Consider the following 69,522-nt stretch of genomic DNA (forward strand, 5'->3'; position numbering starts at 1 on the left):
GCGAGGTTGAACAATTTCGAGAAAAAAATACAACTGAGATAAACGAAGTTGAAAACACTCCGTTATCAAAGAGGAACAAGGAAGAACAACTTTGAGCAGCACTCCGAATGAAAAGAGATCCAAGAAAAGATAAGTAGAAAGAACTTTAAAAGGGGCATGACACTCCGGTTAAACGGATAAACCAAGAAAAGAACACGATCCTGACAAAACAAGAAGATGGGTTGAAGAGAGCAACATCGCAATGCCTCCGGAAGAAAGAAATAGAAGATAGATAATTGAAAGAAATAATGGAGAAGAAAATACCAGTTTCTGCCACAAAAGAGCTTGAAAAAGCATCCTTAGGAGAAGGGTCGAACGGAGTTGTTAGAACACCGACAACGAAAAGAATAAGCTTGATATGGTCTTATGGAGTACATCTCAAATTATGAGGTGACAACCTGCCACTCACGGAAAAAAGAATTGGATTGATAAGAACAAGGAGACGAGAAACTATTTCACCGGGAGGATAAATGAAAATCTTGGATCATATATTATCACCATTAATAGCATTACTCCTTAGGGAAAGCTTTAGGTGAAATATAACCCAAGATAATTCCAATGACGAGATTGATGGATTTAAAATATCTCATTCATGACAACATGTGAATCATGAAGCATGAATTCCAAATTATCAAGAATGACATAATACCACCTCCAATAATATGGTAGAAAGAATTTGCACTCCGGATTACAAGATGAAGAAACTTGAGCTGCTTTGAAAAGAATCTTGATGAACACTTCAAGAAGGAATTAATTCGTTGCTGAAGCATCATGTAGAGCCTCCATGAAGAACTCCGGTAAACAAAAAGGATGATCACATGAGAGGAAAGAGAAGTTGATAATATAAGGTGAAGCCTTGGAATGATTAAATGGAGCTTCGGGACGATCTAATGCGGAAACTTTGAACTCCGGAAAGAAAGATGAGCAAAAGAAACCAAGAATTTTTCAATGAACCTCCGGAATAAGGAATTGAATTTACTTGATGAAACAAAAATAAGAATTACATTATGCTTATCCTTCACCAATTAAATTGATGACAATCAACGGATTTGGCATATTACTTATTCTCGTAGAAAAGATTAAGAGAGATATGGCGCCAACTTGAGAAGGTCTTCAACGAACCACCGGTAGGATTTGGAAAAAACGAATGAATTGATACAATAACAAAGGAAGAGAAATCTTGAACGAACCACCGTAGGAATTGGAAATGAACGAAATAAAGGGGTGAATCACCGGTAAGAATTAACAAATGAACGAAGATACATGAGAGAGTTTAGATACAAAAGAACGAAAATGGTCTCTGGCTCGTCCCTGCGCGTACAGACGCCTGCATCCGTGTGCCGTCCTTGCGCTGGGTCGGGCCAGTATCGCTGGAAAAGGGTCAATTCGACCGTTCCTTATCCAACTAAAATGTGTTTTAGAGAACCAGTTAGCTATAAATGTGTTTTAGATTCTAACCAACTAAAATTTTATTTGGCTTATCTAACTAATTCTTGGATAAGGAAAATTTGGTTCTCGTAATACCCAAAATTTGCGTTTTTAGAAAAACGGCTCTAAGACGTTTTTGCGCAAACGCTTTTTAGAAAAACCAGCTCAAAGCTCAGCGTGTGGCATCGAGTTGCATGAAGAATGTCTTCCGCCATGACAAACCATGACGGGCGGCGACTATCACGACGTGTACGACTCGATGGATGGAGGCCTGACCTGCCACAACCACGACCGTCGGTGCTGGCGGCCGGCGGCCGGATGGATCGCTGGCGACTGCGCCGTGTACGGCTACACTGACGGCGACCTCCTGGTCCTCGCCGACGGCGCAACGCTGCCCATGTCCTTCAAAAAACTGGAGCGTCACGTCTCGACGCTCGTTATTTAGCCCCAGCGTGGCCTCCGCCGTGTGTTTGACTGCAATGCATAGTTGCGTATGCACGACACCACGACGGCAGAGTACTACTGCGACACCGACGTGCAGCAGCCCGAGGGAGAGGTTGCGCGGGACCGACGACCTCCTCGCCGGGAGAAACGCCCTGCCACGGCGACAGCGGCATAGCCGCACGCGGAGTCCGGTTGGCCAGATAGAACGTGAGCAGCGGCCAGGGTAGATTCTATGCCGAGGGCGATGACCAGACAAAATCGTTGTGGCCGGAGGGTACTAGGTCAGTAACGACGGAGGAGTCCTAGATCGAAGTTTGAAGGTTCGTCAATGGTGGCCGAGCAGTCAAATTAGGAAGAGGTCACGCGTGAGCTTATGATAGACTAGTTACTATCCAAACAAAGAACTATACAACCGTGATTTATTACTTTCCTAACCCAAACATAATTTTGCATAAACTCATAATCGATAAAATATATTCTAAAACGGGTTTTGCTAAGAATCAGCTAAAAACTGATTTTCTATATACTCGGGGCCAACGCTCCATATCCAAACAACACCTTAGAGCTAAAGCTCTGGCAGCTTTGAGTTTCTTGCTATACCACGGGTCACGCCGCGCTGCTTGATTTTGAACCCGTATCCGACTCGAGCTGAGCACCAGCAGTAGTACTCCTACTAGTAATACAACCGGAAAGAGCAAGAGCCGCACATATAAACAGTGCACACGCGAGACACGTCGCGACTCCTCCGGATCCATCGGGGCCGCGCCGAGAAAGAAGCTGCGCGCTACAGCCCGCCCATCCGGCCAGCCCGCTCCCGCGTCGTCATGCAAGCTCGCGCCGGATCGGCGGCCGGCGCCGCCGCGCTCGCCGCCACGAAGCAGCACCCGGCGGCCGCCTCGTCCCTCTTCGCGCTGCTCTCCCTCTCGCTGCTCCTCCTCCGGCTGCTGCTCCGCCTCCGGCTCGCCGCCTTCCGCGACGCCGCGCTCACGCTCCACCTCCTCGCGCGCCTCCGCATCCGGCCCGTCACCCTCCGCCTCCCCGGCCCGCACGCCACCACGCTCCGCGTCTGGTGCCCGGCCTCGCCGTCCGGCAAGCCGCCGCCGCTGCTCCTCCACGGCTTCGGCGGCGACGCCAAGTGGACGTGGGCGCGCAACCTGGCCGCGCTCTCCCGCAGCTTCCACCTCTACGTGCCGGACCTGGTCTTCTTCGGCTCGCACTCCCGCTCCGCCTCGCCGCTCCGGTCCGTGGCCTTCCAGGCCCGCTGCGCCGCGGACGCGATGCGGCTCCTCGGCGTGGGCCGGTACGACGTGGCCGGGATCAGCTACGGGGGGTTCGTGGCGTACCGGATGGCGGCCGTGGAGGCCCGGGAGAGCGTGGCCAGGGTTGTCATCATGACCAGCGGCGTGGCGGCCACGGTGCAGGAGATGGGCGAGCTGGCGGCGCGGGAGGAGATGGCCGTGGAGGAGGCGCTGCTGCCCGACAGCGCCGCCGGGCTGCGCCGGCTCGTGCACCGGTCCATGCACCGCCCCCCGCCCTGGCTGCCGGACTTCGTGCTCCACGATTTCATCCAGGTCAGTACGCACATACTACGTGTTTGTCTAATTTTTTTTACCTTGATACTCCAGAGTATATAGAAGTTACTGTATCTCTATGTTGTCTTTTCCTGGACGTGTCACAAACCCTTTTTCTCTTTCGAGAGGCGACGTCAGGCGTGTCACAAACTTACCGCGACGGTTAACTAACTTGTCTCCAACGATGCCAGTAGCTAACTGGAGTAGTGTTATAAATCACGTGGTTTGGTTGCGTGTCGCGCTTGCTTGGTTTTGCCTAGGATGGCCACGCCAGCACAGCGCTTGGCGTCCGGCCGATCCATGCATGGCGCACGCAGCAGGCAGGAGTAGTAGCAGGTACCACCTCTGTTGCTGCCGCTGATGACGTGCGCCAACTGCCAAGACGTAGACGGAGCTCAAGTTAGGCCTGCGGATTGTAAACAGTAAGTAAGTAACTAGTCAATCAGTACGCTGGGAAGAGCAGTAGCTGTAGTACATCTGGACGGACGTGTCGACCTCGTCGGTTTCCTTGTTGGGTCTCACACTCACTCTCACCCGGCTGGGTCCGTAAGTGAGGTCGTGGCCCACGTGCCAGTGTCACCACCGTTGGGGCTGATCGATCCGTCCAAATCCAAAACGCTAGCGGACAGCGCTACCGTCCACCGCCGCAGATCAAATCTGTGCTAGGAAAATGCCTGCCCCATCTATGTGGGTCGGTCGCCGGGCGTGGCTGACAGTCCCACCAATAATGCATCCCGAACTTGATTAGACTGCACAACGAGTGAGCAGATACTCTCCAAATTCTTGAATTTCAGGGAGCTGGTGGATTGCCAAACAACCCCTGAGATTCAAGCTATTTAATCAAGCTCTCCTCGTTAAACAAGTCTGGCGGATCATCACGGTCCCGAACTCGCTATGTGCTAGAGCTCTAAAGGCACGGCATTTCCCGGAGATAGATATCATGGCTGCACCTTGTGCTGGAGTAGCCAAGTTGGTACACACGTCAGTGAAGTGTTATCATATAACGAGCCAGGAATCCTTAATTCATGATGTTGAGGAGGGCCCAATATAGGAGGATTTGTTACTGTTCGTACTCCAAATACAAAGGAATAGCCAAGCTTGGGGAGGGCTTGGGCCCTGGCTCGCCACCCACTGCCTCCGCCACCGCATATGACTGTGGCGGTCTGTGTGTGCCGGTGCTGTACGTCAAGTTCCAAGAGCTCCAGAATTCTTATCCTAGTTCTCTCTCAAAAAAAAAAAAGAATTCTTATCCTAGCTCGGGCCGCACAGGGGGCTCCCAGACTGGGCCGCCCAACAGCGCCCAACAGTGCAATTTTTCAAAAAAAAGAAAAAAATCATGCACGTGTGAGGGATCAATCCGGGGACATCAGGCTGGTGAAAGATTGACGCTAGCATTGTAGTTGATGAGCTTCACTATCTAAGTTAACTCTTCTAGTTCTTTAGAGGCGGGTCGCGACTTGTGGTTGCGAGTACCCCATGCCCCAATTGTTTGTAAACCTCGTACTTGATTAATAAAGAAGGTTTACCACTAAAAAAAAGGCATCGTGCATGGTTTTGGGAAGGCGGTTTAGCGTTTTACAATCATTTTTTCTAAGTATAATAGTTTATTTATGATTTTTTAAATAGACGTTGAATATTTTTTATTATACGTTGAACTTTTAAAACACATTTGGATCAATTTTCAAATATATGTTGAATATTTTATTACCCATTAATTTTTAAAAAATTCATGAACAGTTTTAAATCCATGAACACCTTTTGAGCTTCATGAATTTTTTTCTTGATTTTTTAAGATTCATTAACATTTTTTAGAGCAAGGACATTTTTTGGGAATTATTCTTTTTGAATCATGATTTTTTAAAATTAATTGACATTTTTAAGGAATTGTGATTTTGATATAGACGTCGTACACTTTTAAGGAATCGTGACATTTGCAAAGATTTGTATGGCCTGGACCCTCCCTAGCCTGGAGGTTGTTCGGTTGATGCCCTGAATAAGCCTGGGGTGCAGCATTTTATGGTCATTAGCCTGGCTGAAGCACTAGGCATGGTTGTTTGCCTGGCCCAAGCGCTCATATTCGGTCATCTAGCGCTAGCTTGGGATGCTAACATCATTTTCCATTGGCCACTGTCCGATCAAGTCATATGCCAATAATTTTGCATGGGGCTACCTTCATTTAATTAGCAATAGACTGTAAATTATGTTTTTGCCTGGCCTTAGCATCGTTTCTTTCTAGGGTCATCAAACTCCTCTCTCTCCTCTTAATTACCCTGCGACATCAGATTTTTAGCCTATTTGGTTGCCCCTGTATAAGATACGTGCTCGTAAACAAGTCGGCGAGCAGACTTCAGAAATGTTCTTAGTTTAGTTCTCTTAAAGCATGCTCGTAATTTTCAGTGCAGGCTCCAACTTTGCATGGAAATGTAGAAAGAGATAACTAATAACAGAGCATCATGTCCCCGTAAAAAAAAGGAACACATATTAATTTGGTGAACTTTACACCATTTCTGAAGTCTATGCCCTGTGTTTGCTGCAGCTGATGTTCGTGGACCAGAGAAAGGAGAGAACGGAGCTGCTGCGAGAACTACTCAGGAGCGGAGCCGGCATCGATCCCCTCCCGGCTCTCACTCAGGTCAGCCAGCCGCACATTCGAAGCAACATCGATCCATCATCACTTTCCTTTGGATGTTTTTTTCTGAGAAATAACATGCGTGGTTCGATTGTGCTATGCAGAAAACGCTGGTTCTGTGGGGAGACAAGGACCAGGTGTTCCCCGTCGATCTTGGCTACAAACTGCACAGGTATTGAAAAAAACAGGACAGTACTCTAGCTTCCATGAATTCTCTATACTGACGACATTGCTTTTCATTTCAAGAAGATGTATGACAATGGCTATGTTTTTCTGTTGGTGAACGCAGGCATCTAGGCAAGAAATCGAGGCTAGAGATAATCAAGGACGCAGGGCACGCGCTGCAGTTGGAGGGGGCCGACAAGGTCAACAGTTTCATCAAGTCGTTCTTCCTAGATGAACGGGATGAGCCAGAATTCGGCACAACCTGAAACTGAAGCCTGCTCAGAGCATCGGTACTCGCTGGAGAAAATACACGAACTATCCCAGAGGCCCGAATGGTGTACTACATTATAATCTTTTAGGTATGTATAATCATGTAATGTTATGTGTAAAAAAGAGCTACTATGATCTAAATGTCCGCTCAGAAGATTAAAAAAAAAGGAGAGAGATAGGGTGTGATCTGAATGCCTCCGGCCATTCAAAATGGGGTGGAATGGAATGGTGGCTCTGAACTTTGTGTTGTGTTATGTTTTTGTTAACAAGTGCGAGTTTACACGTTTTACGCCGTATGTTTACCGCATTACCGTGTTTCTACTACATTGTAGAGGGTGTTTACTGGTCATAAACATAGTAAATGCTTACTCCGTAGTCAATCCACAATAAATATCTACTCTTATAAAAAACCGAGTTGATGATGATGATGTGCCTGCCATCTCTCCATATTTTAAAGATAAAGCCTCGCTTCGTTATCTCCCACAACCTCATTGTTGAGCAATTAAAAAAAAAGTCTCTGAAACAATCTAGCATGGTGGCCGCTGCCGCCTGCCGGCGCCGTCCATTCCCGTGCCTCCGTCCAGTCCGACCACCAATCGCCACCACGCCCCACTCCTCCTCACCTTATCTCTCATCTTTCTCTAGATATCATTTTTTTTATGAAATTCTCGAGATACCATTTTTCCGATAAAACTCTTGAGATACCATTTTTCTGATAAGATTCTCGAGATACCATTTTTCCGATAAAATTCCTGAGATATTATTAGTTTTTACACATGGGATTACTCCTGCATGGGTCAATCACAACAGGTGTTTTGTAAGAAAATGCATCTTCATGTTCCGTGCAATGCATGGGCATCTTGCTAGTATGCAATCTTATAAACACTTTTGAAATCAATATTGATGCTCGGCTCGAATTTGGGCGGGTTTGCATGCAACAGCAACTTTGCAGGGTTGTTCAGGAGCGCGTCTACGCCACGCCAAGCAAGAGTTCTTCTAGAAAGCAATGCCCTAGCTGGAACAAGAGTACTACTACTACATAAAGCTGTTTGTTTCAATGTGGTTGTCTGCCGCCCTGTCTCACAGACTGTTTCTGTTCTTTCCCGTGGCCGCAAGCGCACGTCGCGTCAAGGCTTCAGTTCAGGCCGCATCTTCTTAATCGTTGGGTGGTTCTTGCCTACGCCAATATATACTTTGATGCCGATTTTGGGGTTATTTTGGTGCAACCTGCCCACTTGATCCATACAAAACCTCACATTTTGTACCGCACGCGAACAACTCATTCGGTCCTCCCGTTCTTCTTCTTCTTCTTCTTCTTCTTCTTCTTTTCCGAGTGGGTGCAGTGCTCCCTTCCGGTCAAAAGAAACGATGCCGGAATCCTCCCCTTGACGGCTACACTTCTCGTCTGAATCCTAATCTAGCTCAACTTGCATCTGTTTAACAGGGACATACTCCTCCATCACACAGCGTGGCGAGTCCAGATTCCGCTGAGATGCCACCGAGGCCCCATTGAAAGCGCCGCCATAGCCGAATTTTCGGGTGGTGGTATACTCAAGGTCCACCCAACCACCGGCCTTCTTCCCTTGCAATCCCGGGGTGCTGCGAGCCCTCCGTTTCTCCCACCAGAACGAACGCCCGCCTTTAAGCTAAGGGGAGCTCCACCAGCACATCGCTATACATCACTGGCGTTCTCACTCTTGATCGATCAGGGGACACGGCCGTCTAGCAGCTTCGAGCCATGGGGGCCGGCCTCAGCCTCGTGCCGCTCATCGACTACTTCGCCCGCCGCGAGTTCCTCGCCGCCGGCCTCCGCCCCCACTCCGTCACGCTCCCCTACCCCGACGGCGGCGACGGCGGGTCCTCGACCTGCACCGTGCACTACTGGGCGCCGGCGGGGGAGCCGCGGCTGCCGCCACTGCTGCTCATCCACGGCTTCGGGCCTCGGGCCACCTGGCAGTGGCGCTGCCAGGTGGGGCCGCTGTCCCGCCAGTTCCACGTCATCGTCCCGGACCTGCTCGGCTTCGGCGGCAGCTCCTGGGACTCGCCCTCGGCGCCGCCGCCGTCGGAGGCCACGCAGGCCGCGGCGCTCGTGGCGCTGCTGGACTCGGTGCAGGGGCTCAAAGGCAAGCGGGTGGCCGTGGCGGGCACGAGCTACGGCGGGTTCGTGGCCTACTGGCTGGCGCGCGCGGCGGGGCCCCGGAGGGTGGGACCCGTGGTGATCGCGAGCTCCGACCTGCTCAAGACGGCGGCCGACGACCGCGCGTTCCTAAAGAGGGCCGGCGAGGGGTGGCGCGGCGCGCACGAGCTGCTCCTGCCGGCCGAGCCCGCCGCCATGAGGAGGCTGATGGAGATGGCTGTGTACCGCCCGCCGCCGGCCATGATGACGCCGGACTTCGTCCTCCGGGACTTCATCCAGGTGCGTGCGTGTACAGAACTACAGATGCCACTTGAGCTCTGGTTAGCCGCCATCTTTTATTTGTCAGAAGGTGACCAACGGCCTGCAAGTCATTATTCTTTAGTCATCATCGGTCTGCATTGTGCATTTGGCAGACGATTTTTAGGAGTGATAATTCAACATTTCAACGTTTTCCATATGAGGATAACTCTAGTTACCGAAGATGAGCATGTGTTGATCTAAAAATCTTCCAATCCAAAACAAAAAAGAATAGTTGGAGCCCCTTTTTTTGCGAATAAATAGTTGGAGCCTTCGACTGACAGCAGAACTTCCAAGCGCAACGCTGAACCTGACACCTCCCGGCTCCCGCCCAACAATCAATCAAATCAGTAGTAATGTGTAGTATAACAGTTCCATCCTCCATGCCAGATTTCGTAAGCATTTATAGTTCCGATCTACTCCTACAGCACTGAATCAGCAGCGCCGATGCAACCGTGCCCGTGCTCTTATTTTTCTTCCCCCCCCCCCTGAAAAATATGGGATCCTCCAAGCTCCGGCACGGCAACTTCACCTGTATTTCAGCTGTGTAACTGTGTTTCCGGTCTTAAAATGGCAGTAGAGCCGGTAGATAGATGTAAGCAATAGTAGGACTGTCGTCCCTTGGGGGACATCAGATAAGAAACAAGAACAGCACTGAACCAGATGATCTTGTTGCCTCCTGTCAGAAACTGTTCATGGACAACAGGGAGCAGCTCACCCATCTTTTCAAGGGGATCACAGTCGGCACCGACAAGTTCCAAGTCACACCATTGTCTCAGGTATACTCTCTATTTCAATGTGCTCACCTAATGCCTGGACCAACGCATTTACTGAAACTCTCTTGTCTCAGCTAACCTTTTTACCACATTGTATGCATTTCTATGCAGGAAGTGTTGATTGTGTGGGGAGAGCACGACCAGTTGTTCCCACTAGACAAGGCCTACGCAATTCAGAGGTACTCGTATAAATGTGTACTCCCTCCGTCCGGAAATACTTATCATCAAAATGGATAAAAGGAGATGTATCTAGGCGTATTTTAGTTCTAGATACATCACTTTTTATTCATTTTGATGACAAGTATTTTCGGACGGAGGAAGTAAATCATTTACTACATGGACCATTTTTTACCGCGTGTGGTATATTTACTTACTAAGTTTCCTTCATGATCAGGTGGTTTCAGTTTGTGTTGGTCACGCACTGATCTGCACTTTGGTTTCAGGTCATTGGATGGGAAAGCTAGAGTGGAGATCATCAAGAAAACGGGCCATACTCCACAGCTCGAGGACCCGGCCCGGTTCAACAACATCATGCTCGACTTCTTGGTGGCTGCGGACAAGCCCGCAGATCCTGCTCGCACCAATGGCAGCTCGCTATGAGATGCATAGCCACCCGCTACTCCACTGATTTGCAATAAGATTTCTTAGCCATTTGGGCCCATGCATTCAGAATTGTTGTGTATACTAATGCGTACATCAATCAGGGTCTATTTGATTTGCATGATTCTTGGATGCAGGATTAGAGTGTCACGTCATCTTTGATATTTGATTATGTACAAAGAAAGCATAAGATTTTTTTCCCCAAAGAATTATAAAGGATAAAAATGCTTCTATGAAATCTAACGTAACTGGATGTCAAAGAAAAATCAGCATGGTATTTTTTTTCTAAAAGGATACCTCCGGACCTTTGCATCGCAGGATGCACACAACCATCATTTTATTGAATAAAGGTAAGGCAACGAGACCAAAAATACCTTGTAACAAAGTGCATAAATGCCAAAAAAGTAGACACATTACAAGATTTGACCAAAAGACACATGCAGCTAAGTCGGCATCTTGCGGCAAACACCTTGAAAAGGGATGACACACCTGTGCCAACGTTGTAGGAACGGTGATAAATTCAGCAAGTTTCAAAAGCAAAACTTAAACCCTAAGCTCTAAGCCCCTAAATCCAAACCCCAAAGCCCTAAGCCCCAAACACTTGATCCTAAAAGCAAATGAAACTTGGTGAAAGTTAGTGAAACTAAGTAAAAACTTAATATTGCGACTATCAAGTTTAAATATTTGAAACTTGGTAAAAATTTAAAAGTTGTCAGAATGCTTTCAAAATTGGTCTTGTCGAAGGTATTCGTCGCAACAAACATGAATATGCAACAATCTTGATTTGGACTTTCAGTTGAAAAGATAGACTAGATTCAAATTTGGAGATGAATTGAAAAGGAATGGGAGGTGGCATGTGTGGAGCATGCAACTCTGCTAAAAGTTGCACGCATGGGCCCATTAGTGGTGATTAAAGGCTAGAACACATGCAATTGACCAAACTACTATACGAATCTCGATGCAAATGGGTGGTTGCGGCAAAGCTCCTTTGTATGGTCTATCTCATGGAGTGTTTATGTTCGTTCATATGGCAGCAAATGCCATTCGCGTTAAGACTTAGAGTTGACTTGTATTGTTGCGTGGTTCTTCTTCGACCAAATATATTCTTTGAAGTTGATGCGATTAATCTGTTGCTCATTCGTGTCACTGGCAGTTGATATATTATTTGTTTCTGCAAATTTTATCGGCATAAAGTACTGATTTAAAACGTCTTACATTTGTTTACATAGGGAGTAGTGCACACAACCATTTTTATTAGCTCAACAATGCCTTACAAGGTAAAACATCGATCCTTTCAAATTCACCGTCTAGGCGACAAAAGACGTTGCACCTACAAGCTTGATGATCATGATCAGGGCCACTTGCCCTGACCTCACCCCTACGCACACCATTTAAAACAGGAGCACCGGTCCAGCAAACCATTGGCGCACATTACATGTGCATGCTACAGAAGTCGTCGTCACCGTCTTTTGCGAACCCATCTTCGGGGTAGGGATCAATGAAATGAGCGGCCCACTGCAGTTTATCTACGAGTTATCAGTGTATGCATTGATCCCATTTATGGTCTACCATTCATCAATGCAAACACCAAACAACTACTATATTTATGATGGTGTGTACACCCTAAACATGTGGTAAATGATGTTGTTATTCAGCATGGGTCTTGACATTTTCTTTCTCGAAGCATACCGAAGAGCTGGATATGGTGCATTAAGATAAAGGATAGGATAACGATTGATACAAAATCTTACAAGTGCTGAAAACAGGGGGGAAAGGCAGATCACCAGACGAGCTACGACCCAAAACCAAAAAACTAAAACCTAGGAGCCAGCAAAAAACTACCAGACCACACCTGAAGCACCAAACACCAGAGAGCTATCTAAGGCCAGAAGCTTTTGCATCGGTTTGGACTTGATCTAGGATTTTCAGGATAAAATTTGATTTGTTAGAAAACATCCAGCTATTCCTCTCCCTTCATATGGTCTATATGATCAACATGGCCAACGAATTCAGGGTTTTTCTCCTGCGCCGTGGAGCCCAGCTTCAGCCGAGTACCACCAACTAATGAAAGTGGCATCACAGGACAGAGGGTGGCATTGCCTTTGATATTGTACGGCTTTGTTCTTTACCGGCGTTATATACTGTGTGCTTTGGTGTTGGGAGTATATCTTACTCATGCGGAGGTCAAATGTATTTTTTATATGTAGTACCAACGGGACATTAGAAGTCGATAAAAATCACTTTTTTATAAGTAAAATAAAAATCTTGTAATACTCTCTTAGATCCATATTAATTATCGATGATTCAGTACAGTTTACTATAAATCAGTAATAGTTAATATGGATCGGAGATACTCCCTCGTCCGGGTTTATTAGGACCTTTATATTTTGGGTCCAATTTTGACCATCTATTTGGCTCAAAAAATCTAGCACATATGCTATAAAAAGTATATTGATAGATTTGTATTTGAAAGAGGTTTCCAACGATACATTATTATGTAGGATATTAACATTTTATAAGTTTAAATCAATGATCAAATTTTGGCGTAAAATAAAAGGGGCTAAGAGCAACTCTAATGAGGCGACCCATTTCGTCCGCGGTCGTCCATTTGGGTCGGCGCGGACAGAAAGGGCGGCCCAATGCGCCGACCTAAACGGACGCGCGTCCGTTTTTCGTCCGCGGGCGACCCATTCCCGGCCAATTTTTGAGCCTGATTTGCGTCGGCGCGGACACGCGACGGACGCGCGCGTGCTCGCCTATTCCTGTCCCCGGACCCGCTGGTCTGTGGCACATTGGCCTCCCTTCTCCCCGGCCAACAAGCAACCCTCGCCCCCGCCTCCTCCGTCACCGACGCCGCCGCCCATTTTTGCCGGCGACTCTTCCAGCTGCCGCCGCCTCCACATCCGCCAGCAACGCCGCCCCTGCCCCCAGTCGCCCGCCGCCGCTGTTTTGCCGTCGGGGAGCAAACTGGTTCCCGCCGCCGCTTCCCCCACCACCCAGCCACCCGCGACCAAGAAGACGCCTCGCCGCCCCCGTCAGATACGACCGGCACGCTCGTCCGACGCTGTCACACTCGTCGGACTCCGGCAGGGCAGCTAGCTGGTCTGGGGGCGCCGCGTCTCCCCTCGCCGGTCGTCTCCTTCTTCGACGTCCGCAAGCTGTTCGACAGTTTGCCAAGGTACGAAAATGGACTCCACCGACGAGTTCTTTTTCCACAATTTCATTTGCGACTCCGACGATTCGTCGTCCGACGACGAGGAGGAGATATTGGCTGCCGTGTTGGTCCATCACCACCTCAACAACCAGCAGCCGTTGTTCCGTGGCTCCATTCCGGGCCACCTCCCGGCGTTGAATCGAACCGGGAGAGCGGGCATTTCCTTCTCTGGAAGGACTACTTTGATACAACAAACCCGTTGTTCAAACATCACAAATTCCGCCGCCGGTTCCGTATGAGTAGGCATGTTTTCAATCGTATTAGAGAGGGAGTGGTCGGCTATGATGACTACTTCGAGTGCAAAGAGGATGCCGTCGGCAAGATTGGTTTCTCCTCTTATCAGAAATGCACTGCCGCCATCCGAATGCTTGCATTCGAAGTGCCCGGTGATCTCATTGACGAGTACGTCCGTATGAGCGTGTCTACATGCCTAGAGTCCCTGTATAAGTTCTGCAAGGCTGTGATTGCTGTGTTTGGCCCTGAGTACTTGAGAGAGCCGACGGCTGAAGATACAACCCGTTTGTTGACGATGAATGCTAGCAGGGGCTTCCCGGGGATGCTTGGCAGTATAGACTGCATGCACTGGGAGTGGAAGAACTGCCCTTATGCTTGGCAAGGGCAGTATAAGGGACATGTCCGGGCTTGCACTGTCATACTAGAGGCCGTGGCGTCTCAAGAATGGATCTGGCACTCTTTCTTTGGTATGGCTGGATCACACAATGATATCAACGTGCTTCAGCGCTCGCCGGTGTTTGCTAGGCTTGCCGAAGGCAACAGCCCACCGGTGAACTTTACTGTCAACGGTCACAACTACGACAAAGGGTATTATTTGGGTGACGATATCTATCCTCAGTGGACCACTATTGTAAAGACAATACCCAACCCTGTCGGAGAGAAAAGGAAAAGATTTGCCCAAGAGCAAGAGAGTGCTAGAAAGGATGTTGAGCGTGCCTTTGATGTTTTGCAATCTCGATGGGGCATCGTTCGGTATCCTGCTAATACATGAAGCACGCAGAAACTATGGGAGGTGATGACTACTTGTGTGATCATGCACAATATGATCGTAGAAGACGAGCACCCGGAACGTCTGTACGATCAAGGCTTCCAATTTCAGGGTGGGAATGTTGTGCCTGAGCATGGAGTAGCGGCAACATTTGAGCAATTCACTCAGTTTCATGAAGACATGCGTGATTGAGAAACTCACGTGCAACTACAAAATGATTTGGTTGAGTATACGTGGACTCATGTTGACAACCAATAGATGTATCTTCTTTTATTCGTTTGCAAAACTATGTGAAACATTTTTATTTTTATTTGGCCTGTAAAACTATACTATTTATTTGGACGGCTCAACTATTTTACTTGTTAAATTTTCATTTCACAATGTGCTGAATGCAATGTAAAATTCAGCGGCCAGCCGACCATGCCTGCACATATGGGTCGGCGCGTTGAACGCGTTGTCGACCCATATGAAAAACAAAACGGATGTCGAGCAGGCGGCCGACCCAAACAAACAAAAAGCAGATGAAATCGCCGTTTGTTTAGGTCGGCCCATTGGAGAACCCGGAGGGAGGTAGTGGTAACATAATTCGTCGTTCTGGGCAGCGCGTCGGTCCATAGCCAAAGCCATACTTGTACTGTACGTACGTGAGCGAGAGCCGAGAGAATTTGCATTGACGTGTCTGTGCTCGCCGCTCGATGCGGCTATAACCACCCACCCAGCTCGTCCGTTTCACTTCGCCGCTCAAGCTACACTGGTGCACGTGCTCGGCGCCGCGCCGCCATGGGCTTCAGCTTCCTCCCCGTGATGGAGTACCTCTCACGCCGCGCCTTCCACGCCGCCGGCCTCTGCCCCCACACCGTCACCCTCCCCTGCGACCCCGGCGAAGGCAGCGGGACCCAAACGATCCACTACTGGGCTCCGGCGCCGGCGGGGGAGCCGCGCCTGCCGCCGCTCCTCCTCATCCACGGCTTCGGGCCCATGGCGACCTGGCAGTGGCGCCGCCAGGTGGGCGCCTTCTCCCGCCGCTTCCACGTCGTCGTCCCGGACCTGCTCTGCTTCGGCGTCTCCGCCCCCTGCCCCTCCTCCCCGGCGCCCTCCGAGTCGGCGCAGGCCGCCGCGCTGGCCGCGCTGCTCGACGCGCTCCCGGGTCTCCCGGCGACGGCGCGCGTCGCCGTGGCCGGCACGAGCTACGGCGGGTTCGTGGCCTACTCCCTGGCGCGCGCGGCGGGGCCCGCGAGGGTCGGCCCCGTGGTGATATCCAACTCGGACCTGCTCAAGACGGCCGAGGACGACCGGGCGTTCCTCCAGCGCGCCGGCGGCGAGTGGGCGAGCGCGGCCGACTTGCTCATGCCGCTGGACGCGCGCACGGCGCGGCGGCTCATGGAGCTGTCGTTCTACCGGAGGCAGGTCACCTCCATGCTGCCGGACTTCCTGATCAGAGAGGCCGTGCAGGTGGCCCGTCCATTGTTGCCGCTGCACCACCCTAATAATTGATCGATAAATGCCAGTACAGTACTGAGCAGTGATCTTGTCAATTCGCAGAGACTTTTCAGTGATAAGAGGGAGGAGAAGATCGAGCTGATGAAGGCCATAACTGTAGGGACTGATGAGTTCCAACTTACGCCCTTGGAGCAGGTAAAAATCTGAACAGAATGAAGGGCAAATTCGACGCAGCCACACTGTATTCTGTTTCTGAAATACAGTAGTGCAACAAAATATTCTGTTAACTTTGCGTTCGATCTTATGAATGGCAGGATGTTTTGCTCGTCTGGGGAGACCACGACCAGATATTCCCTTTGGACAAGGCATTTGCTGTCAAGAGGTAATCCATAGCCATCCCAGTGCAAGAACTGACAGTGACTTGAAATGGTCGATCCTACTTTTGCTCCATTGCTTACCATGGTCCATATATACTGTAAAATACTAGTAAAATTGCCACACTGTAATGCAAATTTGAAAATTGCAGCATAACCCCCTGTCTGCTTACTGCTAGTGTGCTTCCGATGGTTTCAGGTGCTTGGGAGAGAATGTGAGGTTGGAAATCTTCAAGGAAACCGGGCATGTGCCGCAGATGGAGGACCCGAATCGGTTCAACGAGGTCGTCTTGGACTTCTTACTTGCCTCTCAAAAGTCCCCAAACCAGCATGATCAGTAGTTCAAATGGTCAGCTCCGTCCTGAATCCAGAGTACCACAGAGCATTCCTGAACTTGAATGACCCCATACAAAGTTCGCAGGAATTTTGCAATACATATGAAAATGCTCCAAGTTGTTCAGTAATGTTGCTAATGCATCGTACACTATAGTATGTTGTAAATTAGTATATGATTCAGCCCTTGAGCCGGAAGAATGCTTGCAGATACCTGTCTCTGCTGGATCCATTCAGGATGCAGTATAACAAGTACAGTAGCAGAGAAGAACCCTCTAAACTGTGACCTTGTCGTGTAATTTTTGTGGATCTGTTTAGAAAACATTTTTCATTGAGCATACATCATACTATGTGCTAGCCCTACAGATATCCAGTACGCCTTTGCTTCTTAAAACAAATATGTGCATAAACGGCTGTAGTTAACTTCCATCCTCGCAGACTTAGAAGCCAAAAGCCATGTGTTGCTTAATATTTATTTCCCCTTGCTAGTTGCTATGTGTGGAACATGGGTTTTTTGTTTCATTTCCACAAGCAATCAACAAAGTGAGGAACTCATCAGAAAGACCCAAAAAATGGCACTACAGTCAAGCAGTTTGGTTCCACTACATACACATTCAGAAGAAGAAAAATCAGGCCTCAGTGGTAATTCGACATGCCGAATGACAACACACATTTTGATGGAGCACTCCAAAAAATTGCACGAGTCTAGCGAGGAGCACCATCCTCTGCCTCCTGCGATTTCCCCGGGCGGAATCTCCTCATCCACTTCCTCTGGTTGGCGGTGAGCTCGTCAGGGCGCACCGAGCCGGTTTGGGCAGGGAGCTCGGCCGGGAGCGCGGCGGCGGTGCCGGTGAGGGCGTTGAGCACCAGGAAGGCGAGGATGGGGGACAGGTCCAGCCCGCCCAGCGGCGGGATGATGCCCCGGAAGATGTTCAGGTACGGATCACACACCGTGCTGCACGCGATAACAACATCTTCAGAAAGTCACCAGACCAAACTGTGCGTCTGTTCCGTGAAGCAAAAGCCTTTCTGCTTTCGCACTGTCGCGCCTCCTTACGACTTTTAACTAAGATAAGATTATGATTGTGATTGCGATCATTGCGTCTTAGTGGTAGTAGGTGCCAGTGACCAATTTCAAGTTCTCTGAATCATCTTAGTGGTGGTTTTCTGACGCATCATTTGTACTACTGCTGTGCTGGGATGATAATGCGCCTTAGAGTTTGCAATGTGTGCGCGTACCTGAGGGGCGAGACGATCGCGGGCGGCGTGTTGGGGAACCAGGTGAGCACGAGCCGGATGACGAGCACGGTGTTGTAGAGGCTGAGGAAGCTGTTGACGCCGTTGGACACCACCATGCCGGCCACGGACCCGCCCAGCACCGCCGCGAAGCAGCCCTCGCCGCCGGCCAGCGGGCACGCCGCCTGCCGCATCGCCACCATCCTCTGCCTCCCGCTCTGCTCCTCGCATCGGCCGGGCGCGCGACGTTAGTTCGGAAGATCGCCCGCGTGCGCTTTCACGAAGCCCCACTGGGGCGTGGACGTTTGCGTACCTGGGAGAAGGTGGAGAGGTGGTGGCGGAGGTCGAAGAGCGGCCTCAGGAGCGGGTGGGCGGCCGCCGCGGCGGCGAGCTCGTCGAGGCGGCGCGCGAGAGGGGCGAGGTCCGGGGCGGGGAGCGCGCGCGGGCGCTGGGCCCCCGGGAACGGAACGCGGAGTACGGCGAGCAGGAGCGGCGGCGCCGACGCGTGGTGCTGCTGCTGCGGGTCGGCGTGCGGCGAGGCCATTGGATGAGAGTTGGAGCGGGCACGTCGGAGAGACGTGGATGGGGCACGAGACGAGAGGTTGGAGATAACGTTCGAAGCGCGAGATATTAAACAACTTTTGCGGTTTGGCCCTTGTCGCATTACGAAATTCGCCAGAGATCCTCAAAAAGATACGGATATTCATCTATCTATACTACTATTATTAAATCTATCTATATCTATACTAGTATTATTAAACAAGCAAACATATTCATCGCTAAGTGCATACAGCCTTACGTACACACAACAACACGAACTAATTACAGCCGCACGATCAGCGACACTTAATTTAATCTAACCATTAAAATTATATTAACCCACGTCAAAAGTGCGTTTAGCCATTTGTCTAGGCGGACGAAAACTCTGCCGAGAAAGTTCCCCGCCCCGCATCCCGTTCGTGTATCCTATAAACTAGAAAACAAACACCGCGAGAATAAATAAGGCGTTTGAAAAAGAGAAAGAAAATAACTACCATGCATTCGGAGGAGCAATCAGTGGAAACTTACCACGCGGGAGAACAGGGTCGCATGCACCAGGTAATTATTGGGCTCCCGCTAATCAAGGTAGAAAATGAAGAAAATTAAAGCAAGCAAAACCATCTTGAATATTCGTCCTGCAAATAGGACGCCTTAATACGAACAAAGGCGTGGCCCAGCGGCTCTTCACGTTCGCTCACCGGCGCAGCGAACATGTTCGCCACCGATGTCCGCGCTGCCATGGGCAGGAGCCCGGACCATTTGCGCTACTGGCACGCCTTCTCGACATGGTATTCCACGGCCGACGCGGTAAAAAAATGATCTCTTCATTCAATTGGACAAGAACCTTTCCGCCGCTGTTGAGGAAGTCTTCAAGCTTCTCGGTCATGCGTGCGATGCCTTCTCCTCTGGCCCCTACGACGCCGCAGCTGTCTCCCATCATGCAGGATTAGTTCCGATCGCGCTACTCGGCGAAGCCGCTCGCGCCCGAGGCGCCATCGTCTGTCCGGCGAAAAGAAGAGTAGGTCTCGGCCGGCGTGCATGCAGAGAAACCTGGATGGTCAGACGAACTCAGACCACCGCCGGAATCACTATAGACGTACGTCAGTACGTGTATGGCTCCTTCCATGGCACGCGGATTTTTTCCTCGAGGGCAGGAGGCTCGCCAGGTCGGCCATGAGGGGATGTTTTGAATAACTTTTTCCCGGGACAAAAAGTTATTATGGTGATTCTAGGTAACCTATCAAGTCCGTAGTGCTTCAAATATCATGCTATTTACACAAAATTTATCAGGTGTATGTTTCAGCAACAAATCCCCCCCCCCCACACACACGGGTCAAAAACTTATCATGGTGTTTAGTTATCACAGTGCATATGTTTTCATGCTATTTACACATAAAAATGCCAGGGGAGGGAGGTATACTACCGTGCTATTTACACAGAAGATACCGGAGTATCTTTTCAAAAAAAAATGGTCAAAGTTACCATGGTGTTTCTACCTTAGCTATCAGATGTGCGTTGCGTATATTACCATCTATTTACACATAAATTATCGGGTATATTTTCACATTTGTCTTCCCCAATGGTTAAAATTACCACAATGTTTGTATCTAAATTATCAGGTCTATGGCGTGAATATTATCGTGCTATTTACAGAAATTACGGGGGGGGGGGGGTCAATAAATTTATTCCCAATGATCAAAGTTACCACGATGCTTGAAACAAAAAGTTTTTCAGTGCTAACATATTAAAGGCAAAAACATGTCAAAAACAATATTTCCCTTAGCTTGTTCAACAATAAGTGTCATAGATGAGGTGGTTAGCTCTCTTTGTTGCTTACCAGCAGACTAGAGATCAAATCCCAGTTCAAGCATTATTTTTGCCGAAAATCGGAAAGGCGCGTGGGGCCATAATTCCGACGTGGCAGTTATGTAATCTGCCACACGGTTGACATATACATACTTCGTTCCTTTATTACTCCCTCGGTAGTAAGTCTTTTTACATCAGTACTTTAGTCCGTGCTCACGACCTGGACCCTTTTTAGATATTAGGGAGTAATTTTATTAGGACAGTAAAATTTTACTTATTCCCAGCCCTCTCACGACCCGAGGGCCTCTTTGATTCGCACTTTTCGCCGGATTCTCAAAACACGGGAACAAGCAGAATGTAGGAGTAGAATATCATAATAGTTCAACTTTCTGCAGCCCCTTTGATTTTCGGTTTGTTACAAGGGGTAATAATAGTTCAACTTTCTGCGGCCAGAAAACACATACAATCATATTATTACCCCTACCTGATTTGAAGAAGAGTTTGATAGCACAGAAAAACAAAGGAATTCTATAAAAAAAGTTTGAGTGGATGAAAACTTTTCTCCAAAGTGTAGTACAAATGAATCTTATGGAAAAAATCCTAAGGATTCCAATCCTACAAATAAAATGACCATTACAGAAACCTCGCAAAAAAAAATGACCATTACAGGAAAAAATCGTAAGGCGCGTGGGGCCATAATTCCGACGTGGCAGTTATGTAATCTGCCACACGGTTGACATATACATACTTCGTTCCTTTATTACTCCCTCGGTAGTAAGTCTTTTTACATCAGTACTTTAGTCCGTGCTCACGACCTGGACCCTTTTTAGATATTAGGGAGTAATTTTATTAGGACAGTAAAATTTTACTTATTCCCAGCCCTCTCACGACCCGAGGGCCTCTTTGATTCGCACTTTTCGCCGGATTCTCAAAACACGGGAACAAGCAGAATGTAGGAGTAGAATATCATAATAGTTCAACTTTCTGCAGCCCCTTTGATTTTCGGTTTGTTACAAGGGGTAATAATAGTTCAACTTTCTGCGGCCAGAAAACACATACAATCATATTATTACCCCTACCTGATTTGAAGAAGAGTTTGATAGCACAGAAAAACAAAGGAATTCTATAAAAAAAAGTTTGAGTGGATGAAAACTTTTCTCCAAAGTGTAGTACAAATGAATCTTATGGAAAAAATCCTAAGGATTCCAATCCTACAAATAAAATGACCATTACAGAAACCTCGCAAAAAAAATGACCATTACAGGAAAAAATCATAAGGATCCAAATCCTGTAAAAATCCTATGAAATTCCTTTGGATCAAAGGAGCCCTGAACCTTTCTGGTTGTCCATTCTGTTGATTTGATAATTTATGTCTGTGCCCTCGAAGAAAAATTCGAGTCCTGTGATAAACTGGGCCAGACAACCTATTTTGGCCTCCTTTGGTTCACAAGGTAGGAAAATTATAGGAATGGAAGAGTTGTAGGAAATGAGATGACATGCATCTCAAATCTTATGAGTAGGAATAGTAAAGGAGATATCCTTTGTTTCACATCATAGAATTTTTTCCATTGAGTCTAGACTAATGTTTATTTTCCTATGAAATGTGGAGGATAGAAAGATTTTCTCAATAAAAATATGATTCCATTCCTACAAACCAAAGAGCTCTATAGGAATTTTTTCTATAAAAATCCTACCCTATGAAATTCCTACAAAATTCCTCCAAATCAAAGGAGGCCTTTATCTACCCGCAAAAAAAAACCATTTATCTAAGAGCGGTGCTATATGGACGATAGTTCATACCCTATATGTAGACGATGGTTGCGGTATGACCCTACGACATTTGGGCAAAGGAAGACCAGATCGTTGGATTTACTATCTTGCAAAAAACATAATGTGTGTAATATTTTCGTTTAACAAAAAGGGTCAAAACGTGATTTCGACTGCTCTGGCCACTAATACAAGAAAACCCCAACCTCGATCGACGCATGGTGCATCTGAGATCGCTCTATATAATTTTTGATCTCTTTTTCTCGCCTAGTCGTGTGTGCCGTCTCGACTCTCAAGTCACCGGTCTGAGAGGAGGCCGGCCAGATCGCACCACTGTCCTTGCGCGCCCACTGACCACCACAAGTCTGCGATGTCGACGCAATTCCAGGCTGACTGACCGGAGAAGAGACTTGACAACGAGATAGTAATTGGTTGCTATATCCAACCGGTCAGGTAAAATGTTAAACACTTTGATTGATACGGAAAACTTAACTATCTATCAACTAATCAACATGGATTTTCGGTTTGTTACAAGAGGTAATAATAGTTCAACTTTCTGCGGCCAAAAAACACATACAATCAAATTTTCTATCACAATGGGTTTTCATCGATTATATCTGATGTGCGCTATTATTCTATCTATACTTCAAGGCAATGTCGTATGGGCCATGATGATTGGTAAGAAAAAAAAGATGATCAAATTGTGTCTTCATTGTTGCAAAGGGTCATTCATAATCAATAGTGGATATTGTTTAGAGATGGTTGTTATTGAGATTTTTTCTTCTGAGTTTGGCGTGATAATCACCAATAATTTATTGAGTTGATCTATTACCTTTGTACAATTGCGCTAGTTCTTAATTACTATTTGTTACTTTAAATTTGATCTAAACATTGCTCTTGGATGCAGTTTAGTGTTATCGGTAACATTTATGTTGGTTCATGTCCATATTAAGGAGGCCCGTAGTGTTAGTTTCATGGGCCCCCGAAATCCTAGGACCAGCCCTGTAAGGCCTCATGGACATGTGACTCATTCACCATTACTAAAATAAACTCAAGGGAGGCATTATAGCTCCAAGACGTGTTTTGAGAGTTCTAGAGTCTACATGTTCGAATCGGGTCAGCAACTATATCACCCTTCGACACTCTCCTAACATAGGATTAAGCTGCACTACGCCAAGGCGACCAAACCTATTAAAAATATTGTTGTTGTGTTAGCTTTTGTGGATGTACGATGACCTTTGTTATAAGACCGTCATACGCACTCCCGTACTCATAACCTCAACCATGCTATTAAGGACAACCCCTAGTCAAAAATTGTTTCCGTAACAATAATAAAACCGATGCAAAAAAGAAATTCCATGGTTGAGAAGACAACTTTCTCTTTGTCATGTGGGTCATTGTAGCAAAATACTAGAATGATCATGGTTTTGGAACACCAATTTTCTAACACCTGGGGGAAAACATATTTGCAAGTTTTAAAAAACTATGAAAAAATCACGCACCACAGGTACTGCATGTAAATGTTTGTAAAATAAAACTACCATACGTGACCTAGTTGAATGAGAAAATGAGTGTTACAACATGAGTTTTAAAACTTAAATGTTTTTGTATTTTTTATGCATGTTACAAATGTTAATATCACATTACAAAATTGTAAATGCACAAGTTTCTAAATAATATCCATTTGCACGGTTGTTTTCATGATTTTTTAAAGTTCTAAAGCCAAAGGCAAGCCAACATCCGGCAACAAAACTTGCTAAAAATCGACAACTTCCATAGAGTTTGGCAAAGCAATTTAGTGGGAAAGAAATTGACAGCCAAATTTTGGATTTGCCCACACATTCGCAAGCAAAAAAATTGGCATCAAATCAAGCATGCACTAAGGTGTAAATGCACTTTCTTCTGCGAAATTTGCACAACGATGAAAAAACATCTTCTCACAATTTCTTCATAGATATTTACCCTTTTCAAGCATACAATTATACTACGTAGTACTACAAAAGGTGGGCGAATCAACCTGTGGTTGAGTTGGTTAGGTGGACCCTGGTATCCCCAACCCATCAGGGTTCAAATCCTGGTGTTCGCATTATTCCTGGATTTATTTCAGGATTTCCGGCGATACGCTTTCAGTGGGAGGAGACGTTTCCGTCGACGACGAGGCGCCTACGGTGACTTCGTAAATCTCGAGATGATATGCCGGCTCAGTCTCTCGGAGGTGCTCATAGGGGTAGGGTGTGCATGTGTGCGTTCATAGGGGTGAGTGTATGCGCGTGTATATGAGCGCTTGTGTCTCTACTGATGCTAAAAAAAAGTACTACAAAAGGTGGCATGACGATGTTGGCGGCGAGCTTTTGGCTCGTTTAAGTGCTTGTAGTCGTCTTACGGATCTGACTGTAATTTTTATTATTTCTTGTGTTCGTTGTATTGTCATGATTAGAAATAAATAAATCGAAAGTTTTTTTAAAAAAATTCGCAAAAACAAAGGTGAGTATACTCCGAGAAGCAACACCCACCGCGTTTTCCACGCCAAAGAAGCCTCCAATCGCCGTCCAGAAAATCAAATCAAAATCCATCCAGGATGGCAGATTACCGATCTCCTCCGAGCAGTCCACGTCACCGTCCCTCTCGACTTCACCACGGCCACTCTTCCGTGACTCCATTTCCCACCACCACCGCCGCCCACCCACCCACCCACCCGTCGTCGACTCGGCCCGTTCCATGGCCACCACCGCCTCCTCCTCCCCTCTCCCCTAGGCGAGACGGCCGGGCACCCGAGGCTCTCATCCGGGCGAGACCTCCGGACGGCCGCCATGGCCACCGCTCGCGCCTCCTCCCTCCTCCACGTGCGCGCTCAAATTCCCAGCGCCAGTCCTCTTCTCTTCGCGCGGCGCCTCCGCCTGCCGCGCAGCCGCCGCTCGGCTCCCTCCTCCCAGCAACGCCTCCGCCTCATCCCGCGCGAGCTACCAGCGGGCACGCCCCGTGCCGCGGCCGACCCCTCCGCCTCGACCGCCGTCGATGTGGCCCCCGCGGCGGAGGAGGGGGCCGGCGCGACCGTGCTGCTCGACGTCAGCGGCATGATGTGCGGCGGCTGCGCGGCGCGGGTGCGGTCGATCCTCGCCGCGGACGCGCGGGTGGAGAGCGCGGCGGTCAACCTCCTCGCCGAGTCGGCCGCCGTGCGGCTGCGGTCGCCGGCGCCGGGCGCCGGGGAGGAGCTGGCGGAGAGGCTGACGGCGTGCGGGTTCCCGTCCGCGGAGCGGCGAGGGGGCGCGACCGCGGGGGCAGCGGAGAGCGCGCTCAAGTGGAGGGAGATGGCCGCCCGGAAGTCGGAGCTCCTCACCCGGAGCCGTGGGCGCGTCGCCTTTGCGTGGACGCTCGTCGCGCTCTGCTGCGGCTCGCACGCGTCCCATCTCCTCCACTCGATCGGCATCCACATCGGCCATGGTGAGTTTAAATTATTATAAACCACTAGAGCGTGATCTCAAGCTGTGAACGGGAAAAAACCAAGTTCAATTGGCTGCATATTTTATTGTGTTCTTATTATATGACCGGGTTGTGCACGACGCAGGAACATTTTTGGATGTGTTGCATAACTCGTATGTGAAATGTGGCATCGCTGTGGTGGCGCTGTTTGGGCCTGGAAGAGGTATACTTGGCTCCAATATCATCTTCAAAATCTAATGCATCAGTTTACTTGTTGTTTACACGCTAAAATAAGTGTCGTGGTGTTAGTTTTATGTTTCCACATGGATAGTGATTGGTACATGCATTACAACATATAAAATCAGTTCATAGGAATGATAGAAAACTCAGTATTCACCAGGTAGAGTGTCTGACGTATCGACACAAGATGTTTGAACTTTGGCTCCACATTTAGTCATCGTTAGTACAATATTGGTTTTCAGTCCATGAGCTTTTGCTTGATATATGGCAGTCTCTTAAGAGACATTTGTTAAATTCCTCCTACGAAACAGAGACATAATGACAGAGTCAGAGGGATTGTGGATTCTTTATTCTAGAGTTAAGAAAATTGCATTTTAAGAACAAAATGCAAGTTGGAACTTAAACCGATTTCCAGCATGGTCTTGCACTGTGTTTTTCAGGTATTTTATTAATTCTTTCTCACTCTGTGTTAAATGTAACTCTTGCTCAGATATACTTTTCGATGGTCTAAGAGCGTTCAAGCAAGGCTCCCCCAACATGAATTCTCTTGTAGGATTCGGGTCTGCAGCTGCATTTGCTATTAGTGCAGTAAGTGAACTTATAGGGGATGGTTTTTTTAGACACACAAGAATACTGACAGTCTAACAGATTTTCTTGTATGAAGGTTTCCTTGCTGAACCCTGAATTGGCATGGAATTCAACCTTCTTCGATGAACCGGTGAGCAATCTTTCATGCATGAAAATAGCAAAGAAAAATATATTAATAAACTTGGAACTCCTATGTACTTGCTGCCACTGCTCTTGTGCCCTGGCACTGTATTATTGTCAATTAATAAAGTTGCTCTGCTTTTGAGTCTATTAACAAAATCAGTGTCAATGTCCAACATTTATTTGTTGGGCATATTTCTGTCTTCCACATTACTTCATTTGATTTGGCAGTTGATCAAACAACAGTTGAACTATGTTTTAAGAAAGTTTTGTTGAAGAAATTCATCTTGTAGCATGCAGGTCATGCTTCTTGGATTTGTACTTCTGGGACGATCTCTCGAGGAAAGTGCTAGGCTTAAGGCATCTAGCGATATGAATGAGCTCATTGTAAGTACATATCTACGCATTGTTTGAACACATACAACATTTCCTTTTTGCATTACTAGAAGCTAAAATAAGAAGGCTGATACTTTTATTAGTAAATCTGTATAAACTATTGAAAACATATTGATGGTTAGTGAAGTAACGTACACAATTTCTTGACCAATATAAGCAATATATTTACAACTCATTATGTCTCATATTATATGGCAGTCACTCTTGTCTCCTCAGTCGAGGCTAGTCGTTACGTCCTCAAGTGACGACCTTCCTTCAGATGGCATTTTGAATTCGGATGCAATAACAGTTGAAGTTCCTGTCAATGATGTCCGTGTTGGAGACTCAGTATTGGTTCTTCCAGGAGAAACTATCCCTGTAGATGTAAGGAGCCATGGTTTATTTTTTGTATTTTCTACTAGTATCTTACAATTATAGTGCAGTGATACAACATTTATGTGATTAAACATAAATGAAGTCTGAATCTGATGAGCCCCTGTATGGCCATTAAGGCATCTTACAAAGTAACATAAATGTGCTAAAAGACATTTGGAGGTGGCTCCTTTTTCTTTCCTGTATTAATTCTTCAGACTTCTAAGACACATACTTTGATGGGTATTGATTTGCTGACTTCAATGATGTTTCATGTATTGCTTACTCACATACTTTGATATCCTTACTATCTGTGAATTTCTATGCTATCTCTAACGAATTGTTTCGAGCAAAATTGTTACTCAATTAAAATATTTATTAGTATATATTTTAGGACGAGTCAAAATGTTTGAAGGGTGTTCTAGTTCCTTTTTTTTTGCGAGGGAACTAATAGTCATTAATATAGACACGATTGTCATCATTCTGTTTCACCTTCTGTACTTCCTTGTGCTTTCATAGAATTCTGATAGATCTAATGGTCCACTGGCACCTATTCGTACAGGGAAATGTCACTGGAGGATCAAGTTTTGTGGATGAATCAATGCTTACTGGAGAATCCTTGCCGGTAGCAAAAGAAAAAGGATGCCCTGTATTTTCTGGAACTGTTAATTGGGTATGTTCATGCACATAATAATTTCTGCCAGAAAGCATGGTATTTTTTTCCCATTCTGATCTTCACTCCCACTACATTGTGTTAATCAATTGTGATTTTATTACAACATTGATGATCTGTGTGTTGTATATATGTCGCTCATAGTCAATGTAGAAGTTAATTGAGAATTGGGACTAAAATTTCAATAAGCTCTTCACCCATTCTTATTATGTCCTGGTTGATCTCTTAAATTTTGTCAAGTCCATTCATTTGACTTTCTACAGGATGGACCTTTAAGGATCAAAGCCACAACCACTGGACCGTCGTCAACAATTGCTAAGATAATCCGCATGGTAGGTATACACCGCATAACTATTTTATTATTTTATACTAAAAGGGGAATATGTTTGTAATTTATTCACACTGTCCCTGAACAGGTTGAGGATGCACAAGCACATGAAGCTCCTGTACAAAGGCTCGCGGATGCGATTGCAGGGCCATTTGTGTATACTGTTATGACATTGTCTGCAGCAACCTTTTCTTTCTGGTATGCTCTGCTGTTCCTTCTCTTTTCTTTCTCAGAGAAAAGCATACAAAAAACTGCCGCAGCTATATAATTATTGCTTTAAACTCTTTCTATGTATCCCAAGGTACTTATTGGGCACACACCTATTTCCGGAGGTCCTTCTAAATGATATTTCTGGTCCTGATGGGGACTCATTGCTTTTGAGCTTGAAGCTTGCTGTGGATGTACTAGTAAGTAACCATGCTATTGTTTTCCTAAAGCCCCGCCTTTCAAAATCATGGAACAATTTTACATAGCCAGACTACAGTAACTCACTGATCATTCTTCATATCTATTGTGGATCATTGCACATGCAAAACATCCTGAAATCTCAATGTTGTTGTCCTGTTTGGAGGTGGTTGACCATTGAGCAGCTGTTTCACGTAGCTTACTCTTAATAACTGCCTCTTTTAGTGCTTCTTTGCGATACTTTTTATAATTTTCACCCTGCAGGTTGTTTCCTGTCCGTGTGCACTTGGATTAGCTACGCCTACAGCTATCTTAATAGGAACTTCCATGGGTAACTTCTTTGTCCAAGTGTCTGTAATTTTTTTCTAAATGTTTGATGAAACAATGAATCATACAATTTACACTGCATGAATGCAATTTAAGGTTCATCTGCACTGATGCCATTGACTAAACATTCCTCAATTCAGTACTTGTTTGTAGCAACTCTTATCTTACTTGATGTCTTTTATGAGTTTACAACGCCATGTGACGTTTTATCTGAAACCAGGCGCTAAAAGAGGGCTACTTATTAGAGGAGGTGATGTTTTGGAGCGTTTGGCTGGGATAGATGCAATTGTTCTGGATAAGGTATATGACTTCATTTATAATCTTTCTCGGACCAGAATTTCTGTATCTGTTTTATAAATAGTGCCTATATTGTGATTCTTAGACAGGGACGCTTACGAAAGGAAAACCAGTTGTTACTTCTATTGCTTCTTTAGCATATGACGAGATGGAGATTCTTCGTCTTGCTGCTGCAGTGGAGAGAACAGCATTGCATCCTATTGCGAATGCTATAACGAAGGAGGCTGAACTGTGCAAACTGGATATTCCAACGACAAGTGGGCAGCTTACACAGCCTGGCTTTGGCTGTTTAGCTGAAGTAGATGGGCGTTTGGTTGCAGTGGGTAATTTGGACTGGGTCCACGATCGTTTTGAAACCAAGGCGTCACCGACTGAACTGAGTGATCTTGGAAAGCGTCTAGAGTTTGTGCCTTCTAGTGAAGCATCATCTTCGAATCAGTCAAAATCAATTGCTTATATTGGTCGTGAAGGAGAAGGAATAATAGGTGCTATTGCTATCTCAGATGTTCTGCGTGATGATGCAAAATCAACTGTGGACAGGTATTTACTGGAGACATCTTTTGCATTGTAAATGTATTTTCCATGTGATATTAGTGCAAATATAACTCTCCTAACTGCCAGGAACATGTTCAGAAGTTATCATGTTGCCCCACTTGTCAAAATGTGTTAAACTTGGAAACCCATTTGATCTCTAATGTTATAAAATGGTTTCATCTCGCCAGAACCTCAAATGTTGCGGATGCTACTTTTTTGTTGTCATGCAAGTGATGTGTCTCTTGCAGTCATATCCCCATAATTCAAGCAGTGTGTAACAGTCATTCCTTTTCTGGTTAATCTACAGGCTACAGCAGGAAGGAATTGCAACCTATATATTGTCAGGAGACAGGAAAGAGGCAGTGGAAGGCATTGGGGAAACTGTTGGAATCAGGAGTGAAAACAGAAGGTCATCCCTCACCCCACAGGAAAAGGCAGGCATTATATCAACTTTGCAAGGGGAGGGGCATAGAGTTGCCATGGTAATTTATTGTCGTGTTTTATCTTTGATCTACTGTCAACAGCACATCCGATTGTCAATTCTGCATGGGCTCCCCAAATTAGTTGTAGTGAAAATGTTCCATTCATCTACTTTGCCAAATGAGATATCCAAGTGTTATGCATAGCTAAAAGGTTAAAGCGCGAGAGAATTCATCCTTTGCAGATAATATGACAGAAGTTTCAACTTGGTGGTTAACAAGGCTGTTTTGTATTCTTTTTACTGAAAGCATGTTGTTTATCTGCATGAGCTGCTAACAACAATGGGTCATTACTTGCCGTTACACAGGTTGGCGATGGAATAAACGATGCACCATCTTTGGCAGCTGCTGATGTCGGAATAGCTATGCGGACTCACTCGAAAGAGAATGCCGCCTCTGATGCAGCTTCAGTGGTTCTATTAGGGAACAGGCTTTCGCAGGTATAGTTCTTCCAACACTGATTTGTAGGAGACTAATTCAAGTGGCATAGTGCATTGATCGATGAGAACAATCTCTGGCACAGGTTGTAGATGCCCTATCCCTGTCTAAAGCAACCATGGCAAAAGTGCACCAGAACTTGGCCTGGGCGGTGGCATACAACATAGTGGCCATCCCCGTCGCGGCTGGAGCGCTACTGCCTCAATTCGATTTCGCCATGACACCCTCTCTTTCAGGTAATGTTTATCTGGTGAAGACAGTTGCCATGGTTGTTTTACGTCTCCTCAGTCACATTTGTATAATACTCCCTCCGTCCCATAATGTAACATCTGGTGACATCTGGTGATGTGGGTGTGGTGCAGGAGGACTGATGGCCCTGAGCTCCATCTTTGTCGTCAGCAATTCTTTGCTCCTGCAGCTGCATGGATCGTTTCAGAAGGCGGAAAGACCCGGACCGGATGACCTGAAGTCTAGACCGAAGTCTCAGATATTATAGGGTAGACACGATTATTTGCCGAGACACACGTTTGTACAGGATCATAGAGCGTGCCTCGACTGAACTGCTCCTAGTTTTGTACCACCGACCCAGCACATACGAGTCGATTCTTGCAACGGATGTTGTACAGCCCAACACATGCGTCCCTGATATGAACACACTGTTGGCAACACGTAACAAAAGATCATCGTCCATGCATTGCCTCGCCACCTTCTCGTCCGCCGCAAGGAACCAAAAAAATCTGCATTTTTTCTTTCTATTTTTATTCAACAAGAAAAAATAATGTCTCTAAAATAATAATAACTCATGCGTTTTTTCCGAAGAAAAATTATGTATGCGTGAAAACCCAAGAGAAGTTTTTTTTTTTTTTGAGAACTGAAAACGCAAGAGAAGTGTAGTTGACTAGTTGCACTGTCAGGCCATATTACGGGAATCAGCAGCCCATCTACACTCGGCCTTATATTCAACCACGGCCCAAGCAAACCGACGAGCGCCTCGCCTCCGAGAAAACGAACCGAGCGGAGAGCTTTGCTGTGCCTGTGCTAGCGCAGCGCTTTCGTTTAGTCCCACCTCGCGCAGCCAGAGCGCAAGGGAGGCGAAGGCGCGCTATATAAGCAGACCCAGGGCGACGGGGAGAAGCATACCTTTCTCGGCCTTTTGGCTAAGATCAAGTGTAGTATCTGTTCTTATCAGTTTAATATCTGATATGTGGGCCATGTGCCCACAACGATATTAAATTTATTTTTTATGGGGGAGGGCCCATCACAGCAGCTTGCTGCTGGGGTCCTCGCGTGTCGCCCAGGCGTTGCACTGCTGCCTGGGCCGGCGCACCCCTCCAGAGCATGTGGAAAATTTCTTCTGTCTGATTTGCTTTGGCTTTCTTCTTTAGAACAAATGAAAACTGAGCTGAGTTTCTCTCTATTAAACAGTAGAGCACTTTAACTGTACACTAGTTTTACTGCCATGTTTAAGTGGGTTTACTTGTCCTCTTAAAAAAAAAATCCAAATCCCTCTTTGCGAAAGCTGTTCAGACAATATGGAGAAAAGCTAAGTAAAGGTGGCCAAGAGCTCTGAAGATTAAACACACGGCACATCATGGCTGATCCTTCCCCTGGTTTACATCTTCGTTCAGCACTCGTTGGCGTTTCCCCGGAGCGCCACCTTGCCGCTCGTCCCCTTCTCCTCCTCCACTGCCCCCACGCCGGCCTCCGCCGACTCTGCCTGCTGCACGCGCGCCATCTTCCTCCCGCGCTTCCTCGCCTTCTCGGCCTCGGCCGCCTCGTGCTCCCTCGCCCACCGCCGGCCCACGGCGCAGGCAACCGCCAGCTCCACGGCCTGCACCAGGAACATGGCCAGCAGCAGCGCCCCCTCCAGGAGCACCAGCGCGACCTGCTCCCTCCGGTCCCGCGCCGACCCGAGCAGCGCGAGGCTGCGGTCGCGGCGGAGGAGCAGCGCGTAGGAGGCGAGCGCGGCGACCGCGAGGGCCGCGTGGGCGTGGCAGCAGAGGCGACGGCGGGCGAGGTGGGTGTACATGGACGCGAGCGCGGAGAGCAGCGTGGCGGCGTGCACGGAGACGAGCGCCCAGCCGAAGGGCGTGGGGCGGGGCCGGAGCAGCAGCGCCGGGCCGAGCGCGGCGGCGGCGAGGGCGAGCAGGGAGAGGTTGAGGAGCCACAGCAGCAGGTTGGGGAAGGAGCAGGCTGGAGCTGGAGCTGGGGCTCGACGCCATTGCACTTGCACCGAGCAGAGCTGGAGCTGTCTGTCGCGTACGTACTTGCTGGTGTTGCAACGTTGTTTGTTTGTTCTTGGTGATGTGTGTGCCGCGCGGTGAGGCTTAAATACCGAGCGCGCGGGACAGCGTGGTGACCGTTGAGTTGGGCGGAGTGAGCAACGGCTTAAAGTTGGCGCCGGGAGTGGAGCGGGAGCCCATGCATGGCCACCATGATTACCGCGCAACATCACAAAAGGATACTACTACTACTACTACTAGCTAGCTAGCTGAATAAACAGTAAAATTCCAAAATAATTTCTAAGGCAGTAAGAAACCTCAAACTTTTTGACATAAAAATGCGTGAATTTTTCAGGTGCTTGCAATTTCCCATGGCCATGATGGCATGATTGCCGCGCAACATCACCAAAAGATACTCCCATCCGCCCAGGAAGAAATGTTTTTGCCTAATAACAGCACCTGGCCTGGAGACTGAATGGAAATAAGAGTGAATACAAACAACCCAAGAAGGCGAAAATAAACTGACCAATGTTGCTTTTAAAATCAAGCTAATACAAAAACCATGAAAGTAAACTTCGCGCACGCGTCCACTTACATCCCTAGGCGTATCCATGCAACACCAACAAAAAACTTGGCAAGTTCACGGGGTCATCTAAGATCATACATAATCCATATTCACAGGCTGAACTAGCAAGTACTGGTAACCTAGTTTCTGAGGGTTAGATAGCGCAGTCATATATTCACATACTTTCAGGGTAGCAGTAACCTAAGCTAGGAACAAAAAACGGAGAGCACCCAGGACAGGAGGATGGGCCGTTGGAGTCGCAACTCTGCCGGTGCTTGGGCCACATCAGCAAGGAGCCTGCGATAAGATTAAACAAGGTCAAATCTCTTTTCCAGAATTTCAGTGATACCTTGATTTAGTTAGGTACATTTCAAATGAGTGACAGTATATGTTAGCGCCTACGCCACTAGCTATTCTGATGTCGACGGTCTGCAAACAGTTTCTGCCAGTCAATGGAAACAAATTCAATTTTGAAAATCAGCACATGTCTACAGGCTCTCCACCAATTCTAGATAAGGACCAGATCAACAGTCACCTCACAAAGATTCAGTACTTTAGATGTCGAAAACCAGAAAAGACATCAGTAAAGATTTCCAGTCGTGTTATAATTGAAATAACACGCCACAGCTACAACCAGGAAAGTATAGTGGGCACTAAGAATAAAGGCTTTCGATTACCTCAAGAGTCATAAACCCTAAAGCATGTATTGGATGTCAAAGGAAACAAATTCAGAAAGAAAGAGCACATGTCTACAGGCTCTCCAACCATCTAGATAAAGACCAATCAGGAGTTGTCTGACCAAAATCCAGTTGTTGGGTTGATAGAAAATTTACAGACAGAAAAGCAGAAGACATAGCTAGATATTTCCAATTGCTATAATCCAAGTAACATGCCACAGGTCAGAAAAAATATAGTGAGTTCGTGAGTCAACGCTCCAGAAGAATAAAGTTATTCAATTACCTTAAGAGTCGTAAACCCTGAGCATGTATTGGATGTCTTGCCTACACACAGGGCACAATGGTTCATCCATGAGTTCCACCCTTTTCGCGCAGTTGCAACAGCAGACAAGATGACCACAAGGAACAAAAGCTGCCCGCCTTCTTTTCCTTAAGCATATGACACATAGCTGCCCGTCACCCATTTCACCAGGCTCGTCGTCGCTGCCATTTTCTCCAGCATCATCTTCATTGTCAGCCTCGTGAAATCTTTCTTGAGCTTCTCTTGCCTCTCTGTGCCGTTTAACTCTCTCCCATAACCTGCATCATTACAAAAATCAAATTATCTGCAAAAACATGACTACAAAAAAGAAAATGGAACAGCTCCAAAAGAACCATATCAGGCTAATGTGAAGTATCTAGTTGTAATTATCCCCATAATAATCAAGGTTCAGTAAATAAAGCCTTTACCAATGGTGAAAACGCCACATTTGATAATTCACAGTAAGAAATATTCACCCAAATATTTTGTTCACCACCCTGTTCCATAAGTTACAAATGGTACCTGTAAATGGCATGGCCTAGTAAGCCAACTGACACGGTTCCAAGAGCAACAGTAACCCAGAAGAAGAATCTAGCACGTGAGGACATCTCGGCTTCCATCTCACCCTTGGTCAGATCAGACCTGAATCAAGGCAAAGTGTTACAGAAAACCACGGAACCAATAAGAATATGAAACCTATGGCTAAATAGCATCCTTACAAGAAATATGGGAGCTCTGGGCACGAGCTGATCTCAACACTTCGATTCTTTAATCGACATAAGCCTATTGCTGTAATCTCCTTTCCGATAGGAAGAATCTTTTCCTCATCCAATAACGCAATCTGTCATATAAATAAGCAAATAGCTATAAAAAGAAATCCACAAGGTGATTACTGCCTAGGAAAACATCTGTTTCAGCACACAAGCACAATAGCTTACCGGATAGCCATTGCCAACAATAGTCTGAAACAATGTGTAAGAATTTTGCTCAACTGGGATAAGCTTGTGATACACAGTTGTAAGAGGTAATGACTGATGAACAGCCCCATCAAACTTCACATGTACCATTTCCCCTGATTTCTCGGAAGCAGGATCGACAAGACCAAACGAAACCTTTCAAAAGGAAAAGTACAGTAAAATTGGAGGTAAAAATGATTACGGAAACAGCAAGTGAATCAACTATCAAGTGTAGATAGCATACCCATCGAGATGATGTTATAATTTGCTCTTTCAATGATTTAAAAAAGAGAGCATGTAGGTCAAAAGTCCATCCAAAGATGCCTCTCCATTCGCCGAACAAGCACTACAAAAGTATATAGAAGATCACATTACACCAGTTAGACATCTCTACAAGGAGAGCATAGTGGATACACGACGGTGCGTTTAAAGAGCAATGCAAAACCATAAGAAAAGTTTGGGGCACACAAGTGCTATTTTACTTTTCACTCATAGGGATATATCATGATAACAAATAAAAGAAAATACATGGAAACTAGAAAACTTCAAGATCCAGACCCTTGTGTGAATAACAACTAAAATGTATCGAGGAGAAACGTCACACAATAGTCAAAGGCATTGGGATATTCTAGAACTTGCATCTAAATCAGCCACTGGCAGGAGTCAACACTTCATTCCAAGACACTGTTTATACAAAGACCCATAAGAAATTCAGCAGTCAGTGCACAATCTTATTGGATGGAGCTGCATTTAAGCAAAGCTCAAAAGTCTATCAAGTTCACTGACCCAGGATGCAGTTTCCTAAGTTCATTTCATACTTTAGAACAATTTCCTATCATCCAACGAGAATGATATCATGACGCCCTGTAGTCACTTGCTAACTTCAAACCTCCATATTGGTTGCATCACACCACGTCCCATGCCACATTTCCTGAGCTTTTACAATGGTGCCCTCCTAGAGGCAAAAACCCACGAAAGCATAACAAGGTTACAGCCGCTTTGCAGCTTGAAGATCCTGTTAGCACCACTGGGTGTTGCAACGCTAATTAGATAGAGGTATGAAGTTAATCATTTAACTCCTGATGAAACAGAAGCTCAAACTGCAAGTGCTAATTCTCTACTTCTCCAAACTATCCTCTTGAGAAGGGAACCACAAGAGTTGATAAATTTTCCATCCTACTCCTAGAAATTACAAGGAAAGTATCCACAGGGTTAAAACGAAACAAAAAATTCACAGGCATCCCAATGTCCAAACTGCCTATATCTTGTGCTCAATCGAAACCTTAAAACAGTCACATATATCTTGGTCACCGATGAGAATTTAAGTACCACATAAACCTAAGCTGTCTATCTTCTGCTTAATCGGAGCCTCAAAACATTGACTCGAGGGTTTACATAAGATTAAAATCGACATCCTTGCCCAAGCAGCCGCATAAAAAGCCCGCCCTAACACGTAACCCTTGCTCTTAGGGAGTCGACACGAGAGGGGAATCCGGAAACTCACCGTCTGGGTGTGCCTGGTGACGACGCAGTGCTCGCGGGAGCCAGGGGGGATGAGGAACGTGCCCCCGGGCGGGGAGCGGACGAGGCCCCGCACGACGGCGAGGCGCGACTCGCCGTCGCCGAGCCCCGCGAGGAGGGAGTAGCGGAGGTCGGGGATCGCGAGGGCCGGCGCCTCGGCGATGAGGCGGAGCGCCCCGGATGCGGCGAGGTACTTGGCCAGGGACGCGGCCGCGAGCGCCGCCGTGCCGAGGCCGAGCACTGCCCCGTCCAGCGCGGCCGCGACGCGAGCGAGCGCCTCGATCGTCTCCCGGTCCCGCGCTGACATGGTGGCCGCCGGCGTCTGTGCGTGCGGCGAGGGGGGACGAGTCGGGGTTGGGTACGGTCCGGGCCGGAGATAGCTACAGTACTTTTTTTTTCTTTTCTCTCCGGTGTTTTTCTTAACACAAGGCCTGGTATAAACTCTTCGAGACGACTCGGGTGGATTTGCCTCCTCCCAAATCAAAAGGTTTTTTTTTAGAACCCCCGATCAAAAGGTTGTGGAGTAGGATAAAGTACGAATTTGCATCACCCCTATTAAAAATGATCTATCTGCGAATCAACTTGAGGTTGAGTTAGTTAGGTGAACAGTGATATCACCAACCCACCAGGGTTCAAATTCTGATGTTCGCATTATTCCTGGATTTATTTCAGGATTTTCGGCGATCCGCTTTCAGTGGGAGGAGACGTTTCCGTCGATGACGAGACGCCTACGATGACTTCGTAAATCTCAAGATGACATGCCGGCTCAGTCTCTCGGAGGGTCGGCCTGACGCGCGATCCTGCGTCCACCCGTTTGTACAATATAAATAACGGAATTTTTAATAAATATATAGCCTCACGGAACATATTAAATTTACATGAACAAAACCATATATCAGTCAGTAATACAGGGGAATCTTCTCATATAATATTTACTAAAGGCTAATATAACTAACCGGTATTATCAGGACAGATAACAAGTAGCAGAAGAAACAAACATGCAGTATGAGACATAAATTGTTATGGTAGATTGTTATATATATGGTGCATTAATGAAAAATCATCACATGGCTTTTGGCTGAGGGCTCCTTCTATCTTTTGGAGAACAAGCCATGGAAGTGGAGCATCACTAATACCTTGCAAACCCCCCCCCCCCCCCCTCCCAAAAAAAATCCTTGCAGTCGGCATGCTCATCAAACCTTCGTAAATCTCAAGATGACATGCCGGCTCAGTCTCTCGGAGGGTCGGCCTGGCGCGCGATGCTGCGTCCACCCGTTTGTACAATATAAATAACGAAATTTTTTATTAATATATGGCCTCACAGAACATATTAAATTTACATGAACAAAACCATATATCAGTCAGTAATACATGGGAATCTTCTCATATAATATTCGCTAAAGGCTAATATAACTAACCGGTATTATCAGGACAAATAACAAGTAGCAGAAGAAACAAACATGCAATATGAGACATAAATTGTTATGGTAGATTGTTATATATATGGTGCATTAATGAAAAATCATCACATGGCTTTTGGCTGAGGGCTCCTTCTGTCTTTTGGAGAACAAGCCATGGAAGTGGAGCATCACTAATACCTTGCAACCCCCCCCCCCCCCCCCCCCCACACACACACACACAAAAAAAAAAATCCTTGCAGTCGGCATGCTCACCAAACCTTTGAGTAGCAAAGTACGAGCAAAATAAGGAAAAAACAGCTGACAAACAAATGTGAGAATTATAGCGCCATAATTGCATCTTTTTTCTGACTTGCAAGGTTCTGATATATAGACATTGTATCATTTTAGTATATTTGCAGAATTGCAACACAAATACTCCTTCCGTCCCATAATATAAGAACGTTTTTGAAACTACATTAATGTCAAAAACGTTCTTATATTATGGGACAGAGGGAGTATATAATAAAGAAATAAACATATCATGTTATGAAATATGGATGGGAAACAACAATAGCACATTATGTGATGCGTCTGCAACTTTGATGTGAAAACTCACCAAGACTCCCTCTGTCGACGCTCAAACAGATGTATAGCCATGCTCTTCAAATTGAAATATTAGCAAAATAGTCGTTCTCTTGCAACAACTCAAGGGGAAAATGCATTTGATGTGGAACCTCATTGATACCTTGCAACAACTAAAGAGAAAAATGCATGCAAATCATCATGCTCTTCAAATTGAATTATTAGCAAAAATTAATAACAAAAAAACTAATGGGAGATCTGACAACTCTGGTTTTGTTTTTGGAAGGAACTCACACATTGTCGAGCTAGTCTATTCTCACAAATGAATGATAGAAGGATTAGAGAAAATATAGATGGCACAAACATTTGATAAACAATTGAAAGCAATAAACTGTAAACTGGATATAAGCATATATGCAATGGAAAATTCAGTTATGTTAATAGCATGCTCCATGATAAATTGGGAACATGTAAGTCGTAAAGACATGATACACCAGAGTCTGCGTAAACATGTTCACTTTGCTTATTGTCCATGTTCACTCACAAGGCTAGCTTCTATTGATTCATAGTCTGCATACGCATGGACAATATTACTTACCTAGCCAAATGGATAACAAAATACAAAGAGCTACCAGAAGACTATGAAGCCTCAACATCCATAGAAAACTCGGGTCAGCACAACACCATGTTGACACATAGCATCGATCTCAATTAAGTATGAAGTGTGCGGTCCAATGAGTGTTGAGGCTCGCGGCGGGTATCGTTATTTTCTGACATTCACAGATGATTTGAGCAGATATAGGTATATCTACTTGATGAAATATAAGTCTGAAATATTTAAAAAGTTCAAAGAATTTCAGAGTGAAGTGGAAATCATCGTAACAAGAAAATAAAGTTTCTACGATATGATCACGGAAATAAATATTTGAGTTACGAGTTTGGTCTTCATTTGAAGCAATGCGGAATAGTTTCTCAACTCATGCCACCTGAAACACCATAATGTAATGGTGTGTCAGAACGTCATAACCGTACTTTATTAGATATGGTGCAATTTATGATGTCTCTTACCGAATTACCACTATCATTTTGGGGTTATGCATTAAAGACAACTGCATTCACATTAAATAGGGCATCATCTAAATCCGTTGAGACGACATCATATGAACTGCGGTTTAGCAAGAAACATAAGCTGTCGTTTCTTAAAGTTTGGGGTTGTGATGCTTATGTGAAAAAGTTTCAACCTGATAAGCTCAAACCCCAATCCAAGAAGTGCGTCTTCATAGGATACCCAAAAGAAACTCTTGGTTACATCTTCTATCACAGATCCGAAGGCAAGATCTTTGTTGCTAAGAGTGGATCCTTTCTAAAGAAGGAGTTTTCTCTCGAAAGAAGTGAGTGAAAGGAAAGTAGAACTTGATGAAGTAATTGTACCTTCTCCCGAATTGGAAAGTAGTTCATCACAGAAATCAGTTACAGTGATGCCTACACCAATTAGTGAGGAAGTTAATGATGATGATCATGAAACTTCAGATCAAGTTACTACCGAACCTCGTAGGTCAACCAGAGTACGTTCCGCACCACAGTGGTACGGTAATTCTGTTCTGGAAGTCATGTTACTAGACCATGAGAAACCTACGAACTATGAGAAAGCGATGATGAGCCTAGGTTCCGCGAAATGGTTTAAGGCCATGAAATCTGAGATGGGATCCATGTATGAGAACAAAGTATGGACTTTGATTGACTTGCCCGTTGATCGATGAGTCATTCAGAATAAATTGATCTTCAAGAGGAAGACGGACGTTGATGGTAGTGTTACTATCTACAAAACTCGAATTGTCGCAAAAGGTTTTCGACAAGTGAAGGTGTTGACTACGATGAGATTTTCTCACTCGTATCGATGCTTAAAAGTCTGTCCGAATCATGTTAGCAGTTGCCGCATTTTCTGAAATCTGGCAAATGAATATCAAAACTACATTCCTTAATGCATTTATTAAAGAAGAGTTGTATATGATGCAACTAGAAGGTTTTGTCAATCCTAAAGGTACTAATAAAGCGTGCAAGCTCCAGCGATCCACTTATGGACTGGTGCAAGCCTCTCGGAGTTGGAATATGCGCTTTGATAGTGTGATCAGAGAATATAGTTTTATACAGACTTGCGGTAAAGCATGTATTTGCAAGAAAGTGAGTGGGAGCACTACAGCCTTTCTGATAATTATATGTGAGTGACATGTTGTTGATCGGAAATGATGTAGAATTTTCTGGAACGCATAAAGGAGTGTTTGAAAGGAGTTTTTCAAAGAAAGACCTCGGTGAATCTACTTACACATTGAGCATCAAGATCTATAGAGATATATCAAGACACTTGATAAGATTTTTCAACAAGTTCATACCTTGACAAGATTTTGAAGTAGTTCAAAATGGAACAGTCAAAGAAGGAGTTCTTGCCTGTGTTGCAAGGTGTGAAGTTGAGTAAAGACTCAAAAAAAACCCGACCACGACAGAAAATGGAAAGAGAATGAAAATTCATTCCCTATGCCTCAGTCATAGGTTCTATAAAGTATGCTATGCTGTGTACCAGTCCTATTATATACCTTAGCATGATTTTGGCAAGAGAATACAATAGTGATCTAGTAGTAGATCACTGGACAACGGTCAAAATTATTCTTAGAGTACTAAGGAAATATTTCTCGGTTATGGAGGTGATAAAAGAGTTCGTCGTAAAGAGTAACGTCGATGCAAGATTTTTACACCGATCTAGATGACTCTAAGTCTCGATCTAGATACATATTGAAAGTGGGAGCAATTAGCTAGAGTAGCTCCATGCAGAGTATTGTAGACATAGAAATTTGTGAAATACATACGGATCTGAATGTTGCAGACCCATAGACTAAACTTCTCTCATAAGAAAAACATGGTCACTCTTTGGGTGTTAATCACATAGCGATGTGAACTAGATTATTGACTCTAGTAAACCCTTTGGGTATTAGTCACATGAAGATGTGAACTAATCACATAAAGATGTGAACTATTGGTGTGAAATCACATGACGATGTGAACTAGATTATTGACTCTAGTGCAAGTGGGAGACTGAAGGAAACATGCCCTAGAGGCAATAATAAAGTTGTTATTTATATTTCCTTATATCATGATAAATGTTTATTATTCATGCTAGAATTGTATTAACCGGAAACTTGATACATGTGTGAATACATAGACAAACAAAGTGTCCCTAGTATGCCTCTACTTGACTAGCTCGTTAATCAAAAATGGGTAAGTTTCCTAGCCATGGACATGTGTTGACATTTGGTGAACGGCATCACATCATTAGAGAATGATGTGATGGACAAGACCCATCTGTTAGCTTAGCACTATGATTGTTTAGTTTGTTGCTATTGCTTTCTTCATGACTTATACATGTTCCTATGACTATGAGTTTACGCAACTTCTGAATACCGAAGGAACACTTAGGGTGCTATCAAACTTCACAACGTAACTGGGTGATTATAAAGATGCTCTATAGGTGTGTCCGATTTGTTTATTGAGTTGGCATAGATCGAGATTAGGATTTGTCACTCCGATTGTCGGAGAGGTATCTCTCGGCCCTCTCGATAATGCTCATCACTATAAGCGTTGCAAGCAATGTGACTAATGAGTTAGTTGCGGGATGATGCATTACGGAACGAGTAAAGAGACTTTCCGGTAACGAGATTGAACTAGGTATGATGATACCGACGATCGAATCTCGAGCAAGTAACATACCGATGACAAAGGGAACAATATATGTTATTGTGCGGTTTGACCGATAAAGATCTTCATAGAATATGTAGGAACCAATATGAGCATCCATGTTATGCTATTGGTTATTGACCGGAGATGAGTCTCGGTCATTTCTACATAGTTCTCGAACCCGTAGGGTCCACACGCTTAACGTTCGGTGACGATCGGTATTATGAGTTTATGTGTTTTGATGTACCGAAGGTTGTTCGGGGTCCTGGATATGATCACGGACATGACGAGGAGTCTCGAAATGGTCAGACATAAAGATCGATATATTGGATGACTATGTTTGGACATCGGAATGGTTCCGGGTGAGTTCGGGCATATACCGGAGTATCAGGAGGTTACCGGAACCCCCCGGGAAGTATATGGGCCTTATTGGGCCATAGTGGGAGAGAGGAGAAGGGAGCCTAGGAGGGGGCACCCCCCAAGCCCAATCTGAATTGGGTTGGGGGCCGGGCCCCCCCTTTCCTTCCCCCTCTCTCCCCCTTCCTTCCTCTCCTAATCCAACTAGGGAAGGGGGGAATCCTACTCCCGATGGGAGTAGGACTCCCTTGGGCGCGCCATAGAGGGCCGACCCCTCCCCCTCCTCCACTCCTTTATATACGGGGGAGGGGGCACCCCATAGACACACAAGTTGTCATTGTTTAGCCGCGTGCGGTGCCCCCTCCACCATAATCCACCTCGGTCATATCATTGCAATTCTTAGGTGAAGCATAATAGGGTTACAACCGCTTTGCAGCTCAAAGACCTTGCTACCACCGCTAGGTGTTGCAACGCTAATTAGATAGAGGTATGGAGTTAATCATTTAACTCCTGATGCAACAGAAGCTCAATTGCAAGTGCTAATTCTCTACTTCTCCAAACTATCCTCTTGATAAGGGAACCACAGAAGTTGATAAATTTGCCATGCTACTCCTAGAAATAAATTACAAGGAAAAGTATCCATAGATAATTGAAAGTATCAAAATTCTCCGGGAAAAAAAAGAAGCATGGTAGCACTTAAAACTAGGGTTAAAACGAAACAAAAAATTGACAGGCATCCCAATGTCCAAACCTGCCTACATCTTGTGCTTAATCGAAACCTAAAAAACAGTCAACATATATCTTGGTCAGCGATGAGAATTTAAGTACCACATAAACCTAAGCTGCCTATATCTTCTGCTCAATCGGTGCCTCAAAACATTGTCTCGAGGGTTTACAAAAGATTAAAATTGGCATCCTTGCCCAAGCAGCCGCATAAAAAGCCCGCCCTAACACGTAACCCTTGCTGCTCTTAGGGAGCCGACATGAGAGGGGAATCCGGGAACTCACCGTCTGGGTGTGCCTGGTGACGATGCAGTGCTCGCGGGGGCCAGGGGGATGAGGAACGTGCCCCCGGGTGGGGAGCATACGAGGCCCCGCACGACGGCGAGGCGCGACTCGCCGTTGCCGAGCCCCGCGAGGAGGGAGTAGCGGAGGTCGGGGATCGCGAGGGCCGGCGCCTCGGCGATGAGGCAGAGCGCCCCGGATGCGACAAGGTACTTGGCCAGGGACACGGCCGCGAGCGCCGCCGTGCCGAGGCCGAGCACCGCCCCGTCAAGCGCGGCCACGACGCGCGCGAGCGCCTTGATCGTCTCCCGGTCCCGCGCTGACATGGTGGCCGCCGGCAGTGCGCGAGGCGACCTTGCTGGCTTGGCTTATGGTCCTGTGCGTGCGGCGAGGGGGAACGAGTCGGGGTCAGGTACGGTCCGGGGCGGAGATAACTACAATGCGTTTTTTTCTTTTTCTTTCCGGTACCTTTTTAACACAAGCCTAAACTCTTTGAGACGACACGGGTGGATTTGCCAAATCAAAAAGTTGTGGAGTAGGATAAAAGTACGAATTTTCATCGCATCGCCCCGTTCAGATTTTTTTTTGTGTAAACAGCGTGGGCCTGGCAATATAGATCATTAATGGCGCACGATGTTGCGTCCGTTCGTTTTGTACAATATGAATGATAGTAGGACTTTTCATAAATATATGCCCTAACAAACATATTAAAATTTACATGAAGAAAACCATATATCAGTTAGTAATACATGGGAATCTCATACAATACTTGATAAAAACAAGGCTAATACAACTAACCGGCATTACCAGGACAGATAACAAGTAGCAAAAGACCCCTAAAGAAACAAGTAGCAGAAGAAACAAACATGTAGGGGCTGTTTGGTTTGAGACTAAAGTTGCCAAAGCTTGCCACACCTAAGGTTAGGCAAGTTTGACCAACTTAGTTGTGTGTTTGGTTCCAGCCACATCTTAGGCAAGCCACACTATGGTCCCACATTACATACACACAAAAAGTGTGGCAAGATTCCCTTAGGCTTGCCAACTTGTAACTCTCATTTTGAAGAACTAGGGGCTGTTTGGTTTGAGACTAAGGGGCTGTTTGGATTGTGACTATCTTTGTTATATTTTGTCACATGATTTTTACCACACTTGCCACACTTGTCTTACTTGAGTTGCTCAAATAGTTAGCCACACTTTGACTTGTCTAAGGGAATCTTGCCACAGTTTTTGTGTCTATGACATGTGGGGTTCATTGCTCATAAAAAATTCTTTGCCTCAAGTGTGGCTAGAACCAAACACCTATCTAACTTGGTCAAACTTGCCTAAGGTTAGGTGTGGCAAAGTGTGGCCATGTGTGGCTAGGAACCAAACAGCCCCTAAGTTTGCCAAATCTTTCCACACCTAAGGTTAGGCAAGTTTGACCAACTTAGGTATGTGTTTGGTTCAAGCCACATCTTAGGCAAGCCACACTATGGCCCCACATTACATACACACAAAAATTGTGGCAAGATTTTCTTAGGATTGCCAACTTGTGGCTCTCATTTTGAAGAACTAACCTTAGACAAGTTTGGCAACATTTGTATGGCAAAGTGTGGCACTCCTAGGCCTAGAACTAAATAGCCTCGTAATATGAGACATAAATTCCTGCAAAAAAATACGAGACATAAATTATTATGGTCGATTATTATATACTAGCACAAATGCCCGTGCGTTGCAACCGGAGAAAACAATACTCACACACCCACATCGAGTCATCTGTGTTGTCACTTCTCCTCTTCGTCATTATCATCCATGTTGACCACTTGCCCGCCTATTTCATCAAATATGATCAGTCTCAAGGCAGTGATCTTGGTCATCACAATCACCATGCCGATTTCTCGAGCCCCTACGTGCACCAGCTTGTAATTCCATGTGTGCTACAACTGCACATACATGTTCATGTGATTCAACACCAATCATGTCTTAATATACCAGGCGATGCATTTCTTTATTGAGAGCTCACAATGATAATTATTAATGCAAAATTAAATTAAGGTGCGAGGTTATCAACTTGTTGACTCAACTTAAACCCCATAGACTTCACTATCGCCGTCCACCTTCATCGTCTCTAACATGAACTTGGGCATGTTTCTGGCAGTGAACCATGTTGTGTCATTCTGCCATGGTAATCGAACCATGCATTTGGATGTTTGTATGCGAGCTGAAAATCTCGATTTAGTATTTCAGCAGGTCCAGTCCAACTATTTGGGTTTGTTCTGCATTAACTGACAAAATGAATCGAATACCTGGCTCATCCCCCGCCAATGCGTGCGTGATCTTGTGAAATACAGAGCCCCGGTGCAGTGCTTTGGGGTGACTTCACTCTTGCCTCCACTGCCACAAAACTTGCAAATAAATTCATAACATGGAAGTGACTGGATCACCTGTAATAGTAGAAGGTAGAGTGACATATACCTATTGTCAGCTCTCATGTACATAGGAATCATTACTATTACATGATGATAACTCCATGACAAAGCAATGTGAGAGTGAACTTATTGTTCTAACCATCAAGTGTGAGAAAAAGAAAAAAAATTAATATTCACGAAGTTCATTCCCATTCCTACAAATCAATTAATTGCTAACTTGGCATTCACTCTGCCATAAATAACAACTCATTACAAACTATAATACCTCACATGAGATTGTGACGCCCCCGATTCAATCGTACACTAATCATACACGCAAACGTGTAGGATCAAGATCAGGGACTCACGGGAAGATATCACAACACAACTCTACAAATAAAATAAGTCATACAGGCATCATATTACAAACCATGGGCCTCGAGGGCTCGAATACAAGAGCTCGATCATAGACGAGTCAGCGAAAGCAACAATATCTAAGTACAGACATAAGTTAAACAAGTTTGCCTTAAGAAGGTTAGCACAAACTGGGATACAGATCGAAAGAGGCGTAGGCCTCCTGCCTGGGATCCTCCTAAACTACTCCTGGTCGTCGCCAGTGGGCTGCACGTAGTAGTATGCACCTCCCGAGTAGCAGTAGTCGTCGTCGATGATGGCGTCTAGCTCCTGGGCTCCAACGTCTGGTCGCTGCAATCAGGTATAGAAAGGGGGAAAAGAGGGAGCAAGGCAACCGTGAGTACTCATCCAAAATACTCGCAAGCAAGGAGCTACACTACATATGTATGCATTGGTATCAAATGGAATAAGGGTATCATATGTGGACTGAACTGCAGAATGCCGGAATAAGAGGGGGATAGCTAGTCCTATTGAAGACTACGCTTCTGGTAACCTCCATCTTGCAACAGGAGAAGAGAGTAGATGGTAAGTTCACCAAGTAGCATCGTGTAGCATAATCCTAACCGATGATCCTCCCCTCGTCGCCCTGTGAGAAAGCGATCATCAGTTGTATCTGGCACTTGGAAGGGTGTGTTTTATTAAGTATCCGGTTCTAGTTGTCATAAGGTCAAGGTACAACTCCAAGTCGTCCTGTTACCGAAGATCACAGCTATTCGAATAGATTAACTTCCCTGCAGGGGTGCACCACATAACCCAACATGCTCCATCCCATTTGGCCGGACACACTTTCCTGGGTCATGCCCGGCCTCGGAAGATCAACACGTCGCAGCCCTACCTAGGCACAAGAGAGAGGTTAGCACGTCGGTCTAAATCCTATGGCGCAGGGGTCTGGGCCCATCGCCCATTGCACACCTGCACGTTGCGAGGGCGGCCGGAGAGCAGACCTAGCAACCTCCATTACAAAGGAAGTTGCGTTACGCGGTCCAACCCAGCGCGCGCCGCTCAGTCGCTGACGTCACGAAGGCTTCGGCTGATACCACGACGTCAAGTGCCCATAACTGTCTCCGCGTAGACGGTTAGTGCGTATAGGCCAGTGGCCAGACTCAGATCAAATACCAAGATCTCGTTAAACGTGTTATCTTGAAATAACCGCAAACGCCGACCAGGGCCAGGCCCACCTCTCTCCTAGGTGGTCTCAACCTGCCCTGTCGCTTCGCCACAAAGATCCACACAGAGGACCGTTGGGACAAAGGTCCTTTCAGCCCCCAATCCGTGAATCACTCGTGGGTGCTCCACGAGACGAACCGACTTTAGTCACCACCTGTATCATGTATAAAGTATGTAGTATATACCCGTGATCACCTCCCGAGTGATCACGGCCCGATAGTATAGCATGGCAGACGGACAAGAATGTAGGGCCACTGATGATAAACTAGCATCCTATACTAGGCATTTAGGATTGCAGGTAAGGTATCAACAACTGTAGCAACAATGACAGGCTATGCAACAGAATAGGATTAACCGAAAGCAGTAACATGCTACACTACTCTAATGCAAGCAGTAGAGAGAAGAATAGGTGATATCTGGTGATCAAGGGGGGGTTGCCTGGTTGCTTTGGCAAGAAGGAGGGGTCATCTTCGATGTAGTCGAACACACGGACATCGACAGCGGTCTCGAAGTCTACCGGAAAGAAGTATCGGAGGGGGAACACAATAAATAACAGAGCAATCAAATGTAACACAAAGCAAGACGCGGCAATATGTTGTGCTAGGGATGACCTAACGCAGTACTAGGTGCTACCAGCGAAGGGGGGAAACATTCGGGAAAGTATTCCCGGTGTTTCGCGTTTTCGGACAGACGGACCGGAGGGGGACGGTTGCAGGTTTGCTATTCTAGGGACGTGTGGCGGATTAACGGGCTGCGTCCGGATTCGTCTCGTCGTTCTGAGAAACTTTCATATATAAATTATTTTCATCCGAGTTACGGTTATTTTTCTATGATTTTTCAAAATTTTTAAAGATTTTTTAGAACTGTTTAAATCGAATTGAAGGCAGAATGTGCATTTGTTTCCTAGTGTTACCCTAGCATATGTGTATGACAGTGGGACCTGAGGGGCTGGTCAATCATTTTACTTTGACTGGTCAAAAGGTGAGGTATGGCCCACATGTCATAGGCATCTAAATTAAATTAGTGTCTAGATTAGAATAGGGCCACATGTCATAGGCTATTAGGCTAATCTAGCACTAAACTGATACTAACTTTTATTTTTTGAGACAAACTGATTATTAACTAAACAACATAATTAATCCTAGGACTAATCTAGCTAATTAAATTAGACCTAACTAGTTTTGGGTCGGACGCACACATACTCACACACACGTGCACTCACACAACACACTTACACACACCACGCTGCATACACACACAACACACTCACACACACCATGGCCATGGCCACCAGCAGCAATCGGTGCTAGCAGCACAGCGGCAAAAGCAACGCATCTTAGGGCATCTCCAGCCGTGCCCCCAACAGCCCCCCAGGCCACTTTTTCGGCGCCGGCGCCGAAAAAACGGCCCAGTCGCACCCCCAGGACGCCGAAAATCGCTGGTTCAGATCTTTTTTCCGCCCGGCGGTCACAGGCCGAACCCGGCGCACTGGGGAGCAGTTGGGGGCTCCGGCGCTAGGGAAAAGCACGTCTGGCCCACACCGATAGGGGAAAAGTTAAGGTTTTCTTCCCCCGACTCGCCTCGCACCCCCCCCCCCGCCCTCGGCCACCACTAGCTATATCCCGGCGACGGCCGCCGCCCTACTCCGGTAGATAGCCATTCCCCGCCGGAAAATAGCAGCGCTTCACCGCGGCAGCCCCTCCCACAGCAGCTGGGCGTTTCCGGCCGCCGTTTTCGGCCGCGGAGGCGCGGTTTAACGGCGGGTACACGCCCACCGAGCGCAAGGTGTTCGGCGTTTTGCTTGTCTCGGTGATGGACTCGGATGAGGAGGAAGAGATCGCCGCGCTGCTGGAGGAGGAAGCCGCGGCCGACGTCCAGGAAGAAGAGCATCTCATGATGCTCGCCGCCCTCGCCCAGCTGCTGGTGAGCAATGAAAAGCCGCGGCGAGGTGGCTCGGCGCCGGGGCGGGTGAAAGCAAAGAACCGGCATCGTCTCCAAGGCTACTGCATGCTCTACTCTGACTACTTCGTCGATGCTCCACTTCATGGCGAGAGAACATTTCGGCGCTGTTATCGGATGAGCCGAAAGCTCTTCCTCAGGATTATGAATTCCATCTAGGAGTTCGACAACTACTTCAAGTGTAAGATGGATTGCACTGGCGCTCTTGGATTGACCTCCATCCACAAGTGCACGACAGCGATGAGGATGCTTGCATATGGAGCTCTGAGTGATTCACTCGACGACTATGGGCGCATGGCCGAGTCCACCAGCATAGAGTGTTTCTACAAGTTCTGTCGGGCAGTGGTGGCAGTGTTTGGGCCACAATACTTGAGAACACCCAATGCAGAAGACACTGCTCGGATCCTAGCCCAGAATGCAGCAAAAGGATTTCCTGGGATGCTTGGAAGCATCGACTGCATGCATTGGAAATGGAAGAACTGCCCATTTGGTTGGCAGGGGATGTACAAAGGCGCCAAAGGCAGTTGCAGTGTGGTGCTTGAGGCGGTAGCCACACAGGACCTCTGGATTTGGCACTCCTTCTTTGGTATGCCAGGAACTCACAATGACATCAACGTGCTGCAGTGCTCTCTTGTTTTTGCCAAGCTCGTTGAGGGCCATTCTCCTCCGAGGAACTTCGAGATCAATGGGCACCAATACAACAAGGGGTACTATCTAGCTGACGTCATCTATCCGAGATGGTCGACATTTGTGAAGACGATCTCAAACCCTGTGGCAGGAGGCAAGAACGCCTGGTTTGCGAAGCTTCAGGAGGCTTGCCGGAAGGATGTCGAGCGGGCATTTGGTGTGCTCCAATCTCGATTTGCTGTTGTTCGGTACCCCGCTCAGACCTGGTCCAAAGATCAAATGTGGGAGATTATGACTTGCTATGTCATCTTGCACAACATGATCATCGAGAGCGAGCAAGAAGACCCAGTGTTTGACACTGAACCATACTACAGGCAGGGTCCTCTAGCCGAAGTTGATCACCAGCTACCGGCAACTTGGACTGCCTATCTCAGTATGCATCAGGAGACCCGAGACCCACAGGTGCATCATCAACTGCAGAAAGATCTGATTGAGCACCTATGGAGGCTCAAGGGGGACGCCGTGTGATGAAATACGAGTTTTTATTTGTTGAACTATATAATTTGTATTGAACAATTTGTTGTTGTACTATTTTGTTGAAGTATTTGATTTTTCTGTGATGAAATATGTGATAAGAAATAATTGTGTTGATAATTGAACGCCGAGACACGGCGAAACCACGCCGAATATGGGCCTATTCTCGCCCATATGGGCCCTTTATTAGCCGAAATTGGGCTGCAAAGTGGGCCAATTTCGGCGCCTGGGGGCGAGCTGGGGGCGACGACTGGACGCAAAACCGCCCCCAGGGGGCGATTTTTATGCGTCCTGGGGGGGCCAACGGCTGAAGATGCCCTTAGTAGCAGGAGTAGCTAAGCAGAGTAGTAGCAGCCTAGCAAGCACCAGCGATAGCAGGCAGCAGCATCAATAGAGCAACGACAGGAGCACCAGCGAGCAAAAACAGTAGCAAGGAGCGGCGACAGCAGCAGCAGAACATCGGCGGCAGTGGCAAGTGCGCGTGGGGGTAGCGCGGGCGGCGGCGCACGCACGACGATGCAGGGGTGCGGCGGGGCGTAGGGGCGCGAGCACGGTTGGTTGGCCAGGAGCAGGCGCGTGCGTACACAAGAGCTCGAGCGCGACCATGGACGACGACGGTCGAGCTCGGGGACGGCGACAAACGACGATGAATCGAAGGAAAAAAAGGGGGAATCGGTAGAAGATCTCACCACGGAGCTCGTGGACGTGATTAGAGAGCGCGGGAGTGGTTGGATGCGTCGCGCTCGTCGACGAACGGTGGCGGCCGTGGCGAAAAACTGGCTAGATCCCGAGCGCACAGCGTGGCCCAGATCGAATCAGCGGAGTTAGGTGAAGGAGTTGTCGATGAGGGAGCTCCTGGGCATCTTCCCGTGCGTCGGGGAGGCCTGTGGCCGCGATGGTGACTATGGCGCGACGACGGAAGCTTCGGCTCCTCTTCCGGATCGAGTGCCAGGGGGAAAAGAGGGAACTGGGGGTCTAGGGTTTGTCCTCGGGCTTGGAGGTGGCCTTATACACCTCGGGGGCTCGCCGGGTGGTCGACACGGCGGCCATGGAGGCGTGGATGTGCGCCACTCACAGGTCTCTGTCTCCTGTACAGAGGAAGATGGAGAAGGCTGTGGCGGGCTTGGGCTGCGCTACTATAGCACCAGGCTTCTAGTGCACAGTGTGCACTTGGCCCATTTTCTTTTTTCCTGTTTTCTTCTTTATTAATTCGCTATTGTTTTCTACTTAAATGCCAAAGCAATTAAATTTTAGTTCAACTTGATATTTGGTACATAATTAGTAGGCAATATTTTGAGACCACACACAAGGTTTCACATCATTTGGAAAAGTATAAATATTTGCTTCTTTTGAAAAGGCCAATTTAAACGCTTTTGGACCACTTATTAATTTTCTAGGAATTTATTTGTAAGTCAAACCAAGTTGATTTCAACATGACATTGATCAGGGAAATTTTATAGAACACTGTGAACATTTTAGTTTTTCAGATTGAAGAAATATTTTATTTGACTTTATTATAATTTTGAAATTGGCTTTGATTTTTATCAAGTGGCAATTTGGTTTAGATAAATTTGATGACATGTCACCATTAAAGGGAGATTATTGTAGCATGATTCTCGGGGTGTTACATGAGATTCAACAAAAACAACATCATCAGGAGATTCAAAAGTAACATGGTCACTTTTGACAAGCTCCTCCACGATCCAAGTCTTAGATAGAGGCACGACGAAACTTTTTTTATGCACGCACAGTCGATGATGCATGATTCAGTATATTTAATTGGTCCACAACGGAATTTATTTTCTTCTGTTAATTCCTTAAATGTGAAATTTTGATTTCTTATTTTAGTTCCCACCGAATTTTATTTCCTCTTTAATTCCTTCCGTTCATGCCTCATATAATTAGTGAAATTTTCTTTTATTTTATTCTTTCCTTGTGAAATTTATTTCTTCTTTAATTCCTTCCTTCGTGCCTTGTATATAATAGGAATTTATTTTTTCCCTCTTTCATTCTTTCCTTTAATTCCTCCCCATCCTGCCTTATCATAAAGGATGGAATTTATTTCATCTTTTATTCTTTCTTTTAATTCCTTCTCTTCCTGCCTTAATTATCATAAGGATGATCATTTATTCCTTTTTTTGCTTTCCTTTCAAAACAGCGGAACTCCTCCATTTACCTCATTTCCTTCATTGTAATTTCTTTTAAGAAAAATCGTTTAACCAATATAAAAGGACACCTTTCTCTTGCTTCGCCAATGACATGTTAGCTAGGCGGACTGGTTAGTACATGTGGATTCTTTTCTGGTGAACTGGGTTCGAGTCCCACATGGCGTACAAAACAACCGATTGGACCAAAAAAAGTGGAGAAACAATTCTCCCTTTAATATTAGGTAGAGATAGAGAGTAGAGATAGAGATAGAGAGTAGAGACATGGTGCATTAATGAAATCTTCACAAGGCTTTTCACTAAGGGCTCCTTCTGCCTTTTGGAGAAAAACCATGGAAGTGGGGCATCACTAATACCTTGCGACATCTAAAAGAAAATTCTTTGCAGTCGTCATGCTCACCAAACCTTTGAGTAACAAAGTACGAGCAAAATAAGGAAATAAACAGCTGGCAAATAGATGTGAGAATTATAACTGGATCTTTCTTCTGACTTGCAAGGTTCCGATATAGAGACATCATATCATTTTAGTATATTTGCATAATTGCAACACAAATATATAATAAAGAAATAAACAGATCATGTTATGTAATATGGATGGGAAACAACAATAGCACATTATGTGATGCGTCTGCAGCTTTGATGTGAAAGCTCACCAATACTCCCTCTGTCCCATATTAATTGACGCTTAAACGGGATGTATAGCCATGCTCTTCAAATCGAGATATTAGTAAAATAGTCATTCTCTTGGAACAACTCAAGGGAAAATGCATTTGATGTGGAACCTCACTGATACCTTGCAACAACTAAAGAGAAAAATGCATGCAAATCGCCATGCTCTTCAAATTGAATTATTAGCAAAAATTAAGAACAAAAAAACTAATGGGAGATCTGACAATTATGTATTTTTTGGAAGGAACTCACATATTGTCGAGCTAGTCTATTCTAACAAAAGAATGATAGAAGGATTAGAGAAAATATAGAAGGCACAAACATTTGATAAACAATTGAGAGCAATAGACTATAAACTGGATATAAGCATATATGCAATGGAAAATTCAGTTGTGTTAATAGCATGCTCCGTGATAAACTGGGAACATGTAAGTCGTAGAGACATGATACACCAGAGTATGCACTTCCCCAAATCATCTGCTTCATATTTAATTGAGATCGATGCTATGCGTAAACATGCTCACTTTGCTTATTGTCCATGTTCACTCCCAAGGCTAGCTTCTATTGATTCATAGTATGTGTATGCATGGACAATATTACTTACCTAGCCAGATGGATAACAAAATACAAAGAGCTACCAGAAGACTATGAAGCCTCAACATCCATAGAAAACTTAGGTCAGACAACACCATGTTGACACATAGCATCGATCTCAATTAAATATGAAGCAGATGATTTGGGGAAGTGCATACCACATGCTTTGTCATCACCTCACATTAGAGATAGAGAGTAGAGATAGAGATAGAGAGTAGAGACATGGTGCATTAATGAAATCTTCACAAGGCTTTTCACTAAGGGCTCCTTCTGCCTTTTGGAGAAAAACCATGGAAGTGGGGCATCACTAATACCTTGCGACATCTAAAAGAAAATTCTTTGCAGTCGTCATGCTCACCAAACCTTTGAGTAACAAAGTACGAGCAAAATAAGGAAATAAACAGCTGGCAAATAGATGTGAGAATTATAACTGGATCTTTCTTCTGACTTGCAAGGTTCCGATATAGAGACATCATATCATTTTAGTATATTTGCATAATTGCAACACAAATATATAATAAAGAAATAAACAGATCATGTTATGTAATATGGATGGGAAACAACAATAGCACATTATGTGATGCGTCTGCAGCTTTGATGTGAAAGCTCACCAATACTCCCTCTGTCCCATATTAATTGACGCTTAAACGGGATGTATAGCCATGCTCTTCAAATCGAGATATTAGTAAAATAGTCATTCTCTTGGAACAACTCAAGGGAAAATGCATTTGATGTGGAACCTCACTGATACCTTGCAACAACTAAAGAGAAAAATGCATGCAAATCGCCATGCTCTTCAAATTGAATTATTAGCAAAAATTAAGAACAAAAAAACTAATGGGAGATCTGACAATTATGTATTTTTTGGAAGGAACTCACATATTGTCGAGCTAGTCTATTCTAACAAAAGAATGATAGAAGGATTAGAGAAAATATAGAAGGCACAAACATTTGATAAACAATTGAGAGCAATAGACTATAAACTGGATATAAGCATATATGCAATGGAAAATTCAGTTGTGTTAATAGCATGCTCCGTGATAAACTGGGAACATGTAAGTCGTAGAGACATGATACACCAGAGTATGCACTTCCCCAAATCATCTGCTTCATATTTAATTGAGATCGATGCTATGCGTAAACATGCTCACTTTGCTTATTGTCCATGTTCACTCCCAAGGCTAGCTTCTATTGATTCATAGTATGTGTATGCATGGACAATATTACTTACCTAGCCAGATGGATAACAAAATACAAAGAGCTACCAGAAGACTATGAAGCCTCAACATCCATAGAAAACTTAGGTCAGACAACACCATGTTGACACATAGCATCGATCTCAATTAAATATGAAGCAGATGATTTGGGGAAGTGCATACCACATGCTTTGTCATCACCTCATCTTCAAGAGCTTTGAGTGCCAGTGCATGCATGAAGAAATACAAATTATTGCAATTAAGTAAAATGCTAGTAGGTTGCAAAATCGTAGAGCTAAGAAGCTAGCAATCCGACATATAGCTATTGCTATTTGTTGTAGATCCAAAACGATTTTACCTTTGTTATAGTGACCCTGTTTATTTTGCATGACTACAAATGGCAACATACACAATGTGTTGTTACTAAAAAAGATATCAATGTGGCATAAATTACCATTTATACAGGAGAAGTGAAGATTACACAAAGGTGGTGGCCTTCTTCAATATAGATATTAAGAAAGATGGTACATCCAGCGGCGGGGCCAGGAATATTTTCTAGGTATGGCGTAGTTCACGAAAGAAAAACTCGTTGCCTCGCTGGCCGGTCTCTAGCTGTGCTCAAAGGAAACATATTGATCGTGTGTCTCGTATCAACTTTTCTTAGCAAAATGTCTCCAATCAACTACGTGTGAATAGACTCGCAATTGATGTGGATGGCGCGCTCCCTTAGAACATGGGCTTGTGGGTCATGGTCTTATGTGATGCAAGTCACCTATTGCTTAATTCTCTCCTTAGCTGTAGTTAGGCCTCTAATGAGCCAGAAATACATACGTAACACCACAACTACCTGGCGAAATACATTGCAGGCCCTGAGTCACCTCCTCCCAGTTGATGAAACTGGCGAGAAATCCATTGACTCAGCTCATATCTACATATATAGTGAAAGAAATATGACCTAGAGGTAATAATAAAGTTATTATTTATTTCCTCATATCATCGTAAATTTTTATTATTCATGCTAGAATTGTATTAACCGGAAACATAATACATGTGTGAATACATAGACAAACATAGTGTCACTAGTATGCCTCTACTTGACTAGCTCATTGATCAAAGATGGTTAAGTTTCCTAGCCATAGACATGAGTTGTTATTTGATCAATGGGATCACATCATTAGGAGAATGATGTGATTGACTTGACCCATTTCGTTAGCTTAGCACTTGATCGTTTAAGTTTATTGCTATTGCTTTCTTCATGACTTATACATGTTCCTATGACTATGAGATTGTGCAACTCCCGAATACCGGAGGAACACTTTGTGTGCTACCAAATGTCACAACATAACTGGGTGATTATAAAGATGCTCTACAGGTGTCTCTGATGGTGTTCGTGGTGTTGGCATAGATCAAGATTAGGATTTGTCACTCCGATTGTCGGAGAGGTATCTCTGGGCTCTCTCGGTAATGCACATCACTATAAGCCTTGCAAGCAATGTGAATAATGAGTTAGTTGCGGGATGTTGCATTACGGAACGAGTAAACAGACTTGCTGGTAATGAGATTGAACTAGGTATTGAGATACCGACGATCGAATCTCGGGCAAGTAACATAACGATGACAAAGGGAACAACGTATGTTGTTATGCGGTTTGATCGATAAAGATCTTCGTAGAATATGTAGGAACCAATATGAGCATCCAGGTTCCGCTATTGATTATTGACCAGAGACATGTCTCGGTCATGTCTACATAGTTCTCGAACCCGTAGGGTCCGCACGATTAAAGTTCTGTGACGATCGGTACTATGAGTTTTTTGTGTTTTAATGTACTGAAGGTAGTTCGGAGTTCCAAATGTGATCACGGACATGACAAGGAGTCTCGAAATGGTCGAGATGTAAAGATCGATATATTGGATGACTATGTTCGGACACCGGAAGGGTTCCGGGAGGTTTCAGACATTTACCGGAGTACCGGGGGGTTACCGGAACCCCTCGGGGAGTTTATTGGGCCTAATGGGCCTTAGTGGGAGAAGAGGAGGGGCGGCCAAGGGCAGCCACGCGCCCCCTCCCCCTCTAGTCCGAATTGGACAAGGAGGGGGGCGGCGCCCCCCCTTCCTTCTCCTCTCCTACTCCAACTAGGAAAAGAGGAAGTCTTACTACCAGTGGGAGTAGGACTGCCCCCTTGGCGCGCCCTCCTCCTTGGCCGGCTGCCTCCCCCATAGCTCCTTTATATACGGGGGCAGGGGGCACCCCATAGACACAACAATTGATCTGTTGATCTCTTAGCCGTGTGCAGTGCCCCCCTCCATCATAATCCACCTCGGTTATATCATAGTGGTGCTTAGGCGAAGCCCTGCGTCGGTAGCTTCATCAACATCGTCACCACGCTGTCGTGCTGATGAAACTCTTCCCCGAGCTCTACTGGATCGTGAGTTTGCAGGACGCCACCGAGCTGAACGTGTGCTGAACACGGAGGTGCCGCACGTTCGGGGCTGAGGATCGGTCGATCATGAAGACGTATGACTACATCAACCGCGTTGTTATAACGCTTTTGCTTAACGGTCTACGGGGGTACGTGGACGACACTCTCCCCTCTCCTTGCTATGCATCACCATGATCTTACATGTGCGTAGGATTTTTTTTAAATTACTACGTTCCCCAACAGTGGCATCCGAGCCAGGTTTATGTGTAGATGTTATATGCACGAGTAGAACACAAGTGAGTTGTGGGCGATACAAGTCATACTGCTTACCATCATGTCATACTTTGGTTCGGCGGTATTGTTGGATGAAGCGGCCCGGACCGACATTACGCGTACGCTTACGCGAGACTAGTTGTACCGACGTGCTTTGCTCACAGGTGGCTGGCGGGTGTCAGTTTCTCCAACTTTAGTTGAACCGAGTGTGGTTACGCCCGGTCCTTGAGAAGGTTAAAACAACACTAACTTGACGAACTATTGTTGTGGTTTTGATGCGTAGGTAAGAACGATTCTTGCTCAGCCCGTATCAACCACGTAAAACTTGCAACAACAAAGTAGAGGACGTCTAACTTGTTTTTGCAGGGGCATGTTGTGATGTGATATGGTCAAGACATGATGCTATATTTATTGTATGAGATGATCATGTTTTGTAACAGAGTTATCGGCAACTGGCAGGAGCCATATGGTTGTCGCTTTATTGTATGCAATGCAATCGCCTTGTAATTGCTTTATTTTATCACTAAACGGGAGCGATAGTCGTAGAAGCAATAGTTGGCGAGACGAAAACGATGCTACGATGGAGATCAAGGTGTCGCGCCGGTGACGATGGTGATCATGACGGTGCTTTGGAGATGGAGATCAAAGGCACAAGATGATGATGGCCATATCATATCACTTATATTGATTGAATGTGATGTTTATCCTTTATGCATCTTATTCTGCTTTGTTTGATGGTAGCATTATAAGATGATCTCTCACTAAATTTCAAGGTAAAAGTGTTCTCCCTGAGTATGCACCATTGCCAAAGTTCGTCGTCTGAGACACCACGTGATGATAGGGTGCGATAAGCTCAACGTTCATCTACAACGGGTTAAGACAGTTTTACACACGCAGAATACTCGGGTTAAACTTGACGAGTCTAGCATATGCAGATAGGCCTCGGAACATTGAGACCGAAAGGTCAAGCGTGAATCATATAGTAGATATGATCAACATAGTGATGTTCACCATTGAAAACTACTCCATTTCACGTGATGATCGGTTATGGTTTAGTTGATATGGATCATGTGATCACTTAGATGAATAGAGGGGTGTCTATCTAAGTGGGAGTTCTTAAGTAATATGATTAATTGAACTTAAATTTATCATGAACTTAGTACCTGATAGTATTTTGCTTGTCTATGTTATTGTACATAGATGGCCCGTGCTGTTGTTCCATTGAATTTTAATGCGTTCCTTGAGAAAGCAAAGTTGAAAGATGATGGTAGCAATTACACGGACTGGGTCGGTAACTTGAGGATTATCCTCATTGCTGCACAGAAAAATTACGTCCTAGAAGCACCGTTGGGTGCCAAACCCGCTGCAGGAGCAACGCCAGATGTTACGAACGTCTGGCAGAGCAAAGCTGATGACTACTCAATAGTTCAGTGTGCCATGCTTTACGGCTTAGAACCGGGACTTCAACGATGTTTTGAACGTCATGGAGCATATGAGATGTTCCAGGAGTTGAAGCTAATATTTCAAGCAAATGCCCGGATTGAGAGATATGAAGTCTCCAATAAGTTTTACAGCTGCAAGATGGAGGAGAATAGTTCTGTCAGTGAACATATACTCAGAATGTCTGGGTAACATAATCACTTGACTCAGCTGGGAGTTAATCTTCCGGTTGATAGTGTCATTGACAGAGTTCTTCAATCATTGCCACCAAGCTACAAGAGCTTCGTGATGAATTATAATATGCAAGGGATGGATAAGACGATTCCCGAGCTCTTCACAATGCTAAAGGCTGCGGAGGTAGAAATCAAGAAGGAGCATCAAGTGTTGATGGTCAACAAGACCACCAGTTTCAAGAAAAGGGTAAAGGGAAGAAGAAAGGGAACTTCAAGAAGAACGGCAAACAAGTTGCTACTCAAGAGAAGAAACCCAAGTTTGGACCTAAGCCTGAGACTGAGTGCTTCTACTGCAAAGGGACTGGTCACTGGAAGCGGAACTGCCCCAAGTATTTGGCGGATAAGAAGGATGGCAAGGTGAACAAAGGTATATGTGATATATACATGTTATTGATGTGTACCTTACTAGAGCTCGCAATAGCACCTGGGGTATTTGATACTGGTTCTGTTGCTAATATTTGCAACTCAAAACAAGGACTACGGATTAAGCAAAGACTGGCTAAGGATGAGGCGACGATGCACATGGGAAATGGTTCCAAAGTCGATGTGATCGCCGTTGGCATGCTACCTCTACATCTACCTTCGGGGTTAGTTTTAGACCTAAATAATTGTTATTTGGTGCCAGCGTTAAGCATGAACATTATATCTGGATCCTGTTTGATGCGAGACAGTTATTCATTTAAATCTGAGAATAATGGTTGTTCTATTTATACGAGTAATATCTTTTATGGTCTTGCACCCTTGAAGAGTGGTCTATTTGTATTGAATCTCGATAGTAGTGATACACATATTCATAATATTGAAGCCAAAAGATGCAGAGTTGATAATGATAGTGCAACTTATTTGTGGCACCGCCGTTTGGGTCATATTGGTGTAAAGCGCATGAAGAAACTCCATACTGATGGACTTCTGGAATCACTTGATTATGAATCACTTGGTACTTGCGAACCATGCCTCATGGGCAAGATGACTAAAATGCCGTTCTCCGAAACAATGGAGCGAGCAACAGACTTGTTGGAAATCATACATACTGATGTATGTGGTCCAATGAATATTGAGGATCGCGGCGGGTATCGTTATTTTCTTACCTTCACAGATGATTTGAGCAGATATGGGTATATCTACTTAATGAAACATAAGTCTGAAACATTTAAAAAGTTCAAAGAATTTCAGAGTGAAGTGGAAAATCATCGTAACAAGAAAATAAAGTTTCTACGATCTGATCGTGGAGGAGAATATTTGAGTTACGAGTTTGGTCTACATTTGAAACAATGTGGAATAGTTTCGCAACTCACACCACCCAGAACACCACATCATAATGGTGTGTCCAAATGTCTTAATCATACTTTACTAGATATGGTGCGAACTATGATGTCTCTTACTGATTTACCACTATCGTTTTGGGGTTATGCTTTAGAGACGGCTGCATTCACGTTAAATAGGGCACCATCGAAATCCGTTGAGACGACACCTTATGAACTGTGGTTTGGCAAGAAACCAAAGTTGTCATTGCTTAAAGTTTGGGGCTGCAATGCTTATGTGAAAAAGCTTCAAGCTGCTAAGCTCGAACCCAAATCAGAGAAATGTGTCTTCATAGGATACCCAAAGGAGACTGTTGGGTACACCTTCTATCATAGATCCGAAGGCAAGACATTTGTTGCTAAGAATGGATCCTTTCTAGAGAAGGAGTTTCTCTCGAAAGAAGTGAGTGGGAGGAAAGTAGAACTTGATGAGGAAACTGTACCTACTCCCTTATTGGAGAGTAGTTCATCACAGAAACCGGTTCCTATGACACCTATACCAATTAGTGAGGAAGCTAATGATGATGATCATGAAACTTCAGATCAAGTTACTACTAAACCTCGTAGGTCAACCAGAGTAAGATCCGCACCAGAGTGGTACGGTAATCTTGTTCTGGAGGTCATGTTACTTGACCATGATGAACCTACGAACTATGAGGAAGCGATGATGAGCCCAGATTCCGCAAAATGGCTTGAAGCCATGAAATCTGAGATGGGATCCATGTATGAGAACAAAGTGTGGACTTTTGTTGACTTGCTGATGATCGGCAAGCCATCGAGAATAAATGGATCTTCAAGAAGAAGACTGACGCTGACGGTAACATTACTGTCTACAAAGCTCGACTTGTTGCAAAAGGTTTTCGACAAGTTCAAGGAGTTGAATACGATGAGATCTTCTCACCCGTAGCGATGCTTAAATCCGTCCGAATCATGTTAGCAATTGCCGCATTTTATGATTATGAAATTTGGCAAATGGATGTAAAGACTGCATTCCTGAATGGATTTCTAGAAGAAGAGTTGTATATGATGCAACCTGAAGGTTTTATCGATCCAAAGGGTACTAACAAAGTGTGCAAACTCCAGCGATCCATTTATGGACTAGTGCAAGCCTATCGGAGTTGGAATAAACGTTTTGATAGTGTTATCAAAGCATATGGTTGTATACAGACTTTTGGAGAAGCCTGTATTTACAAGAAAGTGAGTGGGAGCTCTGTAGCATTTCTAATATTATATGTGGATAACATATTGTTGATTGGAAATGATATAGAATTTCTGGATAGCATAAAAGGAAACTTGAATAAGAGTTTTTCAATGAAAGACCTCGATGAAGCTGATTATATATTGGGCATCAAGATTTATAGAGATAGATCAAGACGCTTAATTGGACTTTAACAAAGCACATATCTTGATAAAGTTTTGAAGAAGTTCAAAATGGATCAAGCTAAGAAAGGGTTCTTGCCTGTGTTACAAGGTGTGAAGTTGAGTAAGACTTAATGCCCGACCACTACAGAAGATAGAGAGAAAAATGAAAAGTGTTCCCTATGCTTCAGCCATAGGCTCTATCATGTATGCAATGCTATGTACCAAACCTGATGTGTGCCTTGCTATTAGTTTAGCAGGGAGGTACCAAAGTAATCCAGGAGTGGATCACTGGACATCGGTCAAGAACATCCTGAAATACCTGAAAAGTACTAAGGATATGTTTCTCATTTATGGAGGTGACAAAGAGCTCGTCGTAAATGGTTACGTCGATGCAAGCTTTGACATTGATCCGGACAATTCTAAATCGCAAACTGGATACGTGTTTATATTAAACGGTGGAGCTGTCAGTTGGAGCAGTTCTAAACAAAGTGTCGTGGCGGGATCTACATGTGAAGTAGAGTACATAGCTGCTTTGGAAGCAGCAAATGAAGGAGTCTGGATGAAGGAGTTCATATCCGATCTAGGTGTCATACCTAGTGCATCGGTTCCAAAGAAAATCTTTTGTGACAATACTGGTGCAATTGCCTTGGCAAAGGAATCCAGATTTCGCAAGAGAACCAAGCACATCAAGAGACGCTTCAATTCCATCCAGGATCAAGTCCAGGTGGGAGACATAGAGATATGCAAGATACATACGGATCTGAATGTTGCAGACCCGCTGACTAAGCCTCTTCCACGAGCAAAACATGATCAGCACCAAGACTCCATGGGTGTTAGAATCATTACTGTGTAATCTAGATTATAGACTCTAGTGCAAGTGGGAGCTTGAAGGAAATATTCCCTAGAGGCAATAATAAAGTTATTATTTATTTCCTCATATCATGATAAATGTTTATTATTCATGCTAGAACTGTATTAACTAGAAACATAATACACGTGTGAATACATAGACAAACATAGTGTCACTAGTATGCCTCTACTTGACTAGCTCATTGATCAAAGATGGTTAAGTTTCCTAGCCATAGACATGAGTTGTTATTTGATCAACGGGATCACATCATTAGGAGAATGATGTGATTGACTTGACCCATTTCGTTAGCTTAGCACTTGATTGTTTAAGTTTACTGCTATTGCTTTCTTCATGACTTATACATGTTCCTATGACTATGAGATTGTGCAACTCCCGAATACCAGAGGAACACTTTCTGTGCTACCAAACGTCACAACATAACTAGGTGATTATAAAGGTGCTCTACAGGTGTCTCTGATGGTGTTCGTGGTGTTGGAATAGATCAAGAATAGGATTTGTCACTCCGATTGTCGGAGAGGTATCTCTGGGCCCTCTCGGTAATGCACATCACTATAAGCCTTGCAAGCAATGTGACTAATGAGTTAGTTGTGGGATTTTGCATTACAGAACGAGTAAACATACTTGCCGGTAACGAGATTGAACTAGGTATTGAGATACCGACGATCGAATCTCGGGCAAGTAACATACCGATGACAAAGGGAACAACGTATGTTGTTATGCGGTTTGACCGATAAAGATCTTTGTAGAATATGTAGGAACCAATATGAGCATCCAGGTTACGCTATTGATTATTGACCAGAGACATGTCTCGGTCATGTCGGCATAGTTCTCGAACCCGTAGGGTCCGCACGCTTAAAGTTCTGTGACGATCGGTATTATGAGTTTTTGTGTTTTGATGTACCGAAGGTAGTTCAGAGTATCGGATGTGATCACGGACATGACGAGGAGTCTCGAAATGGTCGAGACGTAAAGATCGATATATTGGATGACTATATTCGGACACCGAAAGGGTTCCAGGAGGTTTCAGACATTTACCGGAGTACCAGGGGGGGGGGGGTGTTACCGGAACCCCCCGGGGAGTTTATTGGGCCTAATGGGCCTTAGTGGGAGAAGAGGAGGGGCGGCCAAGGGCAGTCGCATGCCCCTCCCCCTCTAGTCCGAATTGGACAAGGACGGGGGGGGGGGGGCGCCCCCTTTCCTTCTCTTCCTATCTCCCTTCCTTCTCTTCCTCTCTCCCTTCCTTCTCCTCTCCTACTCCAACTAGGAAAAGAGGGAGTCCTACTCCCGATGGGAGTAGGACTCCCCCCTTGGCACGCCCTCCTCCTTGGCCGGCCGCCTCCCCCCTAGCTCCTTTATATACGGGGGCAGGGGGCATCCCATAGACACAACAATTGATCTGTTGATCTCTTAGCCGTGTGCGGTGCCCACCTCCACCATAATCCACCTCGGTTATATCGTAGCGGTTCTTAGGTGAAGCCCTGCATCGGTAGCTTCATCAACATCGTCACCACACCGTCGTGCTGACGAAAATCTTCCCCGAGCTCTACTGGATCGTGAGTTCGCGGGACGTCACAAAGCTGAACGTGTGTTGAACCGGAGGTGCCGTACGTTCGGTGCTGAGGATCGGTCGATCGTGAAGACGTACGACTACATCAACCTCGTTGTTATAGCGCTTCCGCTTAATGGTGTACGAGGGTACGTGGACGACACTCTCCCCTGTCGTTGCTATGCATCACCATGATCTTGCTTGTGTGTAGGATTTTTTGAAATTACTACGTTCCCCAACATATAGTATATGCAATATTGTTGCCAAATTTTAGGTATGGCAGCTACCAAACCTTGCCATATAGCCGGATCCTCCCCTGGGTACATCATAAGACTATAAGATGACTGAACACTCATAGAGAATTAGGTATGCACAACTCCATGTTGAGACATAGGCTTGATCTCAAATAATATACACAGAGGGAGTAGTATAAAGTAAAAAGCAAAACCTATTGTTTTAGAGTCACAACATAATCTCATAGAACTATTTTAAACTAATGGCTGGTGAGCTTTGAGAAATCGTTGATATTCAAGCCTAATAATATTAGGGATACACTCAAGAGTTTTCCTAGAGTAGGGGGCATTGGCCCCCTTTGCCCCTCATGAAGCTTTGCCACTGCTCATAACCCACACTCTTGCCGCCACCTTTCTCCTCATGTCGCACTGCCAGGCCTAGCCTCCTCGTGTACCAACCCTGACATTGGTTCAAATGTGGCGAACCTTTGTTCTCTCCTATGTCATTGCTGCTGATAAAAGCGATATATGGGGCTATGTTCAAATTCATCACAGTAATTAAGTATCCACTTTAATGGTAATCTTTATACCGAGTTGGGTCCTCTCATCCTTTTGTTTTTTCATTTACCACTACGACTAATTTTTATTTCATTTTTCTATTTTTGTGATGAGTTTAACCATATGTTTTTGTTGTAGAGTCTCACGTATTTTCGTGGTATTACAAGAGCCCACATCGGGTGTCTTCGCCAATAAAGCCATGGCCAACCATCCTCTGGTTGTAGGGCGGTCCAGTATGTAAATTGGTCTCCTATCACTGCCATTTTTTTACTTTGGTTGAGTATTAGTTGAGCATTGTGGTGTTCTTCTAGGGAAGGTCGGGCGTCGGGGGTGGCAACTTCCAGGGGATCAGGCCGCTGCATGTAACCTAAAGCCACGCAACTCGACATGGTTGCAGAAGGCGGGTCTCATCTTTGTGGTAAGAGAGTTGTTTCTTCATGCACGTGCTTCCTCTATAAAGAAATATAAGAGCATTTAGATCACAAAAGTAGTGAACTAAATGCTCTGATACTTCTCCATGAAGGGAGTACTATTTAAGGACATTTGTGTTGTAAGTAATGAGTATGTCGAAATGCAGGACTTACCGGTGGGTGTCAGGTATAGCTAGGCGGAGGACCCAAGCGTGTTAGTTACGACGACCGTGCAAGTGGTTGCTGACGCCATCGAGCTCCTCAAGGCACTCACCAAGGAGATGCCTACATTGCACAAAAGTCAATTGTTCCTTTTCGGCGAGTCTTATGGTGGCAAGCTTGCAACCAACATCGGTGTCTTGGTGGTAGAGGCCATCCATGGAGTTGCCAAATTTTAGGTATGTGCTACGTCTTGAGCAGTGCGTTGGTTTTCCCTTGAAGAGGAAAGGGTGATGCAGCAAAGTAGCGTAAGTATTTCCCCCAGTTTTTGAGAACCGAGGTATCAATCTAGTAGGAGACTACACGCAAGTCCCTCGTATCTGCACAAACAAATAAGAACCTCGCAACCAACGCGATAAAGGGGTTGTCAATCCCTTCACGGCCACTTATGAGAGTAAGATCTGATAGAGATAATAAGATAAATAAATATTTTTGGTATTTTTATGATATATATATATATATAGATTGAAAGTAAAGATTGCAAAATAAAATAGATTGGAAACTTATATGATAAAAGATAGACCCAGGGGCCATAGGTTTCACTAGTGGCTTCTCTCAAGATAGCATAAGTATTACGGTGGGTGAACGAATTACTGTCGAGCAATTGATAGAAAAGTGCATAATTATGAGAATATCTAGGCATGATCATGTATATAGGCATCACGTACGCGACAAGTAGACCGAAACGATTCTGCATCTACTACTATTACTCCACACATCGACCGCTATGCAACATGCATCTAGAGTATTAAGTTCATAAGAACAGAGTAACGCATTAGGCAAGATGACATGATGTAGAGGGATAAACTCAAGCAATATGATATAAACCCCATCTTTTTATCCTCGATGGCAACAATACAATACGTGCCTTGCTGCCCCTGCTATCATTGGGAAAGGACACCGCAAGATTGAACCCAAAGCCAAGCACTTCTCCCATTGCAAGAAGATCAATCTAGTAGGCCAACCCAAACTGATAATTCGAAGAAACTTGCATAGATAACCAATCATACATAAAAGATTTCAGAGAAGAATCAAATATTGTTCATAGATAAACTTGATCATAAACCCACAATTCATTGGATCTCGACAAACACACCGCAAAAAGAGTTACATCGAATAGATCTCCAAGAAGAACGAGGAGAAATTTGTATTGAGATCCAAAGAGAGAGAAGAAGCCATCTAGCTAATAACTATGGACCCGAAGGTCTGTGGTAAACTACTCACACATCATCGGAGAGGCTATGGTGTTGATGTAGAAGCCCTCCGTGATTGATTCCCCCTCCGGCGGAGCTCCAGAAAAGGCCCCAAGATGGGATCTCTTGGGTACAAAAGGTTGTGGCGGTGGAAATAGGGTTTCGTGATGCTCCTGGATGTTTTCGGGGTATATGGACATATATAGGAGGAAGAAGTAGGTTAGTGCAGCTGCGAGGGGCCCACGAGGGTGGGGGGCGTGCCCCGGGGGGGGGGGGGGGGCAGGCGCGCCTCCCTGCCTCGTGGCCTGCCCGCTTCTTTCTTGACGTCCACTCCAAGTCCCCTGGATCACGTTTGTTCCAAAAATAACTCTCCCGAAGGTTTCATTCTTTTTGGATTCCGTTTGATATTCCTTTTCCGCGAAACACTGAAATAGGCAAAAAACAGCAATTTGCACTGGGCCTTGGGTTAGTAGGTTAGTCCCAAAAATAATATAAAAGTTTATAATAAAGCCCATTAAACATCCAAAACAGATAATATAATAGTATGGAACAATAAAAAATTATAGATACATTGGAGATGTATCTAGCATCCCCAAGCTTAATTACTGCTCGTCCTCGTGTAGGTAAATGATAAAAATATATTTTTGATGTGGAATGCTACCTAGCATAATTCTCAATGTAATTTTCTTTATTCTGGCATGAATGTTCATATCCGAAAGATTCAAGACAAAAGTTTAATATTGACATAAAAATAATAATACTTCAAGCATACTAACTAAGCAATCATGTCTTCTCAAAATAACATGGCCAAAGAAAGTTCATCCCTACAAAATCATATAGTTTAGTTATGCTCCATTTTCGTCACACAAGAATGCTCTCATCATGCACAACCCCAATGACAAGCCAAGCAATTGTTTCATACTTTAGTAATCACAAACTTTTTTCAACTTTCATGCAATACATGAGCGTGAGCCATGGATATAGCACTACGGGTGGAATAGAATATAATGATGGGGGTTATGTGGAGAAGACAAAAAAGGAGAAAGTTTCACATCGACACAGCTAATCAACGGGCTAGGGAGATGCCCATCAATTGATGTCAATGCAAGGAGTAAGGACTGCCATGCAACAGATGCACTAGAGCTATAAATGTATGAAAGCTCAACAAAAGAAACTAAGTTGGTGTGCATCCAACTTGCTTGCTCACGAAGACCTAGGGCATTTGAGGAAGCCCATTGTTGGAATATACAAGCCAAGTTTTATAATGAAAAATTCCCTCTAGTATATGAAAGTGACAAAACAAGAGACTCTCTATCATAAAGATCATGGTGCTACTTTGAAGCACAAGTGTGGAAAAAAAGATAGTAGCATTGCCCCTTTTTATTTCTCATTTTCCTTTTTTGGGCCTTTTTTATTTGGCCTTTCTCCCTTTTTTATTTTTTATTTGGGACAATGCTCTATTAATGATGATCATCGCACTTCTATTTATTTACAACTCAATGATTACAACTCGATACTAGAACAAAATATGACTCTATATGAATGCCTCCAGTGGTGTACCGGGAAGAGCAATGAATCAAGAGTGACATGTATGATAAATTATGCATGGTGGCTTTGCCACAAATACGATGTCAACTACATGATCATGCAAGGCAATAAGACAATGACGAAACATGTCATAAATGAAACGGTGGAAAGTTGCATGGAAATATATCTAGGAATGGCTATGGAAATGCCATAATAGGTAGGTATGGTGGTTGTTTTGAGAAAGATAT

The 69,522-nt window shown here is 45.2% G+C and overlaps 7 protein-coding genes and 1 non-coding gene across 9 annotated transcripts; 5 read left to right on the top strand and 3 right to left on the bottom strand.

Moving 5' to 3' along the window:
* The first annotated feature begins 2,566 nt into the window (after positions 1-2,566).
* LOC123081549 (2-hydroxy-6-oxononadienedioate/2-hydroxy-6-oxononatrienedioate hydrolase) lies at positions 2,567-6,853 on the top strand. Its single transcript, XM_044504113.1, has 4 exons — positions 2,567-3,482; positions 6,019-6,114; positions 6,216-6,283; positions 6,401-6,853. Exons 1-4 carry the CDS (start codon positions 2,736-2,738, stop codon positions 6,540-6,542), a joined length of 1,053 nt encoding a protein of 350 aa, XP_044360048.1. The 5' UTR covers positions 2,567-2,735; the 3' UTR covers positions 6,543-6,853.
* Positions 6,854-7,634: 781 nt separating this feature from the next.
* LOC123084724 (2-hydroxymuconate semialdehyde hydrolase) lies at positions 7,635-10,594 on the top strand. Its single transcript, XM_044506218.1, has 4 exons — positions 7,635-8,962; positions 9,667-9,759; positions 9,868-9,935; positions 10,200-10,594. The coding sequence occupies exons 1-4, from the start codon at positions 8,285-8,287 to the stop codon at positions 10,354-10,356; spliced, it is 996 nt and encodes a 331-aa protein (XP_044362153.1). The 5' UTR covers positions 7,635-8,284; the 3' UTR covers positions 10,357-10,594.
* A 4,537-nt stretch (positions 10,595-15,131) lies between these two features.
* Positions 15,132-17,060, top strand: LOC123084725 (4,5:9,10-diseco-3-hydroxy-5,9,17-trioxoandrosta-1(10),2-diene-4-oate hydrolase). Its single transcript, XM_044506219.1, has 4 exons — positions 15,132-16,025; positions 16,116-16,208; positions 16,328-16,395; positions 16,587-17,060. Exons 1-4 carry the CDS (start codon positions 15,354-15,356, stop codon positions 16,726-16,728), a joined length of 975 nt encoding a protein of 324 aa, XP_044362154.1. The 5' UTR covers positions 15,132-15,353; the 3' UTR covers positions 16,729-17,060.
* A 212-nt stretch (positions 17,061-17,272) lies between these two features.
* LOC123084726 (ylmG homolog protein 2, chloroplastic) lies at positions 17,273-18,570 on the bottom strand. Its single transcript, XM_044506220.1, has 3 exons — positions 18,270-18,570; positions 17,960-18,174; positions 17,273-17,675 (listed from the first exon to the last, which is right to left on the bottom strand). Exons 1-3 carry the CDS (start codon positions 18,498-18,500, stop codon positions 17,426-17,428), a joined length of 696 nt encoding a protein of 231 aa, XP_044362155.1. The 5' UTR covers positions 18,501-18,570; the 3' UTR covers positions 17,273-17,425.
* Positions 18,571-24,745: 6,175 nt separating this feature from the next.
* LOC123084728 (copper-transporting ATPase PAA2, chloroplastic) lies at positions 24,746-31,355 on the top strand. Its single transcript, XM_044506221.1, has 17 exons — positions 24,746-25,510; positions 25,635-25,712; positions 26,220-26,317; positions 26,394-26,447; positions 26,738-26,824; positions 27,032-27,196; positions 27,747-27,857; positions 28,121-28,189; positions 28,274-28,383; positions 28,487-28,592; positions 28,855-28,921; positions 29,138-29,217; positions 29,300-29,754; positions 30,056-30,230; positions 30,536-30,667; positions 30,751-30,901; positions 31,028-31,355. Exons 1-17 carry the CDS (start codon positions 24,880-24,882, stop codon positions 31,159-31,161), a joined length of 2,703 nt encoding a protein of 900 aa, XP_044362156.1. The 5' UTR covers positions 24,746-24,879; the 3' UTR covers positions 31,162-31,355.
* A 446-nt stretch (positions 31,356-31,801) lies between these two features.
* On the top strand, positions 31,802-31,997 carry LOC123088700 (U2 spliceosomal RNA). Its single transcript, XR_006442013.1, has one exon. It is a non-coding gene; the product is annotated as a U2 spliceosomal RNA (small nuclear RNA).
* Positions 31,998-32,187: 190 nt separating this feature from the next.
* LOC123084730 (uncharacterized) lies at positions 32,188-33,244 on the bottom strand. Its single transcript, XM_044506224.1, has one exon. The coding sequence runs from the start codon at positions 33,115-33,117 to the stop codon at positions 32,290-32,292; it is 828 nt and encodes a 275-aa protein (XP_044362159.1). The 5' UTR covers positions 33,118-33,244; the 3' UTR covers positions 32,188-32,289.
* A 160-nt stretch (positions 33,245-33,404) lies between these two features.
* Positions 33,405-44,252, bottom strand: LOC123084729 (E3 ubiquitin-protein ligase SPL2). 2 transcript variants are annotated; one of them, XM_044506223.1, is made up of 9 exons: positions 43,981-44,252; positions 38,924-39,062; positions 36,891-37,707; positions 35,631-35,732; positions 35,369-35,542; positions 35,150-35,271; positions 34,953-35,072; positions 34,413-34,708; positions 33,405-33,749 (listed from the first exon to the last, which is right to left on the bottom strand). In XM_044506223.1, the coding sequence occupies exons 3-8, from the start codon at positions 37,212-37,214 to the stop codon at positions 34,414-34,416; spliced, it is 1,137 nt and encodes a 378-aa protein (XP_044362158.1). In that variant the 5' UTR covers positions 37,215-37,707; positions 38,924-39,062; positions 43,981-44,252; the 3' UTR covers positions 33,405-33,749; position 34,413. The 2 variants fall into 2 exon arrangements, with proteins under 2 accessions (XP_044362158.1, XP_044362157.1); XM_044506222.1 differs by lacking the exon at positions 43,981-44,252 and having other exon boundaries at positions 38,924-39,816.
* Positions 44,253-69,522: the final 25,270 nt, after the last annotated feature.

This window comes from Triticum aestivum, chromosome 4A (assembly GCF_018294505.1).
Source record: "Triticum aestivum cultivar Chinese Spring chromosome 4A, IWGSC CS RefSeq v2.1, whole genome shotgun sequence".
Classification (NCBI taxonomy): Eukaryota; Viridiplantae; Streptophyta; class Magnoliopsida; order Poales; family Poaceae; genus Triticum; species Triticum aestivum.

Coding starts and splice junctions, on each gene's coding strand:
- LOC123084729 (XM_044506223.1), bottom strand. CDS start 37,214: ATGTCAGCGCGGGACCGGGAGACGATCGAGGCGCTCGCTCGCGTCGCG. Junction 35,073..35,149: donor CCAGAGCTCCCATATTTCTT/GTAAGGATGCTA, acceptor GCCTTGATTCAG/GTCTGATCTGACCAAGGGTG. Junction 34,709..34,952: donor CTAGGCCATGCCATTTACAG/GTACCATTTGTA, acceptor GTAATGATGCAG/GTTATGGGAGAGAGTTAAAC.
- LOC123084730 (XM_044506224.1), bottom strand. CDS start 33,117: ATGTTGCGCGGTAATCATGGTGGCCATGCATGGGCTCCCGCTCCACTC.
- LOC123084725 (XM_044506219.1), top strand. CDS start 15,354: ATGGGCTTCAGCTTCCTCCCCGTGATGGAGTACCTCTCACGCCGCGCC. Junction 16,209..16,327: donor AACTTACGCCCTTGGAGCAG/GTAAAAATCTGA, acceptor TATGAATGGCAG/GATGTTTTGCTCGTCTGGGG. Junction 16,396..16,586: donor AAGGCATTTGCTGTCAAGAG/GTAATCCATAGC, acceptor CGATGGTTTCAG/GTGCTTGGGAGAGAATGTGA.
- LOC123084724 (XM_044506218.1), top strand. CDS start 8,285: ATGGGGGCCGGCCTCAGCCTCGTGCCGCTCATCGACTACTTCGCCCGC. Junction 9,760..9,867: donor AAGTCACACCATTGTCTCAG/GTATACTCTCTA, acceptor ATTTCTATGCAG/GAAGTGTTGATTGTGTGGGG. Junction 9,936..10,199: donor AAGGCCTACGCAATTCAGAG/GTACTCGTATAA, acceptor CTTTGGTTTCAG/GTCATTGGATGGGAAAGCTA.
- LOC123081549 (XM_044504113.1), top strand. CDS start 2,736: ATGCAAGCTCGCGCCGGATCGGCGGCCGGCGCCGCCGCGCTCGCCGCC. Junction 6,115..6,215: donor CCCTCCCGGCTCTCACTCAG/GTCAGCCAGCCG, acceptor TGTGCTATGCAG/AAAACGCTGGTTCTGTGGGG. Junction 6,284..6,400: donor CTTGGCTACAAACTGCACAG/GTATTGAAAAAA, acceptor TGGTGAACGCAG/GCATCTAGGCAAGAAATCGA.
- LOC123084726 (XM_044506220.1), bottom strand. CDS start 18,500: ATGGCCTCGCCGCACGCCGACCCGCAGCAGCAGCACCACGCGTCGGCG. Junction 18,175..18,269: donor ACCTCTCCACCTTCTCCCAG/GTACGCAAACGT, acceptor TGCGAGGAGCAG/AGCGGGAGGCAGAGGATGGT. Junction 17,676..17,959: donor GCGATCGTCTCGCCCCTCAG/GTACGCGCACAC, acceptor TATCGCGTGCAG/CACGGTGTGTGATCCGTACC.
- LOC123084728 (XM_044506221.1), top strand. CDS start 24,880: ATGGCCACCGCTCGCGCCTCCTCCCTCCTCCACGTGCGCGCTCAAATT. Junction 27,858..28,120: donor TTTCTGGAACTGTTAATTGG/GTATGTTCATGC, acceptor GACTTTCTACAG/GATGGACCTTTAAGGATCAA. Junction 28,384..28,486: donor GCAGCAACCTTTTCTTTCTG/GTATGCTCTGCT, acceptor ATGTATCCCAAG/GTACTTATTGGGCACACACC.